The following is a 72,089-nucleotide window of genomic DNA, read 5'->3' on the forward strand; positions in this document are numbered from 1 at the left end:
ATCAGATTATAACAGATATGTGCCAATTAAACCCTTGATCAACATTGGAAAGTACTGTGGCTGCAGATGGCAGATGTTGCAAAACTTTCTTTGAATTGCCTGCAATGCAACATTCAGCAGCAGGAAATTGACATCTCAGTCCCCATTTTTAATTACTGTATGCTAGGTCCAAGTGATCAATGTAAAACATCAACACTTCAACCGGAGCTGTGGATATTTGCACGGCCTCGTTGCCTCCATAGCCATGATAGGTCAAGGCCTGGAAGTCCCCCTGACCATCATACAGTATCTGCATTGAGACCTGATACTCAAATAACTATCTCTGCCTTCATCCTGTCAACATCAACTCATTATCAGGCCTTTCCCACCCCAGGGAGTGAGCTGTACAAGATACGCAGACTGCCTGGATACAAACATCATTGATTTTAAAAGTCAATCCACTATAATTGGCAAGAGGAAGAGGAAGGGGGTGAATGGGCTAACCTGAACCCTGTTGAACCTTGGCAGTGTCCATGGTATGAGGGCTGATACATTAGATGTTATACTGCATGCCTGCCTGCCTGCCTGCCCTGATTTATTTTATTTTTGAGTGGTGCAACCACTCCAAGGAACAGCAATGTCCATGTCCGCCTATGTGTTCACCTATGTGTTGGTTAATGAGCACCAGTATGAGTACCAGTAGGGGCGCTGTTTTGTATCTGTATTTGTTTTTCTTGGAAATGTTTTGAAAGACTTTTCCTATAATAAAATGCCTAAAATACATGAAACTGTGGCAACCATCACTAGCGAGGAGAGTCTATCCCTGATCCCTGTCACAATGCGCTGGCTGGCTATGGAGCCCTGAGAGATGGACCCCTGAGGTGGAGCGCCTCACCTACTGTATACCAGCAGCTCCCAGTAATTCAAGCTTATCCCCCTTAGAATGCTGCAAGGCGTTCCTCTGCTATGGTAGTGATCTTTCATGATCTCTCATTTATTGCTCTTTATTGGATTCACCTTCATTTCTCTTTTGAGTCTGAGAATCTCTGCTTTCAGGTTTATCTACAGTAGGTGTACTGTAGACCCTACAGGGCAGGAATTTCAGGGAGGCCACGAAGGCCATGGCCGTCGTTGCCCCTCTGTTTGGCCTTGTGCCCCTCAAAAACATTGAGGGGCACAAGGTCCTATTTACCTTACCTATAACGCCACAGGGCATGCCAAGAGCTGGCACTCCACCTCAGCGATCCATCTTTCAGCGGTCTAGCGCATTGTGAGGAGAAAGTAAGTGGTACAGTTAGCTAGTGCTGCACAATTAATTGAAGATTGAGATCTAGATTCAGACACCTATGCGATCTCATTTCTAAATTTGAGCAAGAATCGTGAAGCACTAATTGGCTGTCTAATTCATGTTTTTGCTACAAGAGAGACTTTCAGAGAGGTTTAACACAGTAGTTGGCTCCAGGTGCCACATTTTGCACTACAGTCAGATGATGGCCGGGGCATTAAGGCCACAGTGGCTTCCACACATGTGCTTGTAGATTACAAGCTTGTTCCCAAATCAAACAAAGATTTGGAGGACCCCGGCCCTGCAGTTTGATTTGATAGTTTATTGAGTCACCTTCACCTTATTGCTTGAGCCACACAGTAGCCTATAGGCCTATACAGGTCTATTGGTTTGCCATTTCGCTGTTGTAGTATTTCACACTGTGTTAATTTAAACAGAACGATCAACCGTCAAGTGTTGCAGCCTTGGTTGTGCTACTGAAACTGTGAAGGGAAGACATAATTAGGGAGTTATATTACTGTGTGTGTGTGTGTGTGTGTGTGTGTGTGTGTGTGTGTGTGTGTGTGTGTGTGTGTGTGTGTGTGTGTGTGTGTGTGTGTGTGTGTGTGTGTGTGTGTGTGTGTGTGTGTGTGTGTGTGTGTGTGTGTGTGTGTGTGTGTGTGTGTGTGTGTGTGTGTGTGTGTGTGTGTGTGTGTGTGTGCGTGCGCACTGGATGTCCCAAAGGCTCTCCTTCTACTTATTATACTGTATGGCTAGCTGCCAGTCATAATCGTAGACGGAGCATTGTGGAATCTCCAGCTACAGTATGGCAGAACGAAGTCGAGTCTTTTGATCATGCCAGTCTTTCAGAAGCACCCATTGGGGCCACGGCGTCATACCAACCAGCACAGCCAACCCACCCTGGAGCGCGGGCCGAAAGTCCTCTGGAATCTCATGACTTATTACTTCCAGCAACAATGGAAGCACATTGGGAAAACATCCGTTTTCCCAACAAACAATATTGAATAATTTACACGCCGTGGGACGAGTTCAGTCTCTGCGGTTACATTCAAAATGGTAATGAATACGTTTTGCTCATTTGTGTAAAATGTCTTCGAGGAAATACTGCAGGCAGGGACCAGCAAATTGACAGGGAGAGTTGTATGCCCGTATTAGTGTGAAGGAAGCAAGAGTGTACTAGTAATAAGGTTTAACTCTGGGGATTACATTACCAAAGCAGGGGAGCTGGGAGCAGCAGACACACTATACCTGAGGAAATTAAAGTTGGATGCAGCAGTCATCCTATTGGCATTTTCATTAGCGATGCTGAGGATACTTTCCTCATGGCAGTGGCCAGTTAACAAGCTAAAGTCTTATCTTCATTTTCTTGTGTTGACTTCTCCAGCGTTGCACCCTCAGTTTTCGATCTTCTGCCGCACGCTCTGTTGCCCATCAAGTGGAATACTTTGTCACCTGCTGTGCTGCTGTGAATGCAGAAGACTGCCCCCCCCCTTTCTCAAGTAGATAAACGTGTGAGTACATCCCAGTGCTTCCCAGGGGGAATTCTATGCTATATTGCTATCTCATCCTGATCTGAATCTGCCCGTAACCTTGGCAACTAACATCATCCAGGACAAGTCAAGGGTGGAAAATAAATACATATTACTGAGCTTGCACTCATCGTCTAGCTTGGGGCGCATACGTTGCATACGTTGGTCCAAGGTCAAGGTCAAGGTAAACTTTATTGTCCACAAGGGAAATTTGTCTTGGGCTTTCACCCCAGCTACAGCCACACATAAAACATCAAAGACAACAAAAAATACATTACAGAGGAAGACACAACATTACACAATTGCACACATTATGTGAATAATCTAGCCTCACATACTAACAGTCCGACATGCATCCGACAACATGCGTGGCTGGTTAAGACTCACCCGTGGCTCCCGACATGCGTGGCCGGTTAAGACAGGTTAGGGTTAGGTTAGGGTTTGGGGAGGGGTAGGGTGTCGGACTAATGCCTGTCGGACTGTTACTACGTCGGACCAAACTAGCTTGTCCCCACTGGAACGCTACAAGGCACCACCACTGCTGTGGTATTCCGGCTATATCTCAATTTAATCATTTACACTGAGTACCTCTCTTCATTGGATATCGCCTTCATTTCTCTAATGTGCCTACAATCTCTGCTTGGCTCAGCTGTATCATGCAATGTTCCTTTGGTTGTGTGAGCTTGTAGATCTACTATGCATGCCAAATGTCCGGCCCAAAATAGGGAGGTTATATATCGTTCAGAGCATCTATCTCACCCTGCTCGGAGTCCTCGAGGAAACTGACCTTAATCCTGGCAACCACTACCAGTGAGGACCAGTAAACTGGCAAATACATTCTCCCAGTGTTGAACTTGTTCTGATCCAGCTAGCTTTAGCTTATCCCCACTGGATTGATAAGGGGCCATGGGCCATTGCTCTGCTGCGGCGGTGATCTCTCTTCAATTGAGCCGTTGATCTCTCTTTATTGGATTCACCTTCATTTCACTTATATGCTGACAATCGCTGCTTGATTCGGGTCTTTTCATATAATGGTTTATTGTCTCCCCATTCGTCAGCAAGCTCACATGTCTCTTTTCATAAAAGCATCGGCTTTCATGGTAATGAGTTTGACCACATAATTTGCAGCCGCCTTCTCTCTTATGAGGCGAGTTTTACCTTTGTCAAATGGTTACGTCCACTGACCCAAACGCTCTCCTTCTAGAATTATCCCTCCCCCCGGAGCAAGTCCTCTACTCTCTGCCTTAATTCCTGCTTTGAAAGTCAGATGAGATGTGTGAGTCAGGAGTGATTATCGTCTGGCTTACAGTAGGTTGACATGTCACTCTGTATCCCAAGAGGATGACCAGGTGACATTATGGGAATGTGCTCCCTTGTCACCTTCATCGCAAATGTCACGTTAACTCCATCATCACTCTGACAGGCCAGCTAGTGGCAGTGTTCACGGTCATTGTTCCCATATTGTAGGGCAGAATATCAAATATCAAATAGTTTAGACTTTTTGAGCGGTGCCTCCGCTCCATTACGCAGCTATGTGTGTCCCTATGTATACGTGTCCCTGTGTCTGTCCGAGCACGGAAAGCTGCAACACGCTAACTCTGTCATTTCTCGACCATTTTTGACGTGGGAAGGCTCGCCGGAACTGCCCCCCAGGGGGGGAGGCAGAGGGATTGGCAGGAACCAACCAACCAGTATTTTAATCCGTTTTTCCCCACAACAAAGTTGCTACTGATTGACTGTTGGATTGATTAACGACTGCAGGGCTGAACGTGTCCATTATGCAAAATTTCAGTAATATGAGAGAAGCTATATGTGCGTGCGTGCGTGCGTGCGTGCGTGCGTGCGTGCGTGCGTGCGTGCGTGATAAATTGACCTATGTGATGCACTGCTGTCGAACTTCTATTCCCCAGAGGGATTGGCAGGAACCAACCAACTGACATGGTCCACTGGAAACCTCCTCTCTCTCTCTCTCACAGACTCTCACACACAGTCACTCTCTCTCTCTCTCTCTCACACACACACACACACACACACACACACACACACACACACACATTCACATCGCACGCATGCGTTCGCACACACAGCGTGCCATAGGGATAAACGCACACCAATGACCATGCACCAGTTGATTGATTCAGGAGTTGCCCTGAGGGAAGATTTGGGTCAAAGGAGCCATGCAGCCAGGACTGTGCACCGTGCACGTGACTGTGAACAATTCAATCTCTATACACCAGCAACAATAATTAGCAGCAGTTTCTAGGTTTTGTATTATGATTTCTACTTGAAGGTCTGCAGCGAAATGGCCAACAAGCATGTAAACTTGTAAAGAAATACTATTGCTGACCCTCTTGTGTTTATGATCATGATTCATCTTTTTTCATCACATGGATGAATGGACGCATGCATGAGTAACTTCAGCCCCGCAGGCTGACACTGCCACATTGAATGTGCTGAGTATTATAATAGATAATAAATAGATTCCATGGTGTTGTTGGAGGTGCTTCATATGTTTCTGCTGAGAGCCCTGCTCTTCAGGCATTAGAAAAATAGCCCAAGTTTTGAGCTTAAACCCTTATCACTCATCCATCCATCCATCCATTCTTTCATTTATTTAAATGTGTCAAGTGAATTGGTTGTAGTGTCATTGAGGAATAAATTATATTGATTGTTTTGGCCTATATCTAACCTTTATATTGGTGGCCGTGGGGGCATTGGATGTCTCCACTGGGGCTAGTGGCCGTTTGTTTGTGTTATAGCCTATCTTGTTATGGTTTACTTTGTCCTCGGAGCAGCTACACTATACAGTACATCATACTACCTGAGTGTTATTGTACGTCTCCCCATGATATGTTACATATTAAATCACCACCTGAGAATATTGTCTCGACTCCTATATATTGCCTCATCGATTATTGTTTTCTAATTCAGAATAAACGGAACACCTCAATGCAACTCGTGTTCCAGAAGCACCAGGATTTGTGGAACGTGGTTTAATGAACTATCGATTGTGATGAACAATGTGTTTTCGAATTCCTGCCGACACATTGGCTGTTAGCATACTTGGGGGGGGGTCCCTTGTGAGTCCTCTAGCTTCTGGAGAGAACAGGCGCGTTTCTAAGACCCCAGTAGACCACATATGCCAGATTGATGATTATGTAGAAAGTTTGTAAATAATGTATCAATTCCTGGCCAGGAAATAAATTACTTTTCGTTCAACATGTGGTGTGGACACACTTTAATGCTTTCCCAACACAAGTCCCCCCCCCCCCCCGCTCCCTATTCCTCCCATCCTATTCCTCAGATGCTCTTCTATCAGAAGCTTTTGTTCAATATGATTAAACGCCTTCCCTTCATCCTCTACGTGTTCCTCTACACTCTACACTTATTCCAGCTCAGTATTTCTCTAGCCCAATCTCTAACGTCCCCCTTTTTCTCCCCCCCCCTCCAGCTCCCCCTTCAGCAGGCCTCTCCAGGCTGCATTCGAATGCCTTATTTATATGTAAATGAAAAAGCCCTACAGTATATTGTCCCCGACCAAATACGTAGTAAAAGCAGTGGCGTGTGGGCGAGCGTGACAGTGCATGACTAAACGAGAGATGGAAAAGGTATATGTTATTGTTACCCACTATCGGGGGCGACCATAGCATCCCCTACAGTGAGGTTATCTTGCAGCAGATATCATCCATTCAATTCAGTCACAGATTCTCCCACTCGGTAGTAGTAGGAGTGTTTGAACAGTGGAACGAGAAGGTATGCCACGCGCATTAGATGATGTTTGAACTGTGGAACCAGAAGGTATGCCACGCGCATTAGATGATGTTTGAACTGTGGAACGAGAAGACATGCCACGCGCATTAGATGATGATTTGTGTGATACGAATGTGCACTATAAGGCTTTATGCTTTTAGTTGCGCGTGGGTGTTGTATGCCACAAATAGCAGATCTACAAACTCACACCACAACTCATGATGTTGTGCAGTTCGGCAAAGTATATAGGGAGAGCGGGGAAGGTTGTTATACTTTCTGTTTTCAACCAATACAATGCAAGATAAAAGTATGGCAATCTGTTTTCTTATTCCTTTTGGTACATCCTCTTCTGGGTCAAGGGAACAGGAACAACCATCTTACATGCATGTCCTTTTACAACTCTCAAAGTAATGGGGTTTGCACCCAGTTATGATTGATTCACAGCTAAGTTACTAGGTGAAAAAAAAACAATTATAGGACTGCCGCCGCATGATTTTAATCGGAAGCGAGTCCAGCCTGCTGTCTGTGGTCACTTGTCATGGGAGATGGCGTGTCTGGGCATTCTGTCTGTGGAGCAAAGGACTCATCCCTGTGACACAGTGTATATATAATAAATGGAACAACTGACCCGTTCACAGGATCAATCTGTCCAGAGTTCAGACGATATGGGGCCAAATCCCTTTGCACCAATCTTGAGATTGAGTTGAATAAACAACACAGTTCAGTTATTGAATTTAGATTTTTGTCATAATTGAGTATTTGTTTAGTAACTGTGAAGACAAGATGGTGCACATGAACACACCCGCTGCAGTTTGCATACAGATGTTCTTTCTCGCCTGTGTATCAACTATATGTCCTAATACACCTTTGACTGGTAGCAATGTGCATAGTGGTAGATTGGATTGCATAGTGTGTTAGATTTGGGTGTAGATTTTGAGTGGGCTGATTTATTAGCTCCCTGAGCTATACCATGTGTGAACATACGCATGCGTGCGCGCGCGCGCACACACACACACACACACACACACACACACACACACACACACACACACACACACACACACACACAGTGTACTCACACGTACAGTATATATGCACACGAGGACATACCTGCCAATTAAAGTATATCATTGATTCTTTGTCTCCACTGGGTCAAGAAAGAGTGCATCAGCAAAGGAATGAAAAAAGTAAATGGATTCTTTAATGGTTGCGCGCTTCATGCATGTCTCATGTCTTCATCAGATCCTCGTCCGGTGAGGCAGCCCACTATACTGTAGTGTAGTGCTTTGTGGAGGTGAGAGAGAGAGAGAGAGAGAGAGAGACAGAGAGAGAGACAGAGATAGAGAGAGAGACAGAGAGACACAGAGAGAGAGAGAGACAGAGAGGGGGGAGGCGGGGGGAGTGAGAGGGTTCCCAAAAGTTCAGAAAAACACCACTAGATGTGGTTCTTTCACTTCTTGTTGTCATTATACACCTGTATAGTTGGGTTAGGTTAATATTGCCATTAGTATTGCAATGTATGTATTATTGCAAATTATTATTTCAAATGAAGAGAGTGCAATGTGCATATAATTTAAGTGACACTTTATTTATATGGCAGTACTTCACAATAAGTAAAAAGAAAAATCATAATAAAAATAAACGGGTATGGTTTATAACATGAGGGCAATCCTGGACATAGATCTGCTATATTTAATTTTCAAACATTCTGAAAATTAAGGCTTTCATAACAACACGCCCCGTGGCGGTATAAACTGTCTGTTACACATTGGTGAGCTGCATGGTGAAGAGGGTGTTGAGGGTCTGCCAGAATGGATTTTTGTCCTCCCGAGTGTCTCTAACTTAAAATGGCCATGATCAGTTGGTGTCAAAGTCTCTGGTTGACTTTTATGCAGATGAAGTCAGTGTTGGAACAAAAAGTATTTTGTCTTCCAGAATGGTATACCCAAGTATCTACAGATTTTCTGTCTCCACAGCTATGCCATCAAAAGGTCAGCGCCATTAACACCATCTTCAGCTTATAGGATTCAGGGTCCAACCATTGATTTCCAAACAGATATAATGAACAACCCATCAAATTCAGTACAGTATTCCCATAAAAAGCTATAGCCCTTTTAGAATGTGGGTATTCAAATGCTCATTTGCTTAAAGCTGTGATGAAGCCGGTAGAAAGACATGAGTGAGGAGACTGCTGTATTCCTGAATGTCCCAAACAGTGCAGCACATGTACAGTAAACAATAAATCCCTTATTGTTTTCCCTCTCAGTTCTTCTCTCCCCCCCCTCTGCAAGGCCCTGCTCATATCACCATGTTTACTTCATGTTGACATGGCAAATATTTTAGGGTGAAATAGCAGTGATTCATATATACACACACTCACCCAACGCTGTGTTTGTCTTTAAACTTCACTATCCCCCAAATCGTGTATATAAGCTGCATGGTTAGGATGCGTTGATCACTCTGTGCAAAGTTTAGAAGACTGGAGTGCATTCTATTCCAAAGAGGGAACTACTGCTTTTTTGAATGGGGACCTTTATTGGAATTTGAGAAAACTTAACAGATTGTACATGGACTAAGATTGTTGGAGATGCATGCCATGGCAAGTGGGACACGATTGTCTAAAGAAATAGACTGTGTGTGTGTGTGTGTGTGTAACATGTGTGCGTGTGTGTGTGTGTGTGTGTGTGTGTTCTCTTGCTACAACTGTTAATTTTGAGAATTAAGTAGAATTTGTGTCGCTGTGGTTTGTAATCCGTCTGCCGATAAGGGTACACATGCGTGCTTCATGTAATTTGCTTGAATTCCAGCATTCAACCTTTCTTTGCTGACTATATGTCCTTTGAAGAGGACAAAAGGGAAAAAAGGGGCATTTGATGACTCGCATATTGACGACAATGACAATCTCATGATCCCTTTCATCACCTGCGTACTTACTTGTGTCAGGAGTGTGTGAGGGTGTTTACACATAACAGCGGGCTGCGAGTACATCGGGCCCACTTCTGACCCCCAGCAGCGGGCATGACGCCGTGTCTCCAGGCTCGACGTCCTTCTGCTACCGTTTACTAAACAGTCTTGATAGGACATGACTGTTTTAGTAAATACAGAAAGTGTGTGTGTCTGTGTTTTGGGTTGACGTGGCACCAAGGTGGTTTGCTCTTTTCTTTTCTGTTCGGCTTAGAGTCGCCTGAATCAAAGCGGTGACATTTGAGTTGTTTATGCATCTTTCACGTTCAGAGACGAGTAAAACATTAACAGTCAACACCTGCCAGACTTTTGGAAATATACGTATAGATTTCCCTTTGCCCACACAGCTATTTATTCAGTGCCCAGCTCACACACCACACCACACAGACACGCACGCACGCGTGCACACACACACACACACACACACACACACACACACACACACACACACACACACACACACACACACACACACACACACAATCCACCATGATATCGTATAATCGTTCTCTAAGTTTATATTATAAACACCACACACACACACATGCGTTCCGTTAGTTCAACAGGTGTGTGGAAGACTGCCACGAGCCAGGCAGCAGGTGAAGCTGAGGATTTATAGATTTTAATCGCTTCTCTCTGTTGAGCAATAATTCTACTGCCTAAGGCGAGGAAGGCCTATACAGCTTGGTGATGATTGATGGATTCTGTGCGGTTTACTACAGAAGCAATGTGTTCCATAATGCATGGATAGATTGCTTTAAATCACTTTTAAACCACTTTTATTTGAGTCATTTTCACACTGTGGTCCCAATTTTTGGCATGTTACTGTAGGCAGCTGATCTACAACCTCTGGATCCGCTCTTTTTGAGAAGAAAAAGTAGTCAAGTGGTTTAAAGCATCATGCCTGCTATAGCCATGAGAATATCCAATAGCCAAGGGTGTGTATACAGTACAATAAACAAAAAGGGCCTATATCATGACTGTAATTGATCCCACGATGAAACTGTGTGCAGGAAAAGGGGTGAAATTATAGAAGGAAAAGATGACAAACAATGCATTGAATATGAGACCATTATCAAGTCAGATATTATGCTTACATTTTAAAGTGTACGATGTACCTGCTACCACCACCCAGTAAGTTCTGTACAAATTACTAACGGACTAAACTGCGAGGGAAGGGGAGTTCCACAACATCAAAAAGCCTTCAGCATTTCTAGTTCGGATGAAAGAAAGAAAGAAAGTCTGCAAGGTAAATCCCTCAGGTTTTACCGTTTCTGACCTTGTCATCCCCTAGCCATGGAATGATTAACGGTCACGAATTTGCATCGGTTTGAAACCGTCTGAATAAGTCTGCAGAAGGTGATGTCTGCTGTTAATAGCCATTCTCTGGGACAAAATCCCTATAATGTTTCTGTTGGCAGATTTAGCTAGACAGGGCTCATAGGGATAGACGAGGCAACCCCCAGATCTTCACCTGTCAGCTCTGAGTTTGAATAAGATGTAAGAGCGAGAGGGGGTGCTTAATTGGCAATGCAAACAACCCAGAACGCCAAGCCAATTTGAGATGGAAATATGGCATGTTGAGACAGAGTTTATTTGAATACTTACAAGAATATACACCTTCACCTCCTCCTTTCCTCTCTCCCACCCACCTGTTTCTCTCCCTCTCTATCTGTCTGTCTGTCTGTCTGTCTGTCCCTCCCTCTCTCTCTCTTCCCTGGCTTCCTTCATGATGGTTTTCCTGATGTCAGCCTTGAGGAGAACACCGGGTCTGGATGGAGTCTGTAAAAGACACGTTATTTGCATATGAATACCAACACCCCGGTGGCCTAGATGAGTCCTGAGGTTTATGGCTCCAAACAGGCAAGATGTCTCACAGAGTTGAATGAGATGTGCTTTTAAAGTCTGACGAGGATGATGTGGCGGGGTATTATGACAGGAGGTAGGGTATTATGACCCAGCATTTGCAACCACATTGCAGCTTTTGAAATCAGTTATGCAAATTCTGCCAGGTTGACCCAATTCCCGCAACTACTAATAAAGTGTCTGATTTGTGCCAAGATGTTAAATTCCACTTGAGTTTTCTCCTATGTATGAATTAGAAGGGTGTCTGTGCATGCGTGTGTGCGCATGCGTGTGCGCGTGTGTGTGTGTGTGGAGCAGGTTGAAGGGGTAATCTCTCTCTGTTTAGGGTAAATGACGGTCATGCTGCCTGTGTTTCTGGGTAAATAGATGCCTAGGGGTAGCAGACATCTATCAAATAGTTGATCTTGATATATAAATAACACATGCAAGACCAATTTGAAACCATAGACAATTGAAAATACATTTTATGCAAAGTGCTGCATGGTCAATGACCACACAGAGTTAGCCCACTTAAATCACATTCATTTACATGCAAAAACCAATCATGTTGTTCTTCTGCCAAACACAATAGAGCTGATGGCGCTCATGATTACCTCAATTTGTTGGCTTTTGTCAGGAAAAGAAAGGAGTCATAGAGACGACTACATGATCAGTCAGCAGCTTATACTGTACTTAACCCATTCTGACCTGAGATCAGATTCATACGAGGTTTCCACTGGACACACACTGGTCTGATTAACCCATTCTTGACCTGAGATCAGATTTAAAAAATGTCAGTCGTTCTTCGATTTTTCAAAAATAGCAGACCTACAAGCTCGTAGCGCGCCACTCGGTGGCGCGCTATGAGCTTGTAGATCTGCTATTTTTCAATAGCTAAAGCATAACATGATGCTAACACCAAAACGGGTTCCCGGTCAGAATGGGTTAATACATTCACCATTCCAGATGATTCCAGATTCGTATTGCTATATCTTATCTGAGTACACTATAGAGCGTCCCCATGTCATGACGACGCCAGGCCCAGGAAATGAATCCCAATGCATTTTTCCCGTAGACATTTCAAAAAGTATTTATTTAAAGACGGTTACGCCGCGGATAAAGCCAACTCCAGTCGTGACAAATCATGACAATAAACACAATATTTTGGACCAAAAACCTGCCGTTTTTTCTACTTTCTAATTCTTTGTTTGGCCCACATTGTGTTTATTGTCATGATTTGTCACGACAAGAGTTGGCTTTGTCCGCGGCGTAACCGTCTTGAAAAAAATACTTTCTGAAAAGTCTATGAGGAAAATGAACGGAGAATCATTTCCTGGGCCCTGGTAGGGGGCGGGACTGCGACGCTCTATAGATTAGGGTTTCTCAAAGTGGGTGCTGTGGCACCCTAGGGTGCCGTGACTCACAAGCTTGCAAGTACGCATCATGTTGTGACCGGTAGAGGTTTACGAAGCTTATTATTGTTCAGTCTTCCTGGTCTGCTCTTTCAAAGGCGTGCAAGATTCAAAGACTTTATATATGTCACAATGTGTTGCGGCGCAACGCATGGTGAGCTTGTAGATTGGGTATTTTCGGCCAACCTATCTATAGTAACGTATGAAGCAAAAACAGTAGGGAGTATAAAGCCCTTGGGAATCCGGTCAACAAAGTGTGGGGTTTAAGACTTATGTAAACCCAACACTTGGTTGACCGGATTCCACTATCACTTAAACTTCAAGTGATATGCTATTGGTTGCTGCTTGCCTATCGCGGGCCATGGCTCTATAGCCGACTGGTAGCGTAACGTACACGGCTTGTTAATACGAGGTTTCTGGGTTCGCCTCCCGGCCGAGGCTACATTGGTGGCAGAGGTGGGATTCGAACCCACACCTCTGACTAGATTATGTTCGGCGTACGTTACCAGTCGGCTAAAGAGCCTTGGACCAATAGGCAAGCAGCAACGCAGCCACCTATATCCTGCAGTTGTCCCCCCCACCTCACCCGGATGCGCATCCACGCGGCACGCGCACCAGCCAGGAGCTATATAGGCTCGACTGACTGGGGGGGACCTCCACACCCAGGCAGGTGACGTGCTGTTGACTATACTCAACTAATATGATCTGTGCCCCCAGGGATACAGAACAAAAACACACCGCTGCCACCAATGTAGCCTCGGCCCGGGAGGCGAACCCGGGACAAGATGCGTTTTTTGATGTATTAACTGTTTGCAGAATTACAGTACATTTCAAGCACAACTCAATACAAAGACTGTTAACTGTGAGTGAACGACCCAATAAAGCATTACACTTGTTTACAAGAGGGTCCACCTTGTTCAATTCATCAAAACATTTAGAGACGTACAAATAGACACTTCTATATAGCCAAAGAACAGAACAGGGGGGCCAGTTTCGAATTGCAGCCTTCCGTAGGTGCCCTTTGAGAGCGGTTTTGAAGGAGTCAAGGGATTTGCATGTCTTAATGACTGTTGGTAGGGCGTTCCACATTTTGGTGGCATAGGAGCAAAAATAATGTAGTCCCTTGTTTGTGCCGAATCTGTGTTGTACATGGTTTGTTGCACTCCCTCTGGTGTTGTGGGTGTTGACTTCATTAACATTAAGGAAGTATTTAGACAGGTACATGGGTATCTTGGTGGTGTATCGAATCTTGTGGACCAGACCCTAAGCCATTCGTCAACCCTAAGCCATTCCAGCCTGTCAAAGTGGCCAGGGGTGAGGTGGGTTTGTGGGGTGAGGCCAAGTAGGAGCCTGACCAGTTTGTTTTGGGAGGTCTGGAGCCTTGTTTTAGGGCTTTTGAGGTGCTGTGTTACCAAGGTGCATGCATAGTCAAAGAAACCTTGTACGAGGGCTCCTGTTAAGGTCTTCAAGGTGTTTTTGTTGACCAGTGAGGAGATCCTGTAAAGGAATCTTGTTTCTTGATATACTTTTTTGATTACATTGGTGTCCATTTTATCACCGGAAAGATTAGCCTCTAGGATGGAACCTAGGTAATTTCATCTTTACGTGTGATAATATTGTCACCCACTCTAACCAAGAAGCGTACATAAAAACCTATTAAGTGTACAAACTCAGTATGGGCCGATTCATACTCCTATTTTACCGCTGCTTCCTCGCTTCGGCGCTATAGTGCCGAAATGATTTCGGCTCGTCAGAAATTTTCAGTAGCACCGAAGAGCCGACTTTAGTACCCGCCCCCCCGAACCTCAAATTACGTCAAATTGTAGGCTCTACAGCGCCGAACCGACTTTTATTCGGCTCTAAAATAGGAGTATGAATCGGCCCTATCAGTACACAAACATTGGTGTCTGAAATGAATGACCAATTGACATGTATTGGGGGGTATGAACACATTTGCAGCTAAAGATATACAGAATATACCATTTAGAAATGATGACATGTGGACTTGCAACATAAATGCTGCAGAACATATTCATATTATGGCACTTTTTACACCCAAGCTACCTGATTATCATAGAGTTGTTTCATGTGTTTTCATTTCATGGATGGCAAACAACATAAAATAGTTGTGAATAAAACACCTACATAATAGATTATATCTTGGACAACTGATCAATCAGCAACTGCTGTTTACAATAATTGAGAACAGACAACAGACAAATTCACAAAATTAAATAACAATTTGGAGCATCTGAATCTTCTGTGTTATTGTAACTGTGTAAGAAAAAGTAAAATTAAAATGAAAGTCCCTTACACCATCTTTTTATTATTATAAATTATAAGTATTATGAGCTTCATCAGGTATCATTGTAACTGTACTGGGGGGGGGGGTGTCCTCACTTTATGTTACTTTAGGTTACGGTTGCACGCTGTCAGACCAGTCGCACTTCAGAACAATGCAGTGGTTATAACGTACGTGACCCCCTAAAAGAATCATATTTGAACTGGGGACCCCCACCCGGATAAGCACATGGAATGTAGGAGTTGGGGCATTAAATTGTATTTGACTCCACAGATCAATATTGTGAAAATAGCCAAAACGCCTCATGTTGTGAACTTGAAGTTTTTGAGTGCTCCTATGTTTTTATGCATGTCTGTCCACCCCCCCCCCCCCCCCCCACACACACGTAACGTCATGTTGTTGACATCAGATATCATCGTGAAAAAGGCACCACTCACTTCACACACACAAGTGTGATTTGTTTTTAGTTTTTTTTATTATTTGTCACTCATGTTCAAAGTAATGCCCAACATAAATTATAAAGTGTAAGATATAATAGAAGTAGCTAATAAATAATACATAAAAAGTAAGTATTAAGAAAGTGTAAAAACACATTTTCTCTGGGACCAAGAATATGCAAAATAAACGGGTTCATTTAGTATTGTGCCTTCCATCCTTTATGTAGTATATTAGTCTTTATGTGCTGCAGGCGAAAATAGAAATATACAGAAAAATGATGGATGAGTAAGATAATATATATATAATACAGTTCATTCAAGCAGCAGAAGAATGAATACCGTACACAAGCAACCAATATGTAGTGTACAAACAGAGCAAATAGCAGTCAGTATTATGTGGTATATCAGTTCTGCCCTATGATATAATCTAAGAATTGCAAGGGAATTGCGTAAGAAAAATGCTGTATGTGGCCGAGCTCCGTTGGTGAGGGGTTATGATATGATAAACTATAAACTGGAGAAACGTGTGTTTCTTCTGCCTCCGTTTTTTCTAAGCCTTTCACACTAAATTGTGTGTGACCGTGTTTTTAAAAACAGTGAACTCGGGCTTACACTTTAACCCAGTTTTTACAGTTGGTCCCTCTTTGGGAACTCAACACTCGAGACGGTGGGAGAGGGATTTTGATGAAGAGTGTGAAAAGCAGGGTAAAGGGATAGTAGGGGAATGTAGTTTCTCATAGTTCAGTATCTGTTAACCATCCATCACAGAAAGATCAGGTTACACTGACATGCAGGTACCACTCTTTCTCTCAATGGTCATCGCTTTCCTGACAACTGGTTTGTCAGTTATTTTCTTCTTTTTTCCCCCCCTTGTAGGTATTTTCTGTGCTCAGAGAGGAGTCATATTTCATATCTTTGTAAAAAACAACTGCAATTGTTTGCTGTATATGCCTACTGTAGTGTAGACAAATTATCCCATCACCATCAACTTAAAGGACGCATTTGTTTTTAATTTAAATAGATTTTATTCATATCAAAAAAAGGAACATTACATTAACAACATTACATTATAAACTAATTTTGTATCACAATGTTAACAACAAGCTGACTGTATAAACATATTAATAAACATTAAACCACATAAATATTTACACATTTTAACCAACTGCATTGTGTATTGGGAATCTCAGTTTTCATTGTTATCAGATTGCATGTTTTAGCCACTTCTGCTGAAGACTGAATAGAAAAGGCTCCTTTCTTATCTTCCAATGATCAGGCACATATACTGTGTAGACACTTGACTGTAATTAGGCAACACCTTAAATGTGCTGTCTGAGCACTGTGTGGGCGATACCATCAAAGAACCCTGGATAGTAGTGTGGAATGACCTGATGTCAGCAGGGGATCCGATTGAGGATCTGTTAATAATGAGTCAGATCTGATAGCGACAGGCTTAAGTTAGAATACAAGCTGATTAAGGGTCTGATAGTGAGGCAGGTTGGGGATTCAGGGAGTGTCAGTTGGAGAAGTGTCGCGGCTGACTCGGCTGTTCCTGTGGGAATCAGAGCCTCTTTACTGAACTGTCACACGCTATAGTGATCTCAACTGACGCAGTCAGCGCAAACACACAACTATCTTTGTGTGTGTTTGTTGTGCAGGTGTCTCTTCTATTAACAGTGTTTGTCAGCAGAGCCTCATGGCAAATCACACAGGCTGAAAGTGTCTCTGTTTCGCTCCTCAAAGTCTCATCATACCTCTGTCCCCTCACGGGAGTACAGGATTCCCGCTGATCCCAGTCCAGGGTAGAAATGCCCATTGAACTGGCTGAGGATGGGGCTACTGTAAGTGAGGGCAGAGTGAGTGGGCGAAGAGGAGAGTGCAGGAGGAGGTGGAAGTGGCGATGCCCACTCCGGGGCACCAGAGCCGGGGGAGTAACTACTAAAGCCCCCAGGCTGTGTGGACCTATGAGGCCCATCCATGGACAGGCTAACCTGCAGGGGCCTGCTTAGCCCATTGCCCCCGACCTCATTTGCTGACCCGTCTGCCACTCCAGACATCTCAGAAAGAAAGCTGCTCAGGCATGGTGTGGGTACGGATGACGGAGAAGGGATTCTGTCAGGTGTTGGGGAGATGTCAAGTGCGTGTTTGGGGCTGCCTCTCTCGCTGTCGCCTGACTCGGGACCTCCTGAGCCTCCCTCCCCGCCAGACAGGGAGTCAGACTTCCTCTTTCTCTTGCGCCGGAAGTTTCCATTGTCAAACATCTTCTCACAGTTTGGGTCTAGCGTCCAGTAGTTGCCCTTCCCTGCAACATCAGAATACAAAATAGACAGGGTTTAGATTTTACAATTTGGGGCAAAGTAGGCTAACCCAGACAATGTGTCAGACGCCAGTACAAACACAAGGGTTTGTAGTAAAATGTTCAAGTTTTGATGCAGTAAAAACTTATTTTAATGAACATGTATATTAGGAAAAGCAGCGTAATTTTATAGAGGCTTCATTTTATAGAACCTGAGATAAAATATAATAAAAAGAAAATACCTAATTGTTTGTCAAACAACAGTTCATTCATACAAATGTATTTTACATACCTGGATCGTCCTCGTCTCTGGGGACCTTCTTAAAGCAGTCATTCAGTGACAGGTTGTGTCGGATGGAGTTCTGCCAGCCAGCCTTGCTCTTGTTGTAGAACGGGAAATTGTCAGCCACATACTGGTAGATCTGACTTAATGTCAGTCTTCTGTCCGGTGCTCCATGGATGGCCATGGCGATGAGAGCGGAGTAAGAATAGGGGGGCCTCACCAACTTCATCAGGTCTTCTTGCGAAGGAAGGGAGAACCAGCTCAGCTCCCCTCCGGGACCCCCTGGCCCAGCAGGCCCCAGGTAAGGCCTCTGCATTCCATAGTGCTGAGGCACAAAAGGGGGCCCCGGGTTCCCTGGTGGGGCCGTGGTGGCCAGGTAGGGAGGTGCATTGATCCCGGAGCCGTTGAACCAGAGGTAAGGGTTTGGCGTGGTGGTGTAGTCGCCCAGGTCATAGGAAGATGGGGTGGTGCGCTGGGGGCTCGGCAGCGAGGGAGGAGGGTAGTAACAGTCGCTGTACATGCTGAGCTCAGGGGGCTCCTGGCCCAAGCTGGGAAACTGAGGTCCGCACCGTGGAGGAGACTGACCCTGGGCCTCGAAAGAAGACATTGTAATGTTGTTCTCACCGATCCAGAACTCTCCTTCAGCCTCTGTATGTGGTTGTCCTTTTCTCTTGTAAATGTCTCTTGTCTTGTCTGGCAGTGGAGATTTTTTAGAGTCCTTTCCTTGGCAGGTCTTGGCACTGCTGTCTGTGAACCAATTGGTTCTCTTGTCTTTGTCCTGTCTGCGACTACCTACCTGGAACTAGTAGTAGGCTCTTTGCTTTGTGCCAGATGTCACATGTCACACCTACTTTATCTGTTTCCCTGGTTACACCCACAGTCACTTCTGATTGGTTACTTTCTCAGGTAATGTTTTTGTCAGCTTTTTCCCCCTCCAGGTGATTTTTTTTCTCACTCTCAATTAAGTAATTTTCCACTCTCACACATCTAGTCCACATAAAGCTGTAATTATTCTGAAATTATACATCGGTTGGGTTAAATAGGTTGATTTCCAAAAGGCATTTGTTTAGGGCTTTTTTTTTGTTAAGGCATATGAAAGTACCATTAGGTCTAATAAAAATATATCCCTAAAGAGAATCTTTATCTCTGTTATCTAATAATAATACACTAATAATGTACTTCTCAATACACAGCACTTTAAGTCTGTGTCATAAAATATACTGCATTTTATTATTTCATAGGCTAGTATGAAATATTAGTTTGAACTGGCAGTTCACTAAGTACATTTACTTAAGTACTGTAGGCTACTTCACTTAGTTTTCCACTACATCTCGGAATCAAATATTGTACTTTTACTCCACTACATTTATGTGAAAACTTTAGTTACTTTGTAGAAGATTATTATTACAAAACATAGCCACAAAACATACATACACTAACCACTTCAGCCCTCATACATTTCGTGTATATGTGAATATAGCTGATCTGCCTTTTTTCAAAAGATTTTCAGACATTTGATAACTTGAAATGGGATATTCTGCATAATGAGTAGGCCTATAGTCCTATAGCCTACTTTTACTTTAGGTAGGCCTACTTTAAGTACATTTTGATGCCAAATGTACTTTTGAACAGCAGACTTTAACTTGTAACGAAAGTACTTCTACATTACAGTATTGATACTTTTACTTGAGTAAGAAGAACTGAGTACTTTTGACTGTCACACTGTCAAAAATAGTATAATAATAGGACTGGCCGGGGCATTAATGACAATGGGCAGTGTCACATTTACACAACACTACTCGAGATTATAGACAGTACGACGGTGTCGCGTGCCGAAGATAACAGATTTACAAGCCCACAACAACACGCCGCGAGGCAGCGTCGCGAGTTTTTAGATCTGTTCGCTGATCTGTTGACTATTTTGGCACGTGACCACCAGCAACGCATGCACGTCACGTCACGTCACGTCAGTCGCGAGACGAGAAGATCAAGATACAATCAACCACGGCGTCACAAGAGAAAAGAAAGAAGTTGAACACGAATTTAACAGTAGGTTGTTGTTCCAACCACAATATAAAACGTGAAATAATATTAATAATATTATATGAAGTAACTTTACACACAGTAGCGGTAGGTAGCCTGCTTGTGTTTGTCTAAAACCAACGTCACACTGTTTGAAGCAAGCCCCCCAAAATGAAACTGTTCCAACTTCAAACCATTGAAAACGCTCGAGCGGACTACTAATTTTAGTAGTTTGTGTTAATTAAACTGTTTCTTTTGTGAACCAATTGTGCCACTTTTAACGTTTGGTTTACTCGGAGTCAGTCTACAATGTCTACCTGGCTTAAAGCCCCGTTTCAGCTGTAAAGAGCTGCGTCACATATCGTACAGTAGCCTACGTGTTTTAATAGTGACTTTAGTCCAGCAGTTCTCACACTTTTCCCATGTCAATTAAGGACCCATTCGCCGCGGACCCCCATCTGAAAAGATGTGCCCAAATCCTCATGCAAGATTTGTGGTGCTAACATTTTCGAACATATCAGACATTTTCAAAGAATGCCAAGTTGTTTTGAAATATAGCTGCCATGGGGTCCCTGGATTCTCCTTTTGAGAACCCCATGCAGATTAGACCGGCGCAGACCACCATAACTCATTTGGTTTCATTTGTACACTTTCAGAATCCGAAGTTATAAACACAAGGGTCCACTTCAAGTCTTGGTTCCTAAATATCCATCATTGGGTCCATTTGGTTTCATTTGTACACTCTCAGAGTTCAGAATCAGAAGTTTCCTTTTGAGAACCCCATGTATTAGACCATGGACCACCATAACTCTGAGTGTAGTGTAGCCTACAAATGGAAACCAAATGGACCCATATGGGTCCAATTTGGTTTCATTTGTACACTTTCAGAATCAGAAGTTATAACCACATAAGGGTCCATTTGGTTCCTACTTCTTAACTATCCATCATTTATCTGGGGACCCCCTGGAACCCCCTCAAGGACCCCTCAAGGACCCCTGGGAATCCACTTTGAGAACCAATGGTTTAGTCTATTTGTTATTGTTGGTTTGTAGATGGCCGAGTCGACATCTTCTTCTAACATTGACACTCACCAGAAGAACAACAGCAGCAACGAGGACATGTTGGACGTGAACGAAGACTTGGAGAAAATGACCGAACACGTCGAAAATCAATCAGGTTATTATTTATTAGTTGTGCTTTTCTCCTCCTATGTCACTCAAACACGAACACACACAGGCTTCAATGTGTTTTTGATTGACAATACGTCGACCACGGCTGAAAGCTAATTAGACCTGTGAAATATACACCTGAACAACCTTGGCTTGTGTTGTTATGATAGACTTGCACTCTTGCATACATTATCAAATATCCAGATATCCATTGTTGAAGGCCAGTTTGACACTGTACATAATCTGGCTCATTTACTTCCCCGTTCCCATCCTACGTGTTTCATGCTGTTGCTGCTATTTCCCCTGAATTTCCCCACTGTGAATAAAGGTCGATCGTATCTTCTTATCCTACAGTGCAGCTGACCTGGATGTCCTATGACATGGTGGTGCTGCGGACAAACCCAGAGCTGTCGGATACCATGCTGAGGCTGGAACAAGCTTGGGTGAACTGCCGGGCTGCTGTGTGTGGGACCGGGGATGATGGCCAAGATTTAGACCAACGGCAGCACCTGTCTGACTGATGTGTGATCGATGTGTTGTTCAGTTTAACCACCAGCACCCCTTTGAACGATGTTTGATATTACTAGTGATCAGTTTCTCAAGAGGTGTGAATTTAATGGTGTGTTATTAACCAGTGCCTGGCAAATAATATATGTGCTGTTCAATTTGGCCGAATTGTAGTGCTGCACAAAATGTAATTTTTTATTGAAATGTTGTTTCTGTGTGGAACAAATAATAAAAAAATGAAATGAAAATGGATTCAGTTGTTGTTTATTTCATGTGAGGGCAGAAAGTGAGGGCAGAAAAGTGAAGACGCCAAAAGTGATTGGCCGGAATTACTTTTGTGATTTTGATTGGCTGAGCACGGAATGAGATGTATGATGATGTATGATAAGAGGGCCCCTCACTTCACGAGTGTGACCTTTTTATTTCTGAGGGGCACTAGCCTCTCTTATGCCCAGCTTTGAGGGTTTGTGTGAACACAAACATTGGCTGATCACCCCATTCAGTATTTGAGCTGTGATGTAAGCGCCCCCTCCAGAGATACTTTTGTGTCCCCCATAGAGATATACTGTGTCTGACTAAATCTGAGACTTAAACAACCACGAAAGTCAAATTTTACCGCTTTCCTTGCAACAACAAAGCTACTGGTCTCCCAAATCTGGCTGTCACAGGCCGTCTGCCCCACACTGACTGAATACTATTGCCATAATGCCGTTTTATTTCATTGTGTCAACTAAATGCTCCATTAGAGATCGTATTAATGCAAACTAGATTCAACATACTCAACCCTGCACACATTCTAAATATGCCCCCGAAATTACGTCTGACTTAAATACCGAATGGCAATGATTTGATTGGCTGAGCAAAGTACACATTGAGGATAAAATTGAGGGCAGAAAAGTGAAGACGTCAAAAGTGATGACCAGAATGACATTTGTGATTATTTGATTGGCTCAGCATGGAATGTGCTGTATGATTATAAGAGCGCCCCTCACTTCACACAAGTGTGGTTTTTGATGGGTTTATTACTGACATTTTGTCTTTCAGATGGAGAAATCAGCAAAGAGTACAGAACAAAGTGACTCCATTGATCTGGAACACATATTGAGAGGACTGGACTCACTGTCAAACTGTGTGGGCCAACTGGCACGTATGTATGACTGTTTATTCAATTCCCCCTCCCTTGCCACCTAAAAAAATAGCTACGAGGCTTGATTGTGTCATAAAATTGATCTTGATGAGGATCCATTAGCGCATATGCAAATTACGACTACAACTAGTGCCAGATCTGAAACGTGATACCAAGAAGTGCATAACAAACCCCCAACTGCTTTGCAGTTTAGCCATGCATGTAGAGTAGACTCCAGTGGTATGGGGTGTCGTGATGGTTGACAGATAGATCCCTGCTGATGAGTAGCACAGATAGGGGAGTAACTGAAGGATCACATAGACAGGTTGCCCATCACACACCACTTGATGCAAGATATGATGGTGTTCCTTCATCTTTGCCAAGGGGGACAGTTGGCGGGCAAACAGGCATCCAGACAGTAATCCTTTGCAACTGTGCTGTCAGGCCTAATTACGGTACGACTATGAGCAAAGTTTCAAAACTGCAAGCCCGGGGGCCACGGAAAGCGAAAGTGTTTTTGTACATTCTAATCCAAACTTGGGGTGCACTGTATGTAGAGGGACCCTTGGCTGTGACATTTGACGCTTATATCCTTGAATAAACACAGCTTATGGTGTAACTGTGAGAAAAACATGCACGATGTAATGATTGTGAAGATAAGCTGTTATGGTATGTACGGATGAGCGACACTCTAATGTAAACTACAGTCTGTGGCAGTTACGGGCTCAGGTGCCTGCACTTATCTGCTTTCACAGCATTTCTTTTGGTGATACAACCAACCTGCTTTTGTTTTAATGAATATCACATGTTTGTAATGAAGAATATGTTCATGTTTAGTAATAATAATCACTTTATTTGTATTCTACCATGCATGTCTAAGTACTTACAGTCCTTGCAATAAGCATTAGTAAAAAACAATCATTCCATTCCCAGCTATTCCCGGATGTGCCATTTTCCTGTTAATGGCATGGCTTAATTTTTAATTGTACAAACTTGGCATTAGTTTACATTTGAAAAAGTATTTAAGTATTAAATCGCCAATTTCAAATCAACCTTTTCTTTAAAATGCAATTATATCATAGCTTTGACAAATAACAGTGCAGTTAATTTATCCTGTTCGATTATCTATCCTAAGCTAATCTCTGCAAGTTGATTTCCATACTGGCGGTAGTGGCTCAGGAGGTATAGTGGGCGACTGGAAACCCAAAGGTTGCCAATTCGATTGCTCCTGGGTTTTTGTCAAAGTGTCCTTGAGTAAGACACTGAACCTGCTAACTGCTCCCGATAAGCAGGTGCCTTGCATGGTTGACCGCATGATTGTTGACGCTGTGACTGTGTCAGTGGGTGAATAATGTCAGTGGGTGAATACTGAACATTGACCAGAGAGAGCTGAAATCTCAATCTGCCTGATCATACTACAGTATCATGCATATTGTAAACCACTTTGAATACAATGTGCCATAGAAATGCAGACCATTGAACATTTATACTGTATGAACAGAAGCAAATGTATGAACAGAAGCAAATGGCTTTGTGGAAAAATCAAACAAACAATGGTATCCTACAGTACTATCTATCCTTTGGATGCCAGACCACCAGTGTGGTTCTTTTAATAAAATAAAACCACTGATTTTCTTTATTTGTAATGGTCTTTTCTTGTTTGGTTTTCTGTATGCAGTGCGGACTGAACTCATGCTGTGTGATCTCATTGTGTGTGTCGGTCACCCTGACAAGATTACATTTCTGTGCACAACTGAGGATGGAATGAAGCAACCGGGTTCCGTGTCTGAAAGTGAGGAGTGAGAAAGGACATAAAGAATACATGGTATGTATAAATCCCATTCTGACCTGAGATCAGATTCTAAAAATGTCTTGTCCTGAATGTCCTGACAGTTTTCTGAAAAAGCTATGTTTCTATGTCTATGTCTAGGTTCTTTGATTTTTCAAAAATAGCAGACCTACAAGCTCGTAGCTTGTAGATCTACTATTTTTCAATAGCTAAAGCATAACGTAATGCTAACACCAAAAGGGGTTCCCGCCCAAAATGGGATTAACAGCTGTAGTTACAGTATTACCTAGTATGGGGTACATGCAAGGAGTTTTACCTGGCAACTAACATGTAATGCATGGATATTAGATATCCAGGATCTGTGTGGTATCAAAACTAGGGATATAACAAAAATAATTGTAATCATAAAACCATTGCACTTTTCTATCAACTTAAATTGCTTAAAGAAATAGTCAAAATAGCTATCTTCAAGCTTAGAACTCGATGTGTGATTTTGTTTTTTAAAGATTTCTGAAACCATAGCCAAAATACTGAAAATATGGGATGCCAGTTAGAAAGTTACAAAGGGCTCTGAAATAAAATGGAACAAAACTAGAATAACTTAATCAGAACTAAAGCAACAAGTTAACAACACTCATTATATGAAATTGTAAAGTTCAAATGCCATTGTGCACATAGAAGTGCACTCACTTTGGCAGCCACTAAGTACACCAACAAACTGAAGCCAAAACAATAACTGACACTGCTGGGTTGTAACGGCCCACTCATGACGCCGTCATTAATCTCACAACCATGCTCGCAACACGCATGTGCATGCAGGTCTGCACACACACAAAGCAAAACACACACACATTCACAGTGTAAGAATCATTTCTCCTGCTGAATAAATGTAACAGACACAGTGCCAATATGTATACACAGACAGGAGGAAGGAAGGCACTGGCGCAAACTCGGACAGTTAAAGCCTTTAATGAACAGGGTGCAAGTAAAAACGACAATGTTTTAATGTAACTATAAGATCTTCGTCAGGTCATGTGCTGTATACACAGACACTGCAGGGTTGCAGGGTGCAACAGACTGCTTTGACATGCAGAGCGCCGGTCCAAGGAATTGATCAGCACCAGTGGAGTGTGTGTACAGTAGTCGATCATTTCCTTCCCCCTGGGGAAATAAGGCACAGAAAACAAAGTAGAAAATAGTAGTAGTAAAATAATCACAAAACGGCACAGGTTAAATCCCTGAGGCAAAGTGCACCATGTAACTTTGGATGCATTATTATTCTTAGACAAAAAAGTATTATTCACAGTCTGCTGATAACTGTCATCAGAGTTATCTTGATATTTTATTTAAAAAGTACTCAATGGAGTGGCTCTTAGAAATGTGTTGATAATAGTATGTTGTTGTGTTTGTTACTGTAAATCGCAGATCTTTAGGCCAGTACACAGGGAGTAAGTGTTGGTTACAAATCTGGATGTTGTAATGTAAACCTTGCCTTGGTACAGCACCACCATGGTGTACGGCTGCTCCGAGGACCCTGTGGAACTGCACACACACACACACACACACACACACACACACACACACACACACACACACACACACACACACACACACACGTGTGTTGACATTACTGTGTCATTGAATTTTTTAATGGATCCATTGAAATATGGTAGGTCAGATAATGGGTGTTCATAGGAGATTGGCCTGGCAAGATAGCGCAGGCTAAGGTTGACAATAATGCACACGTGTGCGTTCAAAGGACAGAGAGGTTGTGTTGAGTCAGTTAATAGTACTGCATACAAAATGCATTGAAGTAATATCACCATTCTCTGTCTGTCTGTCTGTCTGTCTGTCTGTCTGTCTGTCTGTCTGTCTGTCTGTCTGTCTGTCTGTCTGTCTGTCTGTCTGTCTGTCTGTCTCTCTGTCTCTGTCTCTGTCTCTGTCTCTGTCTCTGTCTCTGTCTCTCTCTCTCTCTCTCTCTCTCTCTCTCTCTCTCTCTCTCTCTCTCTCTCTCTCTCTCTCTCTCTCTCTCTCTCTCTCTCTCTCTCTCTCTTCTTGTTGAGTGCAGCTTCAGCCTGAGCCCTGGTCACCCATTCTTTGTACCAGCACGGGTCCATACCCTGAAGAATTCACCAAAATGGAACATTCATATTATATAAAAAAAATCCAACTTGTGCTCAGTTTTGTGTTGCTTTTCATTTGGAGTAACTGTTCTAATAAATGTTAGACATTACTAAACAGCAACTTGGCAACAAACATGCTATGGTTTTGAGTTCTGTCAATTTGAGGTTTTCCAAAGCTGTTTTACAACACTGCCATCTTCTGTCCACCATGCCAAGTTACTCCATCTCAAATAAAAAAAATCTAAAGACACATTCTGAATGTTGTGAACTACGATCCTCCTGGCCGGCTTCTCGCATACCGGCTTCTCGCATACCGGTACCACATGTCCGGTGGTTGGGAACCTCTGGCCTAGGTGATTGAGTAAGAGGAGGGTCTATGTTGACATTAGTGGACTGGTGAAGGGAGAGATAACAGAATACATTAACATAACCATACTGCATATTTCACTATCAAGACTTCAAAACATCCATGAAACTTGTCAGGTATACAGCTTAATCCATTAATGAATTTAAAATTTTAGAGCAGCCAATAGCCAATTTAAATAACAATTTAAATCAATCAATCAGTCAAAAATCAATCAATCAAAACTCGCCGTCTCCTAGATCTAGAGCAGTGGTTCTCAATCAATGGTCCTTGGCATTAATTTACATGAAGTCTGCACAATTACAAAATGCGGAAGAATTGTTGTTTTGATCAATGTTTGCCTACAACCACATGGAATTGTGGACAAAATCCTATCCTATGTTTTGGGTCTGAGGGGCTAAATCTCATCAAATGGTGGTCCGTGGCTCAAAATGCTGAATAAATAATGGATCTTGATATGAAAAAGGTTGAAAACCCCTGTCCTAGGTTTACCCAGGCCAAGAGTCAGGGGAGGACATTATGTTCAGAGGGATGGTCCTCATATCATCCTCGCTATCTCTGGTCTTAGCCCAGCTTCAGATGGCTGACCAGAGCATCCATCCAATCATGCATTCTGTGCAGTCAATAGTATGTTTGGTCAGAAATACTGTTAAATTACATTGAAAATGACTAAACAACATGAATCTAGCAACAAACACGCTATTATTTTGAGTTATTTTAGACAAATTGAGGTTGACAGCCCATATTTGTTTTACAACAACTCCATCTGCTGTCTGCCTCCCCAAGTTACACATCATTGAGCCAGCCCAGCTCATTTTTTAATTATCCTTAGGGTCATCCAAATAACATGTTAAAAATAGATTATGATATAAATTGTGGATCATGGTAAATTCAGGGGTTGAACGTTGGGGTACCATTGAAAACCTATTGATTGATTGATTGAAATATTTATTAACAGTTTGCAGAATTACAGTACATTAAAGTATATTTCAAATTTGATATAGCTTAGATTGACATCTTGTTATTAAACCCCTCTGGCGTCTCACATTTCTGGTGATTATTGGGTGCTATGGCCGACTTCTGAATGAAATTCTCATGTTTTTTTAACATGCTTAAATAAAAACCCATATTGCACGGATTGAGAGCTTTACAATAGAAAGCCATGGGACTATTAAGGCATTTGAAAACTGCTGCCTGCCAGGACAGGGTCTCAATTTGATTAGCTACATAAAATATTATACTCTGTGTTCTCTCAAAACAAATTAAAAACCAAAAAGTTTTTAATGAAATCAAAGAAAGTTGCTTGAGACATTTCTTATATCTTGACAATTATCTTGACAATCATCCACAATGAACAGTAACCTAACTCAGTGCGGTTTGCACTTGCAGTGTTCATAATCCTGGAGCGCCATCTTGTGGTGGGGATAACGATTGCATGGAACAAACTGCCAGATCAGATTGCTAAAGAAGAAGAAGAAGAAGAAGAAAAAATAAATATTACATACGGTAGTCATATTTGTCAGGTGAAACAAACGCCAGAATCTACTGTCTACAGGACACAAAGCCACACAGACTGTCTTCAAGAAACTACCGGTACTTCCAAGACCGTTGAAGTCACGTGGTCATGTTGTAGTCCTTCAGGTCAAAGTGGAACCGGAAGTCACGTGTTTCTGTTGTGTAGTCCTTCAGTTCAGAGTGGCTCCGAGGATAGCTAGCAGCATGCTAGTGTAACGTATAGACAGAAGACAACGTTTCGCGTGCGTTCTCGAATTAAAACATTCCTTTTTGGACTCATTGGAGTTCAAACACCGTGTTTTAACAATGGCGGACATGTATGACCAGGACGAAGGTAAGAAGCTGATGTTTGAACTTGAGACGTTGTTTTTTCCTAACAGACAGTCTCTAAACGCTACTGGCGCGCTCTTGAACAACTGTATATACATTTAAAATCTCTTCTTACGTGATTAACTGGTCTAATTATATTACCAATTATAATAACTGCAACACAACTGCTATGTAAACATGGGCGGTGTCGTCATTTATTGGCTATCTAGCCATTGTTTTTGTGTGCGCAGATTTGTTGTGTTGCATTCACTTTGTTTTAGCCTTCAGCGTTTACATGGATTCTGCTAACATTACTTTTGAGTGGCGTTTTATAATGTTGTGATTTCTATGGTATTATTCCGTGCAATCGAAGTATGTGCAGTATCTATCTATTCTATTGTTATGATGAATTGAACGTGGTTCAATTCATCATAACAGTGTAATGCTTTATGGTGTCGTCCACAGTTGTACTTGAAATGTAGCCTACTGTAATTCTCCAAACTGTTAATACATTCTTCAATCAATTAATTTCGCATTTACCTGCTCTGCTCTTAAGCGTGATGAAGTTGTAATAACAACGCATACGTTGTAAAGGACTTGTTGACATTATTATTTATTATTGTGATGTTAATTGTTGCCATTACTGTACTCCAGACATCCAGTATGATGAAGACGAGGACGAAATTACCCCCGATCTGTGGCAGGAGGCCTGCTGGATTGTCATTAGGTAACGTTATACTGTCATAACCAGTATATGTTATATATAGTACAAGACGTTATGATGTCAATTGTTTTAAATAAGTTGCCAGATAATTTCACTGTTCTTCCACGCCACACAACACACACACACACACAAAACCTAGTCTTATATTCAAGCCAACAGGGTATATATTATATATTTTTACATGAACCACTTGAACCCTAGCATATACTGAGTAGAACTTTAGCCAAATATAGCTGCTTTACAAGTGGTTTGGTGTATGTAGAGGGAAATAAGAACAGGCTAAGTACTTTATTAGTATTGACGGTTTAGGTGGTTAAAATGTCTGAAAATAACATTTATGTGAATCCAACATAAACTCACGACAATGCTGTCACACAAGTCTACAAAGCTATGAAAACGTTTAATCTGCAACACAAATTTATACAATATGTATGTAGTGGGGGTCCCTGCTGAGCGGTTTCGGATGTTATTCCCCGTATTTAATGTCCGTAATCAGCCGTTATCAACACCATTCAATGCAGCCAGTATGGACGTTTCCAGCCACGTAATTCCCATAACCTCATATCAGTCTTAACCGTACAGTAAGTCAGTTTCACAATGTTTTCGCTTTGGCTGCAATAATTTCACTTCCGCATTTCCTAGTCGCCTACTCTCCATACTGGCTCCATTGAATGGTCTTGATAATTAGAACACACTGGTGATTATAGGTAACCTGACGCTGCCAGATGAGGGCGGTATTGGGGAAACATATTCCCCAACACAACACTCATCTGGGATCTCTGACGGAGTTGAGCTGAGTCAGATCTGCTTCGTACCGAACCAATCAGCGTGAGCTAAAGGCGGGATATGTGCAAAAGCGGATGTGACGGTATATAGGCACGTCGATATGATTGGTTGTGTTTGCACGCCCACACGGTGATAGACAGACGCTCCCATCCAATCATCTACCATGTATCTTGAAAAAAAGGAACAGCCCCGTCATTGAATTTGCTTCCGCGATCCCAGATCCAAATAAGCTGTGAAACAAATTTGTGTAGCAAGCTTTTTGGATCTGGCAGCGTCAGGTTAGATTATAGGTTGATAACATTCAAAGCGGGCGCCCTGCTTCATCTGTCTGGTTGCTGTTTTCAGCTCCTATTTTGATGAGAAAGGTCTGGTGCGTCAACAACTGGACTCATTTGATGAGTTCATCCAGATGTCGGTCCAGAGGATCGTGGAAGACGCTCCGCCCATTGACCTGCAGGCTGAGGCCCAACACACCTCTGGAGAGGTGGAGGAACCGGTGGGTGGAGACTGGAGACATGTGTTACTGCTAATAACGGTGCACAAACATTAGTATCGGCCCGGCAGCAAATGTATGTCCTTCTGGCAAATTCGGTTGTTTGATCTAATTTGGAGGTGCTCCGAACATTCTCCCCTTCCTCCCCACACACAGGAACAGTGATAAAGTGGGTTTGGACATAATCATTTTGGAAATATTCAAATTTTGTCTCTACAGAGAAAGCTTGTTGTTATAATCAAATAGTTTGTTTCTTTTGTGTCTACCTACTTACTTAAATATAAGTAAGTAGTGTTTCAGCTTTCTCTAGTTTTTTTTTGTTTATTGACAATGTTTACATGCACAGAAAATACACATAATTAATTATACACCACCATCAAAAGGATAAATGCAAGTAAAACGGCTTATTTCCGTTGCAGTCCCTTCTCTACATATAAAGTCTGGTATAACTAAAAGTTTGTTGCTCTTTGTCTCTCTATAGCCTCGCTACCTGTTAAAGTTTGAACAGATCTATTTGTCCAAACCAACTCACTGGGAGAGAGACGGTGCACCATCTCCCATGATGCCCAATGAAGCTCGACTACGCAACCTCACGTATGTTTAATACCTACCGTGGCGTCATGCGTCTATTCCCTTTTTAGAAATGCCTCTAGTCTCCACTTGCAATATACAAGACTACAAACTCTTGTTTATCAGTAGAGCAACATTTCTTTTAACATTTCTTTGTCTAATTTGTTCTCGATCAGAATTGTATCTCTTACTTTGGTGTCACTGGCACTGCTGATTACAAAAGGCTATTATTGAAAATAGGCTTCTATATTTAGTTATAAAGCTACATTTATGCTTTTAGCTCTCTTCCTTCCTTGCTCAGGAATAGTTTGTCAGATGAATTCACTTATACAACTGTGGGACCAACACATAATTATAAAAATTACATTATTTATTTTGTGTGTTAAAGCTCTATATTCTGATAGTAATCATTGTTATACAGCAGTGGTTTTCAACCAGTGGTCCGGGGACCGCCAGTGATCCTTGAGGGTGTCCCAGGTGGTCCCCAGCTTAATGACGGAGAGTTGGTAACCCAATGGACCCTTATAGATCTTTAACTCTTGAGAAACCATTTGGTTTCATTTTATGCTCTCAACAGTTAAATTATTGTTATACATCTGCATTATCGGTAGTTAATTTACAAGAAGTCTACCCAATTGGAGAATGCAGAATAATTGTTATTTTGATCCAACATTTGCCGTATCCAAGGACAAGAAAAAAGTCTAGGGTCTGAGAGGCTAAATCTCATCAAATGGTGGTCCGTGGAAAACCACTGTTATATAGTATTTGGTCAGTAACACGTGTCCCTGTCACTCCAGCTCAAAACAGAAAATACATTTCAGGTCGGGATACCATTTTTATCCAATCGGGGGAGAGAACTAGCTGAAGCTGATGAATGGGTTCTCTCTCCTGGGGAGACCACTGTTACAGAACAAACCTCTCTACAGAAATGATTACTATCACAATAGACCGCTTTAACCTTTTAACATATCGCTTACAGCACCTTTAATTGTTACTTGAAATGTCCTATCTGTGGCTGTATGTAGACAGCAATTCAATATTTGTCTTTAACATACTGTAATGAATTGTTTATTACAGGTACTCTGCCCCGCTGTATGTAGACATAACTAAAACCATCATCAAAGAAGGTGAAGACCAGCTTCAAACTCAACACCAGAAGACCTTCATCGGTAAAATACCCATCATGCTTCGCTCCACCTACTGCCTACTGAGTGGCCTGACGGACCGTGATCTCTGTGAGCTGAACGAGTGTCCGTTGGACCCTGGAGGTTACTTCATCATCAATGGCTCAGAGAAGGTAACTCGACCTCACAGGTTCAATTCCCAGTGTGTACAGTCACAGTGTTATAGGTACGCATGTCCCAACTGTGTGCTTTCTATGTCAGCTGATTACTTCTCAGTGACTCTTCTCGATGCATTCAGGGATGCACGCATTGGCCAAGACGATCTGCTGCAATTCAAACCATTAAGACAAGGGAAAGCATCTGTGCCATTTTAAAATTGACTTAAACTTTTGCTATTTAAAAATAGTGGAAATTTGTGCAAATCTTTGAATATATAACGGTATATACTTTTTTTTAAGCGTACATATTTACTAGAGTTGTACCGATACTGGTATCGGTTACTCGGGCCGATACCACCCTCAAGTACTCGGTACTCGGAACCGGCCCCGATACTCTGACCCGATTACCAAAACATTCAATTCACACTAGTTAGAACAAGATGTTTTATTTATTGCTAATAAGCAAAATAAAGAACAGTTTGGAATTTGATATTTTTTCAAAATCGTTTCAGGATATTATTATTGTGGTAATTGAACATTACAATATCATTATTGTAATGTTATCAGTTTGGAATTTGATATTTTTTCAAAATCGTTTCAGGATATTATTATTGTGGTAATTGAACATTACAATATCATTTTAAGTACAAAACATGACAATGAAATTAAATTGGAGAAAAAATGGTAAAATAAGTGGTTACTCAACTACTAGTAACATAATAGTTTGAAAACTTTAGAAACATTTAGAAGACATTGTTTAGAATCAGATCTTCAGGTCTTAATGGGTGAATCATTTCAGTTTTTTTATTTATTTTTTTGTTGTGTCTAGGTGCTGATTGCCCAGGAGAAGATGGCCACCAACACGGTGTACGTGTTTGCTAAAAAGGACAGTAAATATGCGTACACCGGAGAGTGCCGCTCCTGTCTAGAGAACTCCTCCAGACCCACCAGCTCCATCTGGGTCAGCATGATGGCCAGAGGAGGACAGGTACTCTCTACGCATCACTTACAACAATGGTTCTGTTAAACATAAATAGCGTTGATTGTGACAGCAACATTTGATTTTAGTTTTTGCCATAGTCTTTGGAATTAAACTGAATTTAGTTTTAGTCATATTTTAGTCATCTGAAATGTTTTTGTGTTAGTGTAATTTTAGTCGACTAAGTATCACAACATTTTAGTCAACTAAAGGTACAGTTGATTTAGTCGACTAGAATGTATTTTGGCGGGCCTTGATGGCGTCGTAATGGCTGATCAGTACCGGCTTTGTTTGAACATCCTGTTCGAAGCAGCCCCAGAAATTGGTAGCTCAAAATCAAATAATTAAAAACCCTGAGATGTACTAGCTGCAGTATATTTATGTTTGTGCATATTTCTGTGTGGTCGATCACCAGGGTGTGAAGAAGAGTGCTATTGGCCAGAGGATCGTCTCAACCCTTCCTTACATCAGACAGGAAGTCCCCATCATCATCGTGTTTCGAGCGCTGGGCTTTGTGTCCGACAGAGACATCCTGGAACACATCATCTATGACTTTGATGACCCGGAGATGATGGAAATGGTAAAATATCTGCCCTGTGCTGCGTTGTAATGTTGTAAAACAGTGGCTCTCAAACTATTTCATGTCAAGGACCCCCAAAATTAGCCTGCGGACACCCCCATTTGAAAATATATGCCAAAGAAGAGACAATTTGTACGGTTCTAGCAGTGATTCTCAACCTTTTTCATTTAATTATTAGGTGAAACCCTCCCTGGACGAGGCCTTTGTGATCCAGGAACAGAACGTGGCTCTGAACTTCATCGGGTCGAGAGGAGCCAAGCCTGGTGTTACGAAGGAGAGGAGGATCAAATACGCCAAAGAGGTTCTACAGAAGGAGGTCCTGCCACACGTTGGAGTCAGTGACTTCTGTGAGACAAAGAAGGCTTATTTTCTAGGGTAAGAAACAAGAAAGGAAGTGGTGGGCCTGGGCCGTGGCTCAGTGGTCCTGGGCCGTGGCTCAGCGGTCCTGGGCCGTGGCTCAGCGGTCCTGGGCCGTGGCTCAGCGGTCCTGGGCCGTGGCTCAGCGGTCCTGGGCCGTGGCTCAGCGGTCCTGGGCCGTGGCTCAGCGGTCCAGGCACCTTGGCTGGTAACCCAGTCCGGCAGTGTGCCGCGGGTTCTGGTACTCCAGATCCCGACGGCCTTTACTGCATGTCACACCCCCATCTCTCTCCCCATTTCCAGTCAGCCTACTGTCTATCCCTCCATAAAAAAAAATAAAGGCACAAAAAACATCTAAAGAAAAAGTGGTGGTATAGACCAGGTGTTCCCAAACTTTTTTGGACCAGGTACCCCTTTTGGGGTAGATATTTTTCCAGGTACCCCCTCATCCTCGCAACACGGATAACAATATATTTACAACCACAAGCAGTGTTTCCTGCAGGAAAAAGCTTTGGCATGGTGCTGGGCACAGGCCGCAATTTTGATTAATTAATTAATTTAATTAAGGAGTTAAGGACCTCAGTATTGATGTTAATGTTTAATATTGTTTTATGAAGGTACATGGTACACAGACTCCTCCTGGCTGCTCTGGGCAGAAGAGAACTGGATGACAGAGATCACTATGGCAACAAGAGGCTGGATCTGGCTGGACCGCTATTGGCTTTCCTCTTCAGAGGGTGAGACTTATTTTATGTCTGTCAACATAATGTCCCGACAAAACACCTTATCAAAATGAATAATATTTTATTCCGACTGCCTTCAGTGGCAAAAGTATTGTTCTTTATTATGTAATAAGACCTGAGCATCATGGTTTATTTAATAATTATTTATATTGATTTTTGTTTTGTTTTTATCTAGTATGTTTAAGAACCTGCTGAAGGAAATCAGGATTTATGCCCAGAAGTTCATTGACAGAGGAAAAGACTTCAACCTGGAATTGGCCATCAAAACCAGAATCATCTCTGATGGTCTGAAGTATTCTCTGGCTACTGGCAACTGGGGAGATGTCAAGAAAGCTCACCAGGCCAGAGCTGGAGTGTCCCAGGTCAGAAAACCTTAAAAACCGTAATGTTAATTACCCTGCATACAGTGAATGTGTGAAAGGGTATTATAATCACTCCTATTTTTCGCTGTTGGGAATGTTGGGAATTTGTGGAACATTTCACATATAATGGTGACATGCCCAAAATGAAAGTGGTTACTTCTCGTACAGCTAGTGTCGTGTCACACTCCGCCTCCCTCCACCCTGTCTCAATTCATTAATCTGTTATATTTTTATATGTAATTAATATTCTATTATTTTAAGGTGTTGAACCGGCTCACCTTTGCTTCCACCCTCTCCCATCTTCGGAGAGTCAACTCCCCTATTGGCCGAGACGGAAAACTGGCCAAACCACGTCAGCTCCACAACACACTGTGGGGAATGGTGTGTCCGGCTGAGACCCCTGAGGTGAGCCTTACGCACAGCTACACCAGTATAGTACGCAACTACATTTAAACTTAAATCTGCAACAGTGGTTCTCAAACATTTTCTTGTCAAGGACCCCCAAATGAATATACACTTGGCCACAGACACCCATTTGAAAAGAGTTGGTGCCAAGGATTCCCAATAAAGATAAAGATTTGTCAAAACAAAAGAAAACTGAAATGGCAGATCTACAAACTAACATCTTCTAGATCTGCTATTTTTGAATAGTCGGAAGTTTGAATTTGGGGGCTTATGTGTTAAAACTGTTCTCATTGTCCTTGGGACCCCCTGAAGCCCCTCAAGGACTAAAGACTTCACTTTGAGTACCAGAAATGTACAACACAAACCAGTGAAACCACAAAAACGCGGAAAAGGAGAAGGTGCTTAAATATATATTTTTCCTGTGGACTGTAGGGACATGCTGTAGGCCTTGTGAAGAATCTAGCTCTGATGGCCTACATCTCAGTAGGATCTCAGCCATCTCCCATCCTGGAGTTCTTAGAGGAGTGGAGCATGGAGAACCTTGAGGAAATATCGCCTGCTGCTATCGCTGAGTATGGCCCTGTCTGTCTACTTCAAAGTCGTTCTTTGATTTTTCTAAAATAGCAGACCTACAAGGTCATAGCGCGCTATGACCTTGAAGATCTGCTATCTTTCAATAGCTAAAGCAAAACATAATGCTAACACCAAAAGGGGTTCCCGCCCAAAATGGGTTAAGCAGCCTGTAATGACGTTAACGTTTTTAACTGATCGTTGCCAACAGATTGTTTTTTTGTTGATCTCATGTTGATTTGTTAGCTCTGCATCATTACAAATGAAGGTCTACCTCGATACAATGATCTCTAAAGGTTGAATGAATGTCCAACAATGTTAATTTAGCTATGGTAGTGGAACCAAGTGGACCCATACAATCTCAAGAGTTGAATTTACACGACAGACAAGAAAACATATTTTCTTGTTTCTCGTCTAGTTAATGCTTTAATAGTATTCTGTGTGTTTCTAACGATATGAAATGTTTCCCCGTCTCCAGTGCGACCAAGATCTTTGTGAATGGATGTTGGGTTGGCATCCATAAAGACCCAGAGCAGTTGATGAACACACTGAGGAAACTGAGAAGGCAAATGGACATCATTGTGTCTGAGGTAAAACACCAGCTATATCCTGGCCTATAATATAAACCAGAAGGCACTGTAATAGGAGGCATATCTATTATCTAAGGTTACATCATCATTAATATTATTGCTGTATACTTTCACTACGGAGAGAGATGAGGTTGTGCCTCTGTATACAAAGTCACCCCCTGTTGGTCTACTACAGTACTGTCCTTAATGATTTAATAATGACATTAAGATTTAAGAATCAATTATAAATACTAATTATAATACATTTGTAGGTGTCTATGATCAGAGACATCAGAGAAAGGGAGATCAGGATCTATACAGACGCTGGTAGGATCTGTCGCCCCCTGTTGATCGTGGAGAAACAGAAACTGTTGCTGAAGAGACGTCACATCGATCAACTGAAAGAGAGAGAGTACAACAACTACAGGTAAGTTGACCATTAAATGGTAAACGGTGCATTTATATAGCGCTTTGATCCAACTCGCTTTACATAGATTGTGCATCACATTCACCCATTCATACACCGATGAACACCAACCTTCACATTGGGAGCAATTAGGGGTTCAGAGTCTTGCTCAGGGACACTTTGACACCAACTCTGGGGGAGCCCGGGATCGAACTGGGAACCTCGTGGTACCCATCTGGCTGCTCTACCGGCCACTCTACCGGAAACTCTAGTTACTCTACCCCTGAGCCACTCCTGCCCAATTAACTGTTGCACACTTATTAAGTCCAAACCACACCAATGGGTTGCCATGCAACTCCTTCCCTTGCAACCGTTTGGTTGTGAGTAGATGCATGGCGACCAAGTCACCCTTTGGACAAAAATCCTCTCTCTCCACCCACTACCATTGAAATAACATGTTTTTCAGTTGCTTCATAAGTTCATATTGATATTCTGTGCACTCAATTCTTTGTGTCAGTAAAAAGGAACATCACAGCTGCAGCATGGTGACACAGCATGGGCACCATTTCAATTAGGGTATATGATCCTGTCGGGAGCGGATGATATCGTTACGTCATGTTGTGGGCAGCAGGGCGGCAACTTCCTTTGCTACAGGCTACGAGAGATTTTATTGTTCCTGACTTGACATGACGTAACGATATCATCCGCTCCCGACCGGATCACACAGACTTTTGAAACAGAGGCTTTCCTCCGAGGTGGTGGAAAGCCTGGTGAGGCGAGGTTAGGGCGGAACAAGGCAGAAAGAGCCTGCTGGTTAGTCAGTCAGGGACCAATCAGAAAGCTGACAAAGGGTGAATTGGTGTGGTTTAGGCCAGTGGTTCCCAAAGTGGGGTCCGGGGACCCCCAGGGGTACCTGAGGGAGTTCCAGGGGGGACGCATCTATTTTGTTCATGTTCATAAAGTGCTAAAGTGTTTAAAGCAGTGGTTCCCAAACTCTTTCATGTCAAGGACCCCCAAATTGACACTACTTAGCCCGTGGACCCCCATTTGAAAAGATATGCCAGGGACCCCCATAAGAGAAGACGTCTACATTTAGACGTCTTTTCAATCCCATTCAATCCCATTTTTAGACACACGTCTAATAGCCGGCTATTGCTCAGTAGGATGGTCAAAAATGATGAAAAACGAGGATTCAAATTTTCTTCAAAAAATCAAAAAACATGGGCTATAACCCATCGTTTTTTTCATTTTTTTAAAAATCCTCAAAAATGATGAAAAACGGCGTGCCATAGTATGCCGTACGATATGGGCTATAGCCCACGGTCCAAAATGATGAGAAACGAGGCTAACTTTTTTTTTCAAAATTTCAAAAAACATGGGCTATAACCCATCGTTTTTTTCATTTTTTCATTTTTTTCAAATCCTCAAAAATGATGAAAAACGGCGTGCCATAGTATGCCGTACGATATGGGCTATAGCCCACGGTCCAAAATGATGAGAAACGAGGCTAACTTTTTTTTCCAAAATTTCAAAAAACATGGGCTATAACCCATCGTTTTTTTCATTTTTTCATTTTTTTCAAATCCTCAAAAATGATGAAAAACGGCGTGCCATAGTATGCCGTACGATATGGCCTATAGCCCATGGTCCAAAATGATGAGAAACGAGGATAACCTTTTTTTTTTTCAAAATTTCAAAAAACATGGGCTATAACCCATCGTTTTTGTCATTTCGTCATTTTTTTCAAATCCTCAAAAATGATGAAAAACGGCGTGCTATAGTATGCCGTACGATATGGGCTATAGCCCATGGTCCAAAATGATGAAAAACGAGGGTAATTATTTTTTCTAAAAGTCTAAAAATAGACGTCTAAAACACGTCTAATAGCCGGCTATTGCTCAGTAGGATGGTCAAAAATGGGCTATAACCCATCGTTTTTTTAATTTTTTTCAAATCCTCAAAAATGATGAAAAACGGCGTGCCATAGTATGCCGTACGATATGGGCTATAGCCCACGGTCCAAAATGATGAGAAACGAGGCTAACTTTTTTTTTCAAAATTTCAAAAAACATGGGCTATAACCCATCGTTTTTTTCATTTTTTCATTTTTTTCAAATCCTCAAGTGTTGTCTAAAACACGTCTAAAAATAGACGTGTTTTAGACGTCTATTTTTAGACGTTTTTTATCCCATTTTTAGACACACGTCTAATAGCCGGCTATTGCTCAGTAGGATGGTCAAAAATGATGAAAAACGAGGATTCAAATTTTCTTCAAAAAATCAAAAAACATTGGCTATAACCCATCGTTTTTTTCATTTTTTTTTAAAATCCTCAAAAATGATGAAAAACGGCGTGCCATAGTATGCCGTACGATATGGGCTATAGCCCATGGTCCAAAATGATGAGAAACGAGGATAACTTTTTTTTTCAAAATTTCAAAAAACATGGGCTATAACCCATCGTTTTTGTCATTTCGTCATTTTTTTCAAATCCTCAAAAATGATGAAAAACGGCGTGCCATAGTATGCCGTACGATATGGCCTATAGCCCATGGTCCAAAATGATGAGAAACGAGGATAACTTTTTTTTTCAAAATTTCAAAAAACATGGGCTATAACCCATCGTTTTTTTCATTTTTTTCAAATCCTCAAAAATGATGAAAAACGGCGTGCTATAGTATGCCGTACGATATGGGCTATAGCCCATGGTCCAAAATGATGAAAAACGAGGGTAATTTTTTTTTCTAAAAGTCTAAAAATAGACGTCTAAAACACGTCTAAAAATAGACGTGTTTTAGACGTCTACTTTTAGACGTTTTTTATCCCATTTTTAGACACACGTCTAATAGCCGGCTATTGCTCAGTAGGATGGTCAAAAATGATGAAAAACGAGGATTCAAATTTTCTTCAAAATTAAAAAAAACATGGGCTATAACCCATCGTTTTTTTCCTTTTTTTTCAAATCCTCAAAAATGATGAAAAACGGCGTGCTATAGTATGCCGTACGATATGGGCTATAGCCCATGGTCCAAAATGATGAAAAACGAGGGTAATTTTTTTTTCTAAAAGTCTAAAAATAGACGTGTTTTAGACGTCTATTTTTAGACGTTTTTTATCCCATTTTTAGACACACGTCTAATAGCCGGCTATTGCTCAGTAGGATGGTCAAAAATGATGAAAAACGAGGATTCAAATTTTCTTCAAAAAATCAAAAAACATTGGCTATAACCCATCGTTTTTTTCATTTTTTAAAAATCCTCAAAAATGATGAAAAACGGCGTGCCATAGTATGCCGTACGATATGGGCTATAGCCCACGGTCCAAAATGATGAGAAACGAGGCTAACTTTTTTTTTCAAAATTTCAAAAAACATGGGCTATAACCCATCGTTTTTTTCATTTTTTCATTTTTTTCAAATCCTCAAAAATGATGAAAAACGGCGTGCCATAGTATGCCGTACGATATGGCCTATAGCCCATGGTCCAAAATGATGAGAAACGAGGATAACTTTTTTTTTCAAAATTTCAAAAAACATGGGCTATAACCCATCGTTTTTGTCATTTCGTCATTTTTTTCAAATCCTCAAAAATGATGAAAAACGGCGTGCTATAGTATGCCGTACGATATGGGCTATAGCCCATGGTCCAAAATGATGAAAAACGAGGGTAATTTCTTTTTCTAAAAGTCTAAAAATAGACGTCTAAAACACGTCTAAAAATAGACGTGTTTTAGACGTCTACTTTTAGACGTTTTTTATCCCATTTTTAGACACACGTCTAATAGCCGGCTATTGCTCAGTAGGATGGTCAAAAATGATGAAAAACGAGGATTCAAATTTTCTTCAAAATTTCAAAAAACATGGGCTATAACCCATCGTTTTTTTCATTTTTTCATTTTTTTCAAATCCTCAAAAATGATGAAAAACGGCGTGCCATAGTATGCCGTACGATATGGCCTATAGCCCATGGTCCAAAATGATGAGAAACGAGGATAACCTTTTTTTTTTTCAAAATTTCAAAAAACATGGGCTATAACCCATCGTTTTTGTCATTTCGTCATTTTTTTCAAATCCTCAAAAATGATGAAAAACGGCGTGCTATAGTATGCCGTACGATATGGGCTATAGCCCATGGTCCAAAATGATGAAAAACGAGGGTAATTATTTTTTCTAAAAGTCTAAAAATAGACGTCTAAAACACGTCTAATAGCCGGCTATTGCTCAGTAGGATGGTCAAAAATGGGCTATAACCCATCGTTTTTTTAATTTTTTTCAAATCCTCAAAAATGATGAAAAACGGCGTGCCATAGTATGCCGTACGATATGGGCTATAGCCCACGGTCCAAAATGATGAGAAACGAGGCTAACTTTTTTTTTCAAAATTTCAAAAAACATGGGCTATAACCCATCGTTTTTTTCATTTTTTCATTTTTTTCAAATCCTCAAGTGTTGTCTAAAACACGTCTAAAAATAGACGTGTTTTAGACGTCTATTTTTAGACGTTTTTTATCCCATTTTTAGACACACGTCTAATAGCCGGCTATTGCTCAGTAGGATGGTCAAAAATGATGAAAAACGAGGATTCAAATTTTCTTCAAAAAATCAAAAAACATTGGCTATAACCCATCGTTTTTTTCATTTTTTTAAAATCCTCAAAAATGATGAAAAACGGCGTGCCATAGTATGCCGTACGATATGGGCTATAGCCCATGGTCCAAAATGATGAGAAACGAGGATAACTTTTTTTTTCAAAATTTCAAAAAACATGGGCTATAACCCATCGTTTTTGTCATTTCGTCATTTTTTTCAAATCCTCAAAAATGATGAAAAACGGCGTGCCATAGTATGCCGTACGATATGGCCTATAGCCCATGGTCCAAAATGATGAGAAACGAGGATAACTTTTTTTTTCAAAATTTCAAAAAACATGGGCTATAACCCATCGTTTTTTTCATTTTTTTCAAATCCTCAAAAATGATGAAAAACGGCGTGCTATAGTATGCCGTACGATATGGGCTATAGCCCATGGTCCAAAATGATGAAAAACGAGGGTAATTTTTTTTTCTAAAAGTCTAAAAATAGACGTCTAAAACACGTCTAAAAATAGACGTGTTTTAGACGTCTACTTTTAGACGTTTTTTATCCCATTTTTAGACACACGTCTAATAGCCGGCTATTGCTCAGTAGGATGGTCAAAAATGATGAAAAACGAGGATTCAAATTTTCTTCAAAATTAAAAAAAACATGGGCTATAACCCATCGTTTTTTTCCTTTTTTTTCAAATCCTCAAAAATGATGAAAAACGGCGTGCTATAGTATGCCGTACGATATGGGCTATAGCCCATGGTCCAAAATGATGAAAAACGAGGGTAATTTTTTTTTCTAAAAGTCTAAAAATAGACGTGTTTTAGACGTCTATTTTTAGACGTTTTTTATCCCATTTTTAGACACACGTCTAATAGCCGGCTATTGCTCAGTAGGATGGTCAAAAATGATGAAAAACGAGGATTCAAATTTTCTTCAAAAAATCAAAAAACATTGGCTATAACCCATCGTTTTTTTCATTTTTTAAAAATCCTCAAAAATGATGAAAAACGGCGTGCCATAGTATGCCGTACGATATGGGCTATAGCCCACGGTCCAAAATGATGAGAAACGAGGCTAACTTTTTTTTTCAAAATTTCAAAAAACATGGGCTATAACCCATCGTTTTTTTCATTTTTTCATTTTTTTCAAATCCTCAAAAATGATGAAAAACGGCGTGCCATAGTATGCCGTACGATATGGCCTATAGCCCATGGTCCAAAATGATGAGAAACGAGGATAACTTTTTTTTTCAAAATTTCAAAAAACATGGGCTATAACCCATCGTTTTTGTCATTTCGTCATTTTTTTCAAATCCTCAAAAATGATGAAAAACGGCGTGCTATAGTATGCCGTACGATATGGGCTATAGCCCATGGTCCAAAATGATGAAAAACGAGGGTAATTTCTTTTTCTAAAAGTCTAAAAATAGACGTCTAAAACACGTCTAAAAATAGACGTGTTTTAGACGTCTACTTTTAGACGTTTTTTATCCCATTTTTAGACACACGTCTAATAGCCGGCTATTGCTCAGTAGGATGGTCAAAAATGATGAAAAACGAGGATTCAAATTTTCTTCAAAATTTCAAAAAACATGGGCTATAACCCATCGTTTTTTTCATTTTTTCATTTTTTTCAAATCCTCAAAAATGATGAAAAACGGCGTGCCATAGTATGCCGTACGATATGGCCTATAGCCCATGGTCCAAAATGATGAGAAACGAGGATAACTTTTTTTTTCAAAATTTCAAAAAACATGGGCTATAACCCATCGTTTTTTTCATTTTTTCATTTTTTTCAAAAATGATGAAAAACGGCGTGCTATAGTATGCCGTACGATATGGGCTATGTTTTTTGAAATTTTGAAAAAAAAAGTTAGCCTCGTTTCTCATCATTTTGGACCGTGGGCTATAGCCCATATCGTACGGCATACTATGGCACGCCGTTTTTCATCATTTTTGAGGATTTTTAAAAAATGAAAAAAACGATGGGTTATAGCCCATGTTTTTTGATTTTTTGAAGAAAATTTTAATCCTCGTTTTTCATCATTTTTGACCATCCTACTGAGCAATAGCCGGCTATTAGACGTGTGTCTAAAAATGGGATAAAAAACGTCTAAAAATAGACGTCTAAAACACGTCTATTTTTAGACTTTTAGAAAAAAAAATTACCCTCGTTTTTCATCATTTTGGACCATGGGCTATAGCCCATATCGTACTGCATACTATAGCACGCCGTTTTTCATCATTTTTGAGGATTTGAAAAAAATGAAAAAATCGATGGGTTATAGCCCATGTTTTTTGAAATTTTGAAAAAAAAAGTTAGCCTCGTTTCTCATCATTTTGGACCGTAGATTTTTTTTTTTCTAGACGTGTTTTAGACGTCTACATTTTGTTCATGTTCATAAAGTGCTAAAGTGTTTAAAGCTAAATGTAGACGTCTACATTTAGACGTCTACATTTTGTTCATGTTCATAAAGTGCTAAAGTGTTTAAAGCTAAATGTAGACGTCTACATTTAGACGTCTACATTTAGACGTCTACATTTTGTTCATGTTCATAAAGTGCTAAAGTGTTTAAAGCTAAATGTAGACGTCTACATTTAGACGTCTACATTTAGACGTCTACATTTTGTTCATGTTCATAAAGTGCTAAAGTGTTTAAAGCTAAATGTAGACGTCTACATTTAGACGTCTACATTTTGTTCATGTTCATAAAGTGCTAAAGTGTTTAAAGCTAAATGTAGACGTCTACATTTAGACGTCTACATTTAGACGTATACATTTAGACAGTGTCTCCCTGAGTGCCTCCCCAGTGTGCCTCCCGAGTGCCTTCCCAATGCCTCCCCAGTGTGCCCCTGAGTGCCTCCCCAGTGCCTCCCCAGTGTGCCCCCCGAGTGCCTTCCCAGTGACCCCCAGTGTGCCCCTGAGTGCCTCCCCAGTGTCTCCTCCAGTGCCTCCTCAGTGCCTGCCCAGTGTCCCCCCAGTGTCTCCAATAGCAATACAAGAGCAATAATACAAATTAATCTTAATGTATTAATCTTATTAATTAATGAATCTAATTAATTAATCAAAATTGCGGCCTTTGCCCAGCACCATGCCAAAGCTTTTTCCTGCAGGAAACACTGCTTGTGGTTGTAAATATATTGTTATCCGTGTTGCGAGGATGAGAGGGTACCTGGAAAAATATCTACCCCAAAAGGGGTACCTGGTCCAAAAAAGTTTGGGATTTAGGCCATTGAATTGAACCAGTTGAATCACTTGGGTCGACGTGCAACAGGACATGTCACACCGCTGGGAAGAGCGCTAAAACCGCCTCGACCCTTTGGTGTGGTTTGGGCTTTACAATGTGTACTACTAAATAATGTGTTTGTTTGGGCTTTACAACGTGTACTACTAAATAATGTGTTTGTTTGGGCTTTACAACGTGTACTACTAAATAATGTGTTTGTTTGGGCTTTACAACGTGTACTACTAAATAATGTGTTTGTTTGGGCTTTACAACGTGTACTACCAAATAATGTGTTTGTTTGGGCTTTACAACGTGTACTACCAAATAATGTGTGTTGTGATGTGTGCAGTTGGCAGGATCTGGTGGCCAGCGGTGTTGTGGAGTACATTGACACATTGGAGGAGGAGACTGTGATGTTGGCCATGACCCCTGATGACCTCCAGGAGAAAGGTGTAGCCTACTGCTCCACCTACACCCACTGTGAGATCCACCCGTCCATGATCCTGGGAGTCTGCGCTTCCATTATACCCTTCCCTGATCACAACCAGGTGACCTATAATACCCCCTACTACTGCTGCACAACTAATCCAAAAATTATTGCGATCTCCTATGACACCTACTGTATGCAATCTCATTTTGTGAAGAATCGTGCAGAACTAGTTGGCTGTCCAATTCATTTTCTTACTTACTCTTGTGTTCTTGCTACGAGAGTGAGACTTGTACAGCAACTACAGACTAAATATTTTCATATTTTCAAAAAAAAATTAGAATCGTGTGAGAATCGTGATTTCAATTCTTGTGGAGGAAAATTGAGATTCACATTTGAGCAAGAATCGTGCAGCGCTGAACCCTAAAACATACCATCATGTTGAAGATAGCGGATCTACAAGCTCACACACTGACACGTTGTGAGCTTGTAGATCTTCTGTATTAATTTGGAATAGTTCTAAGTCATATTGCCCTGGCCCTACAGTCAGATATGTTGATGTTGTTACATGAGTTTGTTATGTGGTGTTACATTATGATATTTTGTCTGTTTAGTCTCCCAGGAACACATACCAGTCGGCTATGGGGAAACAGGCGATGGGTGTTTACATCACCAACTTCCATGTTCGTATGGACACTTTAGCCCACGTGCTGTATTACCCCCAGAAGCCCCTTGTCACCACCAGATCTATGGAGTACCTCCGCTTCAGAGAACTGCCTGCCGGTACGACATAAAATATGTATACACACGTGACACGTCATGCATGTAATTATATGGCCCATGTTGGTTTTCTTTATTGACTTAATTGACCATCTTGATGTTTCAGGTATCAACTCCATTGTTGCCATTGCGTCATACACCGGTTACAACCAGGAGGATTCTGTCATTATGAACCGCTCGGCTGTTGACCGAGGATTCTTTAGGTTGGATATTTAGCATTTTGCACAAATATGATTATTTTATATGAAATGGTCTTTTAAATGTTTTTGTCATTGTTTTGTAATTGAATGTGTCTGTTGTAAGGGTACAAAGTGATTTGTAAGGTGGTATTTTGTGCTCCAGGTCCGTGTTCTACCGGTCCTACAAGGAACAGGAGTCAAAGAAAGGCTTTGACCAGGAGGAGATTTTTGAGAAACCCACCAGGGAGACGTGCCAGGGTATGTCGTCTGCTGATGTTAAACTTTATCCCTAAACCTAATACCCATCTCTCATGTATGAACCCAGCCATTCATATCTTTATACCTAAACCTAACAACCTATAACCTGCAGCCATTTATAACTTACCCTTAAAGATCTCTAACATGAGGTCTAACAATAAGTTAAACCTAAACTATCTCTAACCATAGCATGTGCATATGTGAGATGATTTGATGCTATAGCTGCGGTTCTTTCTGCACTTCACCCTTTTAAAGTAAAGGCGCTATACACAGTTTACACACAATCACACATAGCTCATGACAGCCATAATCCCACATAAAAAATACACCATGCTACATTACGGCATGAATTTCACCTTACACATTTACTTGGTGGTCAGAGTTAGACTCACCTCTCCTGCTTTTCCCCCAGGCATGAGACATGCCATCTACGACAAGCTAGACGACGACGGGCTGATAGCTCCAGGGGTTCGAGTCTCCGGAGAAGACGTGATCATTGGGAAAACAGTCACCCTGCCGGAGAACGACGACGAACTGGACAGCACCAACCGCCGCTACACCAAGAGAGACTGCAGCACGTTCCTCCGAACCAGCGAGACTGGCATCGTAGACCAGGTCATGGTCACTCTCAACCAGGAGGGATACAAGTTCTGTAAGATCAGGGTGAGTCTTGGCTGACCTATGATGCCTGGAGCCCAAACTCTGAGGCCTAACCATGAATTGGCCCCATCACGTGTTGTCCACTCTGCTGTCTAATGTATTAATGTTTCACTAATGTCTTCTGTTTGCAGGTTCGATCTGTTCGAATTCCACAGATTGGAGACAAGTTTGCCAGTCGACACGGACAAAAGGGAACCTGTGGAATACAGTACAGACAGGAGGTAATACACACCAGAACTATATTATACTACTGAAAAACTGTATATTACTGCTGTAGTACAGATAATCTACAGATAAATTACTTGGTGGACGTAGTGATTAAACCAATCAGTTATAACTACAAAGTGATTTGTGTTCTCACTGCTGTGTGTGAACATCACATAGCAATGAGAAACATTATACTGGGACTTCTTAACACAAAATACTTAACATAACAGTTTATTCCATATTTTGCATATAAGATCAAATTAAATGTGTGCCTTATGTCTGATGGAAGAATGTTTGGATGTCCTAGGAATGAGTTGTGTTTAATGGTGGGCTACAATTCCATTTAACTGAAAACAATTGATTCTGTATGTGAAAGAAATTCAAACGGCAGTCGATTTTATTTGTATTATTCTGTTCAGTCATGAACATCCCTAGTTAAATCGTTTTATTGGCTCTTTAACATTAGTTGCAATAATCAAACCAGAACTAACAAATGACAGGTGTAGTAATAGTAACGGTATTAATCATTCTTTTTGTTGTGTATTTTAGGACATGCCGTTTACATGTGAAGGAATCACTCCTGACATCATCATAAACCCTCACGCCATCCCGTCTCGTATGACGGTCGGCCATTTAATCGAGTGTCTGCAGGGAAAGGTATGATTGACATTTGAATAATTTACTGTGTTCACAAGGTGTTACAGCCAAGTGTTAAGTGCCATACTACTATTTGACCAGGAGATGGGGTCGTTGACCAGTGCCAGCCGCATTTGGAAAAAGGTCAAAGTTCAGCTAGTTGATGTAAACATGGCATGAACCCCCGATGGAAGTCCACCATCTTACTGAGGTCCATATCGGCCACAGTAAGATGGCGAATGGCGATCCGTGTTATTATCATAACTAAGTCAATCTAAGGTGTAATCAAGCGCCGAATATCAAATTTTTTGCATATTTTGAGCCATAATGCATATAGACACGGCTTGTGCGCGTGCACGGGCATGCACATTTGGCGTGAGAATCGTTCGGCGCAAGATAAAACAAATAAAAAATGCTAACGTGATGCTAATCAAGCGGCGATTAACGTGGATTTTACGGCTCTGGCACCGCGGCCAAAGTAAGGACAAGCTCGTCTTAATGTCCCTGGCACTTAAACTGCTTATAGTATAGGTCAGTGGTTCCCAAAGTGGGGTCCGGGGACCCTCAGGGGTCCTTGAGGGAGTTCCAGGGGGTCCCTAGCTAAATGATAGTTTGGAACCAAATGTGAGTCTGTAACTCTGAGAGTGTACAAATGGTCCATTTGTACACTCAAGTTAAATTAACTTCGATTTTACAATACAAATTGGCGGTCCCAGAGATAGAAATGCCATTACATGGGTGTCCGTATTGGGGGTCCCAGAGATAGAAATGCCATTACATGGGTGTCCGTAGACTAATATGAATGTCAAACTGGCTGTCATTGAAATTAAATGGGTTGAGTATCACTGCTAGAGCCGTAAAAGTCTTCTGGTCCCTGGAATATGTTTTCAAATGGGGGTCTGCAGGCTAATTACTGTCAATAAGGTGACAGAATTAGAATAAACCATATATATTAGTATAATGTAGGACAATGGTTCTCAACCTTTTATGGATCAGGGGCACAATTGAAAATCATTCACGGCCTCTTGCATTTTCAGTGCAAATTCCTATATATCACAATGAAAACTAACTTCAAGGGTCCACGAAAACATCAACCACTCCTTGAGAACCACTGGTGTAGTACTGGTAGTATCGTCAACATCACTATTATCAGTATAATAATAATTTGTTTTATATTGTAGGTGTCGGCTAATAAAGGGGAGATTGGCGACGCCACTCCATTTAACGATGCCGTTAATGTCCAGAAAGTTTCCAACCTGCTGTCAGAGTACGGCTATCACCTGAGAGGAAATGAGGTACCGTCTTTTACCTGTTTGTTTTTTGTAATCTGTTTCTAGATTGGTAATAATAAAAATATAGTTATAAATTATGATTTAATTGTCATAATTTTTTTAATCCTTTGCTAGATCAAATACATTGAGATGAATTGATGGTCTCCCTCCCCCTTCAGGTGTTGTATAACGGCTTCACAGGTCGTAAACTGACGTCTCAGATATTCATCGGTCCAACATACTATCAACGTCTCAAACATATGGTGGATGACAAGATCCACTCCAGAGCCAGAGGACCCGTCCAGATCCTCAACAGACAACCAATGGAGGGAAGATCACGGTAAATTACTAAAGGGGGGTCTCTTCCTGTCCACAACCTTCACCAAGTAATGCCAAAACCTCTTAAACCCCAGGGGGGTAAAGGGGGTAAATCCGCAACGGGGAGCGGCGGGGGCAATGGGGCTCAAGAGGTTTTAATAGAACTAATAACTTAACCTATTAATAACAGCCTCAGGCTATAATCTACAAACTATAAGCTTTATATCGTTGCTGTCCGGTTTACAGACAAATCTTCCTGACTGTTTTGTTTCCTGGTGACTGTCCTTCATTTCGCTGACCTTGACCTTTTGTGTTGTCACAGTGACGGAGGCCTTCGGTTCGGGGAGATGGAGCGTGATTGTCAGATCGCTCACGGAGCTGCTCAGTTCCTGAGAGAACGTCTGTTTGAAGCTTCGGATCCGTACCAGGTCCACGTCTGTAACCTGTGTGGTCTGATGGCCATCGCCAACACCAGAACACACACCTATGAATGTAGAGGGTGTCGCAACAAGACACAGGTAAATGCACACACACACACACACACACACACACACACACACACACACACACACAGAAAGATAAAGAGTTTAATATTATAAACATCCACATTAGATGGGGATGCACTTGGCTATGTGAGGGCTGTGCTATCAATTATCCACTGGTACTTGGCTTTGTTCCATGGTAGTAACACCATTCTGCCAGCAGTCTGTTAAATACCGGTAGTCCATTTACAACATTATAAATATCACAGTTAGTCCAGCGTAGGGATGGAGCTCGTACATTTTTTATTGATAACAAGCACCTTATCAATTAGGCTTATCGAGCCGGGTTCTTATCGAGCCCACTATGGTGAATTTTCTATTATTTTGTGGGAAGATGGGAGACGAGAAATTCTGAACAGATATTTTTTTAATCAAATACAGTACATTTCCAACAGACGAAGGCAATTTTTGGCCTTTTTACCAATACAATTATATCAAAGAAAATGTCAACTGGTTAATATGTGTACCGTCACTTTAAAAGTGTCCTTTTGTTTAACCGGACAGCGCTGGTTGGCATGCAGGTATCAATACACTTTTAGACCGACATGTTTGTGCCAGCATGGGCGATTTGAATTATTTGTTTAAACATGACGTCATGGGCCGCTATATGCTCGATAACAGGCTTGAAAAGCCCAAAGCTAATTGATAACAGGTACTCGATAAGCTTGTTATGGGATTTTTTCGGGTATCGGTTAGCGAGCTCCATCCCTATTCCAGCGTCTTCTCCTTCCTCAACTATTGTCCCTGTTCCTGTGATGCAACGGACTAGCCGTTTCAGGCTTGACTGTTCAAATCTATTTAATCTATAGAGGGTATGCACGTGACATCATCAAACCCGGAAGTTATGCAAGAACGCCTACTGAGTGTCAAAAAACTGCTTTCTGGCCTTGACAGCCCATTCATCCGAACAGAAAAGTTGTATTTGATTGTATTAAATGATGTCGACATGATGAACGACATTAAACTCGATTTGCCATTCACTTTATGCATGTGCATATCCTCTATTATTTGTAAAACCCTGTACCTCTGTTGTATTCTATTCTTCTGTGTTCTGCTCGATTTTAGTCTATTCTATAATTATTCTGTTCTGTTGTTTAGATCTCTCTGGTTCGGATGCCATACGCCTGTAAACTTCTGTTCCAGGAGCTGATGTCAATGAGCATCGCTCCACGGATGATGACCAGCTAGGAACACTTAATTTCTCCTGTCTTCCTAGAACTTCATCTTCCTGAAACCTGAAACGATAACTGTTTAAAACCTTTTTTCCACCCTTCCCATTGTCAGTAGTAATTGTGTTAGTTAGTTCACACTATTATCCCAGAAAGCTAATTAAACTTGACACTTTTGTCAAAGATTCCACCTTTTCGAGATATTTTTGTAAGAATGACTGAAAGGTCTTTTTTTGGGGGGGGGGGGACAAAAGAAAGAAAGAAAGAAAGATTTTTTTTTTTTTTTTTTACTTGACCTACTTGAGTTGACAAAGGACAATAAATGATTATCACAAATACAACTAAAGTGTAGAGAACAAAAGCATCCAATTTATTGTTATGTTTGTAAACGTGAATAAACATTCTTGATTGTTTAATATTTGTCTTTGAAATGTAGTGGCGTGAAGTATATCTTAAATGTAAATACTGATGCCATCACGCATATGACTAAAGGGCATTGCAAACGTGAAGCGGGAACACTTCACGTTTGTCTGAGTGATCTTCTTTTTTTTTTAATCCTCGTTTTTCATCCTTTTTTGTCTCGGACGCCATACTATAGCATGCAGTTTCCGTTTTTCATCATTGAGGATTTGAATAAAAAAAGACGAAAATCACCCCAAGATCATGGACTATAGCCCATGGTCTCGGAGCGATTTTCATCTTTTTTTCAAATCCTCGTTTTTCATCCTTTGACCATTTGCTATAGCCCATGGTCTCGGACGGCGTACTATAGCATGCCGTTTTCGGTTTATCATTTTTGAGGATTGAAAAAAAAAAGACGAAAATAACTCTAACTACAAAACATTTAAGTAAAAAGTTCCAGCATGTGTCTCCACAGTAAGCTGAATAATAAAAAGTGTGAATGGAGTTTCTAGGTGAAAGTGCTTTTTTGACGTGCCAATGTCTGCCATTGAGCCCCATTGTAAAATTCTCAAATTTGAAAGCACTATATTTCTAAAACTATGAAACATTTCTGTTATGCACCAGTCTAGGGGGTCTGGTACACAACATAAAATATGACGCTCCCGCCTTCCCCAACTCCCAAGCAGCCACTCAAACAAGGGTTAAGGGTGAATTTCCATTTCCGCAATTTCCATTTCCGCAATTCCCCAATTTCCATTTCTGCAATTTCCGCAATTCCGCAATTCCCATTTCCCCAATTTTTGCAATTTCCAATTTCCGCAATTTCCATTTCCGCAATTAGCATTTCCGCAATTTCCATTTCCGCAATTCCGCAATTTCCCCAATTTCCATTTCTGCAATTTCCGCAATTTCCATTTCCGCAATTCCGCAATTAGCATTTCCGCAATTTCCGCAATTTCCATTTCCGCAATTCCGCAATTAGCATTTCCGCAATTTCGCAATTTCCGCAATTTCCATTTCCGCAATTGCGCAATTTCCGCAATTTCGCAATTTTTCCTCAATTCTTTCCGCAATTTTTCCGCAACACTCCGCAATTTCCGCAATTACCATTTCCGCAATTTCCATTTCCGCAATTCCGCAATTTCCCCAATTTCCATTTCTGCAATTTCCGCAATTTCCGCAATTTCCATTTCCGCAATTCCGCAATTAGCATTTCCGCAATTTCCATTTCCGCAATTTCCGCAATTTCGCAATTTTTCCTCAATTTTTTCCGCAATTTTTCCGCAACACTCCGCAATTTTCCTCAATTTTCACCTTTTTTTCTGCAATTCCGCAATTTCCATTTCCGCAATTTCCGCAATTACCATTTCCGCAATTTCCATTTCCGCAATTCCGCAATTTCCCCAATTTCCATTTCCGCAATTTCCATTTCCGCAATTCCGCAATTAGCATTTCCGCAATTTCCGCAATTCCGCAATTAGCATTTCCGCAATTTCCGCAATTTCCATTTCCGCAATTCCGCAATTTTCAATTTCCGCAATTTCGCAATTTTCCTCAATTTTCACCTTTTTTAAATCCTCAAAAATGATGAAGACTATAACGATGACCTCTGAGACCATGGACCAATGAACCATGTAAATACAACAAATTGAGCAGGGCACTGCAGGGAGTTGCACCCCGTTCCGGTAAACCAGAAGTACGACACCAGTGCCTTAGTTTTTGTGTTGTCATTTACAGGTCCTTTGGTTAAAATGTAAATTTTACATTTTGTAATGATTAACTGTATTCTACGTATTGGACCCTCATCCGGTTGGCCTTTCCATGGTTCGGCGGCGGACAGACAGACAGGCCGGCCCGGGAGAAGAGATTAACATGACACAAACCTTGTGAACGTTTTAATGTGACCATGTCTCTATTACACTTACAGCAGCATATATAGCTTGGATACTTCATGTCCTAATGACGTCACAGACTAGACATCACAATCACTGCCTGCCAGCAGCGGCCTTCAGCGTGCTCTAACACAGCTCCACAGTATGTTACCATTCAGGCAGGCAGTACACCATACATATAAGTACATTGCACGTGACGTATCAGTATCCGAACACAGCACCAAGTATCAGAACACTATAATACAACACATTTCAACAGTAAAGTAATATATAAAGAAGAGAAACACAAAAGTACAAAAATAACATTTTCGAATTACCTGTATTTGCTTTGATTTTTTAAAACTTTCTCTAACCATTATTTGACATTTTTGGCTGTTGGGTAATAATAATAATGGTTGGAAGCTATTTTTCATCGTTTTTGTCATTTCGTCATTTTTTTCAAATCTTCAAAAATGATGAAAAACTGCGCACTATAGTATGCCGTACCATATGGGCTATAGCCCATGGTCCAAAATGATGAGAAACGAGGATCTTTTTTTTTCAAAATTTCAAAAAACATGGGCTATAACCCATCGTTTTTGTCATTTCGTCATTTTTTTCAAATCTTCAAAAATGATGAAAAACTGCGCGCTATAGTATGCCGTACCATATGGGCTATAGCCCATGGTCCAAAATGATGAGAAACGAGGATCTTTTTTTTTCAAATTTTCAAAAAACATGGGCTATAACCCATCGTTTTTGTCATTTCGTCATTTTTTTCAAATCTTCAAAAATGATGAAAAACTGCGCGCTATAGTATGCCGTACGATATGGGCTATAGCCCACCGTCCAAAATGATGAGAAACAAGGCTAACTTTTTTTTTCAAAATTTCAAAAAACATGGGCTATAACCCATCGTTTTTGTCATTTCGTCATTTTTTTCAAATCTTCAAAAATGATGAAAAACTGTGCGCTATAGTATGCTGTACGATTTGGGCTATAGCCCATGGTCCAAAATGATGAGAAACAAGGCTAACTTTTTTTTTCAAAATTTCAAAAAACATGGGCTATAACCCATCGTTTTTGTCATTTCGTCATTTTTTTCAAATCTTCAAAAATGATGAAAAACTGCGCGCTATAGTATGCCGTACGATATGGGCTATAGCCCATGGTCCAAAATGATGAGAAACAAGGCTAACTTTTTTTTTCAAAATTTCAAAACACATGGGCTATAACCCATCGTTTTTGTCATTTCGTCATTTTTTTCAAATCTTCAAAAATGATGAAAAACTGCGCGCTATAGTATGCCGTACGATATGGGCTATAGCCCATGGTCCAAAATGATGAGAAACAAGGCTAACTTTTTTTTTCAAAATTTCAAAAAACATGGGATATTTATAACCCATCGTTTTTGTCATTTCGTCATTTTTTTCAAATCTTCAAAAATGATGAAAAACTGCGCGCTATAGTATGCCGTACGATATGGGCTATAGCCCATGGTCCAAAATGATGAGAAACAAGGCTAACTTTTTTTTTCAAAATTAAAAAAAACATGGGCTATAACCCATCGTTTTTGTCATTTCGTCATTTTTTTCAAATCTTCAAAAATGATGAAAAACTGCGCGCTATAGTATGCCGTACCATATGGGCTATAGCCCATGGTCCAAAATGATGAAAAAACGAGGATCTTTTTTTTTCAAAATTTCAAAAAACATGGGCTATAACCCATCGTTTTTGTCATTTCGTCATTTTTTTCAAATCTTCAAAAATGATGAAAAACTGCGCGCTATAGTATGCCGTACGATATGGGCTATAGCCCATGGTCCAAAATGATGAGAAACAAGGCTAACTTTTTTTTTCAAAATTTAAAAAAACATGGGCTATAACCCATCGTTTTTGTCATTTCGTAATTTTTTTCAAATCTTCAAAAATGATGAAAAACTGCGCGCTATAGTATGCCGTACGATATGGGCTATAGCCCATGGTCCAAAATGATGAGAAACAAGGCTAACTTTTTTTTTCAAAATTTCAAAAAACATGGGCTATAACCCATCGTTTTTGTCATTTCGTCATTTTTTTCAAATCTTCAAAAATGATGAAAAACTGCGCGCTATAGTATGCCGTACGATATGGGCTATAGCCCATGGTCCAAAATGATGAGAAACAAGGCTAACTTTTTTTTTCAAAATTAAAAAAAACATGGGCTATAACCCATCGTTTTTGTCATTTCGTCATTTTTTTCAAATCTTCAAAAATGATGAAAAACTGCGCGCTATAGTATGCCGTACCATATGGGCTATAGCCCATGGTCCAAAATGATGAAAAAACGAGGATCTTTTTTTTTCAAAATTTCAAAAAACATGGGCTATAACCCATCGTTTTTGTCATTTCGTCATTTTTTTCAAATCTTCAAAAATGATGAAAAACTACGCGCTATAGTATGCCGTACGATATGGGCTATAGCCCATGGTCCAAAATGATGAGAAACAAGGCTAACTTTTTTTTTCAAAATTTAAAAAAACATGGGCTATAACCCATCGTTTTTGTCATTTCGTCATTTTTTTCAAATCTTCAAAAATGATGAAAAACTGCGCGCTATAGTATGCCGTACCATATGGGCTATAGCCCATGGTCCAAAATGATGAGAAACGAGGATCTTTTTTTTTCAAATTTTCAAAAAACATGGGCTATAACCCATCGTTTTTGTCATTTCGTCATTTTTTTCAAATCTTCAAAAATGATGAAAAACTGCGCGCTATAGTATGCCGTACGATATGGGCTATAGCCCACCGTCCAAAATGATGAGAAACAAGGCTAACTTTTTTTTTCAAAATTTCAAAAAACATGGGCTATAACCCATCGTTTTTGTCATTTCGTCATTTTTTTCAAATCTTCAAAAATGATGAAAAACTGTGCGCTATAGTATGCTGTACGATTTGGGCTATAGCCCATGGTCCAAAATGATGAGAAACAAGGCTAACTTTTTTTTTCAAAATTTCAAAAAACATGGGCTATAACCCATCGTTTTTGTCATTTCGTCATTTTTTTCAAATCTTCAAAAATGATGAAAAACTGCGCGCTATAGTATGCCGTACGATATGGGCTATAGCCCATGGTCCAAAATGATGAGAAACAAGGCTAACTTTTTTTTTCAAAATTTCAAAACACATGGGCTATAACCCATCGTTTTTGTCATTTCGTCATTTTTTTCAAATCTTCAAAAATGATGAAAAACTGCGCGCTATAGTATGCCGTACGATATGGGCTATAGCCCATGGTCCAAAATGATGAGAAACAAGGCTAACTTTTTTTTTCAAAATTTCAAAAAACATGGGATATTTATAACCCATCGTTTTTGTCATTTCGTCATTTTTTTCAAATCTTCAAAAATGATGAAAAACTGCGCGCTATAGTATGCCGTACGATATGGGCTATAGCCCATGGTCCAAAATGATGAGAAACAAGGCTAACTTTTTTTTTCAAAATTAAAAAAAACATGGGCTATAACCCATCGTTTTTGTCATTTCGTCATTTTTTTCAAATCTTCAAAAATGATGAAAAACTGCGCGCTATAGTATGCCGTACCATATGGGCTATAGCCCATGGTCCAAAATGATGAAAAAACGAGGATCTTTTTTTTTCAAAATTTCAAAAAACATGGGCTATAACCCATCGTTTTTGTCATTTCGTCATTTTTTTCAAATCTTCAAAAATGATGAAAAACTGCGCGCTATAGTATGCCGTACGATATGGGCTATAGCCCATGGTCCAAAATGATGAGAAACAAGGCTAACTTTTTTTTTCAAAATTTCAAAAAACATGGGCTATAACCCATCGTTTTTGTCATTTCGTCATTTTTTTCAAATCTTCAAAAATGATGAAAAACTGCGCGCTATAGTATGCCGTACGATATGGGCTATAGCCCATGGTCCAAAATGATGAGAAACAAGGCTAACTTTTTTTTTCAAAATTTCAAAAAACATGGGCTATAACCCATCGTTTTTGTCATTTCGTCATTTTTTTCAAATCTTCAAAAATGATGAAAAACTGCGCGCTATAGTATGCCGTACGATATGGGCTATAGCCCATGGTCCAAAATGATGAGAAACAAGGCTAACTTTTTTTTTCAAAATTTCAAAAAACATGGGCTATAACCCATCGTTTTTGTCATTTCGTCATTTTTTTCAAATCTTCAAAAATGATGAAAAACTGCGCGCTATAGTATGCCGTACGATATGGGCTATAGCCCATGGTCCAAAATGATGAGAAACAAGGCTAACTTTTTTTTCCAAAATTTCAAAAAACATGGGCTATAACCCATCGTTTTTGTCATTTCGTCATTTTTTTCAAATCTTCAAAAATGATGAAAAACTGCGCGCTATAGTATGCCGTACGATATGGGCTATAGCCCATGGTCCAAAATGATGAGAAACAAGGCTAACTTTTTTTTTCAAAATTTCAAAAAACATGGGCTATAACCCATCGTTTTTGTCATTTCGTCATTTTTTTCAAATCTTCAAAAATGATGAAAAACTGCGCGCTATAGTATGCCGTACGATATGGGCTATAGCCCATGGTCCAAAATGATGAGAAACAAGGCTAACTTTTTTTTTCAAAATTTCAAAAAACATGGGCTATAACCCATCGTTTTTGTCATTTCGTCATTTTTTTCAAATCTTCAAAAATGATGAAAAACTGCGCGCTATAGTATGCCGTACGATATGGGCTATAGCCCATGGTCCAAAATGATGAGAAACAAGGCTAACTTTTTTTTTCAAGATTTCAAAAAACATGGGCTATAACCCATCGTTTTTGTCATTTCGTCATTTTTTTCAAATCTTCAAAAATGATGAAAAACTGCGCGCTATAGTATGCCGTACGATATGGGCTATAGCCCATAATCCAAAATGATGAGAAACAAGGCTAACTTTTTTTTTCAAAATTTAAAAAAACATGGGCTATAACCCATCGTTTTTGTCATTTCGTCATTTTTTTCAAATCTTCAAAAATGATGAAAAACTGCGCACTATAGTATGCCGTACGATATGGGCTATAGCCCATGGTCCAAAATGATGAGAAACAAGGCTAACTTTTTTTTTCAAAATTTCAAAAAACATGGGCTATAACCCATCGTTTTTGTCATTTCGTCATTTTTTTCAAATCTTCAAAAATGATGAAAAACTGCGCGCTATAGTATGCCGTACCATATGGGCTATAGCCCGTGGTCCAAAATGATGAGAAACAAGGCTAACTTTTTTTTTCAAAATTTCAAAAAACATGGGCTATAACCCATCGTTTTTGTCATTTCGTCATTTTTTTCAAATCTTCAAAAATGATGAAAAACTGCGCGCTATAGTATGCCGTACGATATGGGCTATAGCCCATGGTCCAAAATGATGAGAAACAAGGCTAACTTTTTTTTCCAAAATTTCAAAAAACATGGGCTATAACCCATCGTTTTTGTCATTTCGTCATTTTTTTCAAATCTTCAAAAATGATGAAAAACTGCGCGCTATAGTATGCCGTACGATATGGGCTATAGCCCATGGTCCAAAATGATGAGAAACAAGGCTAACTTTTTTTTTCAAAATTTCAAAAAACATGGGCTATAACCCATCGTTTTTGTCATTTCGTCATTTTTTTCAAATCTTCAAAAATGATGAAAAACTGCGCGCTATAGTATGCCGTACGATATGGGCTATAGCCCATGGTCCAAAATGATGAGAAACAAGGCTAACTTTTTTTTTCAAAATTTCAAAAAACATGGGCTATAACCCATCGTTTTTGTCATTTCGTCATTTTTTTCAAATCTTCAAAAATGATGAAAAACTGCGCGCTATAGTATGCCGTACGATATGGGCTATAGCCCATGGTCCAAAATGATGAGAAACAAGGCTAACTTTTTTTTTCAAAATTTCAAAAAACATGGGCTATAACCCATCGTTTTTGTCATTTCGTCATTTTTTTCAAATCTTCAAAAATGATGAAAAACTGCGCGCTATAGTATGCCGTACGATATGGGCTATAGCCCATAATCCAAAATGATGAGAAACAAGGCTAACTTTTTTTTTCAAAATTTAAAAAAACATGGGCTATAACCCATCGTTTTTGTCATTTCGTCATTTTTTTCAAATCTTCAAAAATGATGAAAAACTGCGCACTATAGTATGCCGTACGATATGGGCTATAGCCCATGGTCCAAAATGATGAGAAACAAGGCTAACTTTTTTTTTCAAAATTTCAAAAAACATGGGCTATAACCCATCGTTTTTGTCATTTCGTCATTTTTTTCAAATCTTCAAAAATGATGAAAAACTGCGCGCTATAGTATGCCGTACCATATGGGCTATAGCCCGTGGTCCAAAATGATGAGAAACAAGGCTAACTTTTTTTTTCAAAATTTCAAAAAACATGGGCTATAACCCATCGTTTTTGTCATTTCGTCATTTTTTTCAAATATTCAAAAATGATGAAAAACTGCGCGCTATAGTATGCCGTACGATATGGGCTATAGCCCATGGTCCAAAATGATGAGAAACAAGGCTAACTTTTTTTTTCAAAATTTCAAAAAACATGGGCTATAACCCATCGTTTTTGTCATTTCGTCATTTTTTTCAAATCTTCAAAAATGATGAAAAACTGCGCGCTATAGTATGCCGTACGATATGGGCTATAGCCCATGGTCCAAAATGATGAGAAACAAGGCTAACTTTTTTTTTCAAAATTTCAAAAAACATGGGCTATAACCCATCGTTTTTGTCATTTCGTAATTTTTTAAAAATCTTCAAAAATGATAAAAAACTGCGCGCTATAGTATGCCGTACGATATGGGCTATAGCCCATGGTCCAAAATGATGAGAAACAAGGCTAACTTTTTTTTTCCAAATTTCAAAAAACATGGGATATAACCCATCGTTTTTGTCATTTCGTCATTTTTTTCAAATCTTCAAAAATGATGAAAAACTGCGCGCTATAGTATGCCGTACGATATGGGCTATAGCCCATGGTCCAAAATGATGAGAAACAAGGCTAACTTTTTTTTTCAAAATTAAAAAAAACATGGGCTATAACCCATCGTTTTTGTCATTTCGTCATTTTTTTCAAATCTTCAAAAATGATGAAAAACTGCGCGCTATAGTATGCCGTACCATATGGGCTATAGCCCATGGTCCAAAATGATGAAAAAACGAGGATCTTTTTTTTTCAAAATTTCAAAAAACATGGGCTATAACCCATCGTTTTTGTCATTTCGTCATTTTTTTCAAATCTTCAAAAATGATGAAAAACTGCGCGCTATAGTATGCCGTACGATATGGGCTATAGCCCATGGTCCAAAATGATGAGAAACAAGGCTAACTTTTTTTTTCAAAATTTCAAAAAACATGGGCTATAACCCATCGTTTTTGTCATTTCGTCATTTTTTTCAAATCTTCAAAAATGATGAAAAACTGCGCGCTATAGTATGCCGTACGATATGGGCTATAGCCCATGGTCCAAAATGATGAGAAACAAGGCTAACTTTTTTTTTCAAAATTTCAAAAAACATGGGCTATAACCCATCGTTTTTGTCATTTCGTAATTTTTTTCAAATCTTCAAAAATGATGAAAAACTGCGCGCTATAGTATGCCGTACGATATGGGCTATAGCCCATGGTCCAAAATGATGAGAAACAAGGCGAACTTTTTTTTTCAAAATTTCAAAAAACATGGGCTATAACCCATCGTTTTTGTCATTTCGTCATTTTTTTCAAATCTTCAAAAATGATGAAAAACTGCGCGCTATAGTATGCCGTACGATATGGGCTATAGCCCATGGTCCAAAATGATGAGAAACAAGGCTAACTTTTTTTTTCAAAATTAAAAAAAACATGGGCTATAACCCATCGTTTTTGTCATTTCGTCATTTTTTTCAAATCTTCAAAAATGATGAAAAACTGCGCGCTATAGTATGCCGTACCATATGGGCTATAGCCCATGGTCCAAAATGATGAAAAAACGAGGATCTTTTTTTTTCAAAATTTCAAAAAACATGGGCTATAACCCATCGTTTTTGTCATTTCGTCATTTTTTTCAAATCTTCAAAAATGATGAAAAACTGCGCGCTATAGTATGCCGTACGATATGGGCTATAGCCCATGGTCCAAAATGATGAGAAACAAGGCTAACTTTTTTTTTCAAAATTTCAAAAAACATGGGCTATAACCCATCGTTTTTGTCATTTCGTCATTTTTTTCAAATCTTCAAAAATGATGAAAAACTGCGCGCTATAGTATGCCGTACGATATGGGCTATAGCCCATGGTCCAAAATGATGAGAAACAAGGCTAACTTTTTTTTTCAAAATTTCAAAAAACATGGGCTATAACCCATCGTTTTTGTCATTTCGTCATTTTTTTCAAATCTTCAAAAATGATGAAAAACTGCGCGCTATAGTATGCCGTACCATATGGGCTATAGCCCATGGTCCAAAATGATGAGAAACAAGGCTAACTTTTTTTTTCAAAATTTCAAAAAACATGGGCTATAACCCATCGTTTTTGTCATTTCGTCATTTTTTTCAAATCTTCAAAAATGATGAAAAACTGCGCGCTATAGTATGCCGTACGATATGGGCTATAGCCCATGGTCCAAAATGATGAGAAACAAGGCTAACTTTTTTTTTCAAAATTTAAAAAAACATGGGCTATAACCCATCGTTTTTGTCATTTCGTCATTTTTTTCAAATCTTCAAAAATGATGAAAAACTGCGCACTATAGTATGCCGTACGATATGGGCTATAGCCCATGGTCCAAAATGATGAGAAACAAGGCTAACTTTTTTTTTCAAAATTTCAAAAAACATGGGCTATAACCCATCGTTTTTGTCATTTCGTCATTTTTTTCAAATCTTCAAAAATGATGAAAAACTGCGCGCTATAGTATGCCGTACGATATGGGCTATAGCCCATGGTCCAAAATGATGAGAAACAAGGCTAACTTTTTTTTTCAAAATTTAAAAAAACATGGGCTATAACCCATCGTTTTTGTCATTTCGTCATTTTTTTCAAATCTTCAAAAATGATGAAAAACTGCGCGCTATAGTATGCCGTACGATATGGGCTATAGGCCATGGTCCAAAATGATGAGAAACAAGGCTAACTTTTTTTTTCAAAATTTCAAAAAACATGGGCTATAACCCATCGTTTTTGTCATTTCGTCATTTTTTTTTCAAATCTTCAAAAATGATGAAAAACTGCGCACTATAGTATGCCGTACGATATGGGCTATAGCCCATGGTCCAAAATGATGAGAAACAAGGCTAACTTTTTTTTTCAAAATTTCAAAAAACATGGGCTATAACCCATCGTTTTTGTCATTTCGTCATTTTTTTCAAATCTTCAAAAATGATGAAAAACTGCGCGCTATAGTATGCCGTACCATATGGGCTATAGCCCATGGTCCAAAATGATGAGAAACAAGGCTAACTTTTTTTTTCAAAATTTCAAAAAACATGGGCTATAACCCATCGTTTTTGTCATTTCGTCATTTTTTTCAAATCTTCAAAAATGATGAAAAACTGCGCGCTATAGTATGCCGTACGATATGGGCTATAGCCCATGGTCCAAAATGATGAGAAACAAGGCTAACTTTTTTTTTCAAAATTTCAAAAAACATGGGCTATAACCCATCGTTTTTGTCATTTCGTCATTTTTTTCAAATCTTCAAAAATGATGAAAAACTGCGCGCTATAGTATGCCGTACCATATGGGCTATAGCCCATGGTCCAAAATGATGAGAAACAAGGCTAACTTTTTTTTTCAAAATTTCAAAAAACATGGGCTATAACCCATCGTTTTTGTCATTTCGTCATTTTTTTCAAATCTTCAAAAATGATGAAAAACTGCGCGCTATAGTATGCCGTACGATATGGGCTATAGCCCATGGTCCAAAATGATGAGAAACAAGGCTAACTTTTTTTTTCAAAATTTAAAAAAACATGGGCTATAACCCATCGTTTTTGTCATTTCGTCATTTTTTTCAAATCTTCAAAAATGATGAAAAACTGCGCACTATAGTATGCCGTACGATATGGGCTATAGCCCATGGTCCAAAATGATGAGAAACAAGGCTAACTTTTTTTTTCAAAATTTCAAAAAACATGGGCTATAACCCATCGTTTTTGTCATTTCGTCATTTTTTTCAAATCTTCAAAAATGATGAAAAACTGCGCGCTATAGTATGCCGTACGATATGGGCTATAGCCCATGGTCCAAAATGATGAGAAACAAGGCTAACTTTTTTTTTCAAAATTTAAAAAAACATGGGCTATAACCCATCGTTTTTGTCATTTCGTCATTTTTTTCAAATCTTCAAAAATGATGAAAAACTGCGCGCTATAGTATGCCGTACGATATGGGCTATAGGCCATGGTCCAAAATGATGAGAAACAAGGCTAACTTTTTTTTTCAAAATTTCAAAAAACATGGGCTATAACCCATCGTTTTTGTCATTTCGTCATTTTTTTTTCAAATCTTCAAAAATGATGAAAAACTGCGCACTATAGTATGCCGTACGATATGGGCTATAGCCCATGGTCCAAAATGATGAGAAACAAGGCTAACTTTTTTTTTCAAAATTTCAAAAAACATGGGCTATAACCCATCGTTTTTGTCATTTCGTCATTTTTTTCAAATCTTCAAAAATGATGAAAAACTGCGCGCTATAGTATGCCGTACCATATGGGCTATAGCCCATGGTCCAAAATGATGAGAAACAAGGCTAACTTTTTTTTTCAAAATTTCAAAAAACATGGGCTATAACCCATCGTTTTTGTCATTTCGTCATTTTTTTCAAATCTTCAAAAATGATGAAAAACTGCGCGCTATAGTATGCCGTACGATATGGGCTATAGCCCATGGTCCAAAATGATGAGAAACAAGGCTAACTTTTTTTTTCAAAATTTCAAAAAACATGGGCTATAACCCATCGTTTTTGTCATTTCGTCATTTTTTTCAAATCTTCAAAAATGATGAAAAACTGCGCGCTATAGTATGCCGTACGATATGGGCTATAGCCCATGGTCCAAAATGATGAGAAACAAGGCTAACTTTTTTTTTCAAAATTTAAAAAAACATGGGCTATAACCCATCGTTTTTGTCATTTCGTCATTTTTTTCAAATCTTCAAAAATGATGAAAAACTGCGCACTATAGTATGCCGTACGATATGGGCTATAGCCCATGGTCCAAAATGATGAGAAACAAGGCTAACTTTTTTTTTCAAAATTTCAAAAAACATGGGCTATAACCCATCGTTTTTGTCATTTCGTCATTTTTTTCAAATCTTCAAAAATGATGAAAAACTGCGCGCTATAGTATGCCGTACCATATGGGCTATAGCCCATGGTCCAAAATGATGAGAAACAAGGCTAACTTTTTTTTTCAAAATTTCAAAAAACATGGGCTATAACCCATCGTTTTTGTCATTTCGTCATTTTTTTAAAATATTCAAAAATGATGAAAAACTGCGCGCTATAGTATGCCGTACGATATGGGCTATAGCCCATGGTCCAAAATGATGAGAAACAAGGATAACTTTTTTTTTCAAAATTTCAAAAAACATGGGCTATAACCCATCGTTTTTGTCATTTCGTCATTTTTTTTCAAATCTTCAAAAATGATGAAAAACTGCGCGCTATAGTATGCCGTACGATATGGGCTATAGCCCATGGTCCAAAATGATGAGAAACAAGGCTAACTTTTTTTTCCAAAATTTCAAAAAACATGGGCTATAACCCATCGTTTTTGTCATTTCGTCATTTTTTTCAAATCTTCAAAAATGATGAAAAACTGCGCGCTATAGTATGCCGTACGATATGGGCTATAGCCCACCGTCCAAAATGATGAGAAACAAGGCTAACTTTTTTTTTCAAAATTTCAAAAAACATGGGCTATAACCCATCGTTTTTGTCATTTTGTCATTTTTTTCAAATCTTCAAAAATGATGAAAAACTGCGCGCTATAGTATGCCGTACGATATGGGCTATAGCCCATGGTCCAAAATGATGAGAAACAAGGCTAACTTTTTTTTTCAAAATTTCAAAAAACATGGGCTATAACCCATCGTTTTTGTCATTTCGTCATTTTTTTCAAATCTTCAAAAATGATGAAAAACTGCGCGCTATAGTATGCCGTACCATATGGGCTATAGCCCATGGTCCAAAATGATGAGAAACAAGGCTAACTTTTTTTTTCAAAATTTCAAAAAACATGGGCTATAACCCATCGTTTTTGTCATTTCGTCATTTTTTTCAAATCTTCAAAAATGATGAAAAACTGCGCGCTATAGTATGCCGTACGATATGGGCTATATCCCATGGTCCAAAATGATGAGAAACAAGGCTAACTTTTTTTTTCAAAATTTCAAAAAACATGGGCTATAACCCATCGTTTTTGTCATTTCGTCATTTTTTTCAAATCTTCAAAAATGATGAAAAACTGCGCGCTATAGTATGCTGTACGATATGGGCTATAGCCCATGGTCCAAAATGATGAGAAACAAGGCTAACTTTTTTTTTCAAAATTTCAAAAAACATGGGCTATAACCCATCGTTTTTGTCATTTCGTCATTTTTTTCAAATCTTCAAAAATGATGAAAAACTGCGCGCTATAGTATGCCGTACGATATGGGCTATAGCCCATGGTCCAAAATGATGAGAAACAAGGCTAACTTTTTTTTTCAAAATTAAAAAAAACATGGGCTATAACCCATCGTTTTTGTCATTTCGTCATTTTTTTCAAATCTTCAAAAATGATGAAAAACTGCGCGCTATAGTATGCCGTACCATATGGGCTATAGCCCATGGTCCAAAATGATGAGAAACAAGGATAACTTTTTTTTTCAAAATTTCAAAAAACATGGGCTATAACCCATCGTTTTTGTCATTTCGTCATTTTTTTCAAATCTTCAAAAATGATGAAAAACTGCGCGCTATAGTATGCCGTACCATATGGGCTATAGCCCATGGTCCAAAATGATGAGAAACAAGGCTAACTTTTTTTTTCAAAATTTCAAAAAACATGGGCTATAACCCATCGTTTTTGTCATTTCGTCATTTTTTTCAAATCTTCAAAAATGATGAAAAACTGCGCGCTATAGTATGCCGTACGATATGGGCTATAGCCCATGGTCCAAAATGATGAGAAACAAGGCTAACTTTTTTTTTCAAAATTTCAAAAAACATGGGCTATAACCCATCGTTTTTGTCATTTCGTCATTTTTTTCAAATCTTCAAAAATGATGAAAAACTGCGCGCTATAGTATGCCGTACGATATGGGCTATAGCCCATGGTCCAAAATGATGAGAAACAAGGCTAACTTTTTTTTTCAAAATTTAAAAAAACATGGGCTATAACCCATCGTTTTTGTCATTTCGTCATTTTTTTCAAATCTTCAAAAATGATGAAAAACTGCGCACTATAGTATGCCGTACGATATGGGCTATAGCCCATGGTCCAAAATGATGAGAAACAAGGCTAACTTTTTTTTTCAAAATTTCAAAAAACATGGGCTATAACCCATCGTTTTTGTCATTTCGTCATTTTTTTCAAATCTTCAAAAATGATGAAAAACTGCGCGCTATAGTATGCTGTACGATATGGGCTATAGCCCATGGTCCAAAATGATGAGAAACAAGGCTAACTTTTTTTTTCAAAATTTCAAAAAACATGGGCTATAACCCATCGTTTTTGTCATTTCGTCATTTTTTTCAAATCTTCAAAAATGATGAAAAACTGCGCGCTATAGTATGCCGTACGATATGGGCTATAGCCCATGGTCCAAAATGATGAGAAACAAGGATAACTTTTTTTTTCAAAATTTCAAAAAACATGGGCTATAACCCATCGTTTTTGTCATTTCGTCATTTTTTTTCAAATCTTCAAAAATGATGAAAAACTGCGCGCTATAGTATGCCGTACGATATGGGCTATAGCCCATGGTCCAAAATGATGAGAAACAAGGCTAACTTTTTTTTCCAAAATTTCAAAAAACATGGGCTATAACCCATCGTTTTTGTCATTTCGTCATTTTTTTCAAATCTTCAAAAATGATGAAAAACTGCGCGCTATAGTATGCCGTACGATATGGGCTATAGCCCACCGTCCAAAATGATGAGAAACAAGGCTAACTTTTTTTTTCAAAATTTCAAAAAACATGGGCTATAACCCATCGTTTTTGTCATTTTGTCATTTTTTTCAAATCTTCAAAAATGATGAAAAACTGCGCGCTATAGTATGCCGTACGATATGGGCTATAGCCCATGGTCCAAAATGATGAGAAACAAGGCTAACTTTTTTTTTCAAAATTTCAAAAAACATGGGCTATAACCCATCGTTTTTGTCATTTCGTCATTTTTTTCAAATCTTCAAAAATGATGAAAAACTGCGCGCTATAGTATGCCGTACCATATGGGCTATAGCCCATGGTCCAAAATGATGAGAAACAAGGCTAACTTTTTTTTTCAAAATTTCAAAAAACATGGGCTATAACCCATCGTTTTTGTCATTTCGTCATTTTTTTCAAATCTTCAAAAATGATGAAAAACTGCGCGCTATAGTATGCCGTACGATATGGGCTATAGCCCATGGTCCAAAATGATGAGAAACAAGGCTAACTTTTTTTTTCAAAATTTCAAAAAACATGGGCTATAACCCATCGTTTTTGTCATTTCGTCATTTTTTTCAAATCTTCAAAAATGATGAAAAACTGCGCGCTATAGTATGCTGTACGATATGGGCTATAGCCCATGGTCCAAAATGATGAGAAACAAGGCTAACTTTTTTTTTCAAAATTTCAAAAAACATGGGCTATAACCCATCGTTTTTGTCATTTCGTCATTTTTTTCAAATCTTCAAAAATGATGAAAAACTGCGCGCTATAGTATGCCGTACGATATGGGCTATAGCCCATGGTCCAAAATGATGAGAAACAAGGCTAACTTTTTTTTTCAAAATAAAAAAAAACATGGGCTATAACCCATCGTTTTTGTCATTTCGTCATTTTTTTCAAATCTTCAAAAATGATGAAAAACTGCGCGCTATAGTATGCCGTACCATATGGGCTATAGCCCATGGTCCAAAATGATGAGAAACAAGGATAACTTTTTTTTTCAAAATTTCAAAAAACATGGGCTATAACCCATCGTTTTTGTCATTTCGTCATTTTTTTTCAAATCTTCAAAAATGATGAAAAACTGCGCGCTATAGTATGCCGTACGATATGGGCTATAGCCCATGGTCCAAAATGATGAGAAACAAGGCTAACTTTTTTTTTCAAAATTTCAAAAAACATGGGCTATAACCCATCGTTTGTCATTTCGTCATTTTTTTCAAATCTTCAAAAATGATGAAAAACTGCGCGCTATAGTATGCCGTACCATATGGGCTATAGCCCATGGTCCAAAATGATGAGAAACAAGGCTAACTTTTTTTTTCAAAATTTCAAAAAACATGGGCTATAACCCATCGTTTTTGTCATTTCGTCATTTTTTTCAAATCTTCAAAAATGATGAAAAACTGCGCGCTATAGTATGCCGTACGATATGGGCTATAGCCCATGGTCCAAAATGATGAGAAACAAGGCTAACTTTTTTTTTCAAAATTAAAAAAAACATGGGCTATAACCCATCGTTTTTGTCATTTCGTCATTTTTTTCAAATCTTCAAAAATGATGAAAAACTGCGCGCTATAGTATGCCGTACCATATGGGCTATAGCCCATGGTCCAAAATGATGAAAAAACGAGGATCTTTTTTTTTCAAAATTTCAAAAAACATGGGCTATAACCCATCGTTTTTGTCATTTCGTCATTTTTTTCAAATCTTCAAAAATGATGAAAAACTGCGCGCTATAGTATGCCGTACGATATGGGCTATAGCCCATGGTCCAAAATGATGAGAAACAAGGCTAACTTTTTTTTTCAAAATTTCAAAAAACATGGGCTATAACCCATCGTTTTTGTCATTTCGTCATTTTTTTCAAATCTTCAAAAATGATGAAAAACTGCGCGCTATAGTATGCCGTACGATATGGGCTATAGCCCATGGTCCAAAATGATGAGAAACAAGGCTAACTTTTTTTTTCAAAATTTCAAAAAACATGGGCTATAACCCATCGTTTTTGTCATTTCGTCATTTTTTTCAAATCTTCAAAAATGATGAAAAACTGCGCGCTATAGTATGCCGTACCATATGGGCTATAGCCCATGGTCCAAAATGATGAGAAACAAGGCTAACTTTTTTTTTCAAAATTTCAAAAAACATGGGCTATAACCCATCGTTTTTGTCATTTCGTCATTTTTTTCAAATCTTCAAAAATGATGAAAAACTGCGCGCTATAGTATGCCGTACGATATGGGCTATAGCCCATGGTCCAAAATGATGAGAAACAAGGCTAACTTTTTTTTTCAAAATTTAAAAAAACATGGGCTATAACCCATCGTTTTTGTCATTTCGTCATTTTTTTCAAATCTTCAAAAATGATGAAAAACTGCGCACTATAGTATGCCGTACGATATGGGCTATAGCCCATGGTCCAAAATGATGAGAAACAAGGCTAACTTTTTTTTTCAAAATTTCAAAAAACATGGGCTATAACCCATCGTTTTTGTCATTTCGTCATTTTTTTCAAATCTTCAAAAATGATGAAAAACTGCGCGCTATAGTATGCCGTACGATATGGGCTATAGCCCATGGTCCAAAATGATGAGAAACAAGGCTAACTTTTTTTTTCAAAATTTAAAAAAACATGGGCTATAACCCATCGTTTTTGTCATTTCGTCATTTTTTTCAAATCTTCAAAAATGATGAAAAACTGCGCGCTATAGTATGCCGTACGATATGGGCTATAGCCCATGGTCCAAAATGATGAGAAACAAGGCTAACTTTTTTTTTCAAAATTTCAAAAAACATGGGCTATAACCCATCGTTTTTGTCATTTCGTCATTTTTTTCAAATCTTCAAAAATGATGAAAAACTGCGCGCTATAGTATGCCGTACCATATGGGCTATAGCCCATGGTCCAAAATGATGAGAAACAAGGCTAACTTTTTTTTTCAAAATTTCAAAAAACATGGGCTATAACCCATCGTTTTTGTCATTTCGTCATTTTTTTCAAATCTTCAAAAATGATGAAAAACTGCGCGCTATAGTATGCCGTACGATATGGGCTATAGCCCATGGTCCAAAATGATGAGAAACAAGGCTAACTTTTTTTTTCAAAATTTAAAAAAACATGGGCTAGAACCCATCGTTTTTGTCATTTCGTCATTTTTTTCAAATCTTCAAAAATGATGAAAAACTGCGCGCTATAGTATGCCGTACGATATGGGCTATAGCCCATGGTCCAAAATGATGAGAAACAAGGCTAACTTTTTTTTTCAAAATTTAAAAAAACATGGGCTATAACCCATCGTTTTTGTCATTTCGTCATTTTTTTCAAATCTTCAAAAATGATGAAAAACTGCGCACTATAGTATGCCGTACGATATGGGCTATAGCCCATGGTCCAAAATGATGAGAAACAAGGCTAACTTTTTTTTTCAAAATTTCAAAAACATGGGCTATAACCCATCGTTTTTGTCATTTCGTCATTTTTTTCAAATCTTCAAAAATGATGAAAAACTGCGCGCTATAGTATGCCGTACCATATGGGCTATAGCCCATGGTCCAAAATGATGAGAAACAAGGCTAAC

The 72,089-nt window shown here is 39.7% G+C and overlaps 2 protein-coding genes and 1 long non-coding RNA gene across 3 annotated transcripts; 2 read left to right on the forward strand and 1 right to left on the reverse strand.

The window, feature by feature from the left end:
* Positions 1-15,560: 15,560 nt before the first annotated feature.
* On the reverse strand, positions 15,561-18,890 carry foxi3b (forkhead box I3b). Its single transcript, XM_080774096.1, has 2 exons — positions 18,092-18,890; positions 15,561-17,805 (listed from the first exon to the last, which is right to left on the reverse strand). Exons 1-2 carry the CDS (start codon positions 18,687-18,689, stop codon positions 17,252-17,254), a joined length of 1,152 nt encoding a protein of 383 aa, XP_080630222.1. The 5' UTR covers positions 18,690-18,890; the 3' UTR covers positions 15,561-17,251.
* Positions 18,891-20,061: 1,171 nt separating this feature from the next.
* LOC308322460 lies at positions 20,062-26,928 on the forward strand. Its single transcript, XR_013964722.1, has 4 exons — positions 20,062-20,131; positions 22,825-22,927; positions 24,585-24,731; positions 26,764-26,928. It is a non-coding gene; the product is annotated as an uncharacterized lncRNA (long non-coding RNA).
* A 1,939-nt stretch (positions 26,929-28,867) lies between these two features.
* Positions 28,868-52,503, forward strand: LOC308322792 (DNA-directed RNA polymerase II subunit RPB2). The gene is made up of 25 exons (XM_080774245.1): positions 28,868-29,031; positions 29,661-29,733; positions 30,862-31,012; positions 31,491-31,603; positions 32,657-32,876; positions 33,691-33,849; positions 34,256-34,420; positions 34,599-34,795; positions 35,395-35,514; positions 35,696-35,882; positions 36,144-36,287; positions 36,720-36,859; positions 37,336-37,447; positions 37,699-37,853; positions 45,992-46,190; positions 46,684-46,852; positions 46,956-47,052; positions 47,192-47,286; positions 47,699-47,949; positions 48,078-48,167; positions 48,703-48,810; positions 49,971-50,084; positions 50,240-50,400; positions 50,701-50,896; positions 52,019-52,503. The coding sequence occupies exons 1-25, from the start codon at positions 29,004-29,006 to the stop codon at positions 52,106-52,108; spliced, it is 3,534 nt and encodes a 1,177-aa protein (XP_080630371.1). The 5' UTR covers positions 28,868-29,003; the 3' UTR covers positions 52,109-52,503.
* The last annotated feature ends 19,586 nt before the right edge of the window (positions 52,504-72,089 follow it).

This window comes from Protomyctophum bolini (genome assembly GCF_963924005.1).
Source record: "Protomyctophum bolini genome assembly, chromosome: 10".
In the NCBI taxonomy this organism is placed as follows: Eukaryota; Metazoa; Chordata; class Actinopteri; order Myctophiformes; family Myctophidae; genus Protomyctophum; species Protomyctophum bolini.

Coding starts and splice junctions, on each gene's coding strand:
- foxi3b (XM_080774096.1), bottom strand. CDS start 18,689: ATGTCTTCTTTCGAGGCCCAGGGTCAGTCTCCTCCACGGTGCGGACCT. Junction 17,806..18,091: donor CAGAGACGAGGACGATCCAG/GTATGTAAAATA, acceptor CTGATGTTGCAG/GGAAGGGCAACTACTGGACG.
- LOC308322792 (XM_080774245.1), top strand. CDS start 29,004: ATGGCGGACATGTATGACCAGGACGAAG. Junction 48,811..49,970: donor TCGAGTGTCTGCAGGGAAAG/GTATGATTGACA, acceptor TTTATATTGTAG/GTGTCGGCTAATAAAGGGGA. Junction 50,897..52,018: donor GGTGTCGCAACAAGACACAG/GTAAATGCACAC, acceptor TCTGTTGTTTAG/ATCTCTCTGGTTCGGATGCC.